Source organism: Borostomias antarcticus, assembly GCF_949987555.1.
Source record: "Borostomias antarcticus genome assembly, chromosome: 2".
Classification (NCBI taxonomy): Eukaryota; Metazoa; Chordata; class Actinopteri; order Stomiiformes; family Stomiidae; genus Borostomias; species Borostomias antarcticus.
In genome coordinates, this window is record NC_140235.1 from 9,009,315 (window position 1) to 9,081,403 (window position 72,089).

General features: G+C 43.3%; 3 protein-coding genes across 5 annotated transcripts in view; 1 reads left to right on the top strand and 2 right to left on the bottom strand.

Moving 5' to 3' along the window:
- Positions 1 to 3,161, bottom strand: part of trpm2 (transient receptor potential cation channel, subfamily M, member 2) — a gene marked incomplete at both ends in the record, with an annotated part of 14,129 nt that extends 10,968 nt beyond the window's left edge. The window contains 6 exons of the mRNA XM_084461455.1: positions 167 to 228; positions 514 to 694; positions 953 to 1,119; positions 1,705 to 1,885; positions 2,375 to 2,546; positions 2,992 to 3,161. Coding sequence (XP_084317581.1) covers positions 167 to 228; positions 514 to 694; positions 953 to 1,119; positions 1,705 to 1,885; positions 2,375 to 2,546; positions 2,992 to 3,161 — 933 coding nt within the window. The remainder of the gene's footprint in view (positions 1 to 166; positions 229 to 513; positions 695 to 952; positions 1,120 to 1,704; positions 1,886 to 2,374; positions 2,547 to 2,991) is intronic.
- A 23,183-nt stretch (positions 3,162 to 26,344) lies between these two features.
- On the bottom strand, positions 26,345 to 41,926 carry LOC311324852 (equilibrative nucleoside transporter 3-like). Of its 3 annotated transcripts, none has more exons than XM_084457449.1 (7): positions 41,829 to 41,926; positions 40,036 to 40,118; positions 38,558 to 38,887; positions 32,895 to 32,977; positions 29,780 to 30,006; positions 29,301 to 29,463; positions 26,345 to 28,048 (listed from the first exon to the last, which is right to left on the bottom strand). In XM_084457449.1, the coding sequence occupies exons 3-7, from the start codon at positions 38,885 to 38,887 to the stop codon at positions 27,403 to 27,405; spliced, it is 1,449 nt and encodes a 482-aa protein (XP_084313575.1). In that variant the 5' UTR covers positions 40,036 to 40,118; positions 41,829 to 41,926; the 3' UTR covers positions 26,345 to 27,402. The 3 variants fall into 3 exon arrangements, with proteins under 3 accessions (XP_084313575.1, XP_084313574.1, XP_084313573.1); XM_084457448.1 differs by having other exon boundaries at positions 40,003 to 40,118; XM_084457447.1 differs by having other exon boundaries at positions 38,558 to 38,919; positions 40,003 to 40,118.
- A 1,752-nt stretch (positions 41,927 to 43,678) lies between these two features.
- On the top strand, positions 43,679 to 55,281 carry LOC311324911 (non-selective voltage-gated ion channel VDAC2). Its single transcript, XM_084457508.1, has 9 exons — positions 43,679 to 43,802; positions 46,781 to 46,852; positions 47,385 to 47,434; positions 47,803 to 47,955; positions 48,154 to 48,206; positions 52,480 to 52,707; positions 53,143 to 53,293; positions 53,692 to 53,749; positions 54,345 to 55,281. Exons 2-9 carry the CDS (start codon positions 46,786 to 46,788, stop codon positions 54,434 to 54,436), a joined length of 852 nt encoding a protein of 283 aa, XP_084313634.1. The 5' UTR covers positions 43,679 to 43,802; positions 46,781 to 46,785; the 3' UTR covers positions 54,437 to 55,281.
- Positions 55,282 to 72,089: the final 16,808 nt, after the last annotated feature.

The window sequence follows — 72,089 nt, forward strand, 5'->3', positions numbered from 1 at the left end:
GTGGCGTAGTTGGCTAAAGCTGTGTGGTATGAGAGGTAGTCGGACGTATTTATAAGTCCGATCGGAGTGGCAAGTGAGGGCGGAAGTATTCATGACGAGCAATCAGATGACATGGAGGATGCAGATGGAGGGAGGGAGAGAGAAATTAGAGAAAGAGATAACTCACATTCAGAGTGCCTGGTCCACCATCCAACACAACACACACTACTGGGATCTTCACTCCACTCCCTGGAGGTGACAGACATACACACACATACACACACACACGGTTCAATAGTTAATAGAGAGTTTAATATTCACCAGCTACGAATAGGATCTATTATGTATTACAAAGGTCAACAGCTACACCTGAAGGAAATCAACCTCGTAAAAAGTTCTCCACTCCACTCTAAGATCTCCACAGACACACACAAAGACATCAAAGCCACAGACAGAAGCTACAGACATGGACACATCCACAGACAGAAGCTACAGACACTAAGTACTTTCCTTGTTTCCCAGCAGCCGTCTCACCCCTGTTTCCCAGGGGCTGCTGGGAGATTAGCTTCTCCAGGCGGCTGCGGAGCTCGATCTCAATGCCGTAGCGCCCGTGTGTCCCATCGTCCACCAGCAGGAAATGGGAGTGGTTATTGTCCAGGCAGGACAGCTGGCCCTGTTTGTGCACCTCCATGGAATAGTGTGCAGGGAAACGCCCCTGAGGACATGGGGAGGGGGGTGAGAAGGAGGAGGAGGAAGAGGAGGAGGACGAGAAAGAAGAGGGTGGGAGGAAGAGGAGGAGGAGGAGAAGGAAGGGGGGGGCTTTTTTTTTTACTCACTACTGTATATCCAATGAGCTAACTGTTAATTTAGTCAGAGATGGATGAGTGGATGGATGGATGAGTGGATGGATGGACTGATGAACAAATGGACATGTGGATGGAGAGATGGATGGATAGATGGACACAGCCCTTACGAGTGGGTTCACCAGGGCGCTCCTGTTGTGGAGGGTTCCCCAGGTTGCCATGCCGATGGCCACCACCTGGCCCTGCGTGGTGCTGCTGTGGAGGGCGTGGTCTCGTACCGCCATGCCCACATGCTTCATCACACCTGTGTGGGTGCCGCCCGTGATGATCCACGCCCCTACGCATGCAGAACACAGGCTTGGTTCTATGAGTACTATGAGTGTTTACAGGGTTCTGTCTTGATACACAAGGCAGCCAACCCAACCTTAAATATCTCCGCCCAGCCAACTGTCATTTATGAAGTGAGCTACAGTGGCGCTGTGCACAGGAATATTATTCAGGATGGGTAGTGAGCTACAGTGGCGCTGTGCACAGGAATATTATTCAGGATGGGTAGTGAGCTACAGTGGCGCTGTGCACAGGAATATTATTCAGGATGGGTAGTGAGCTACAGTGGCGCTGTGCACAGGAATATTATTCAGGATGGGTAGTGAGCTACAGTGGCGCTGTGCACAGGAATATTATTCAGGATGGGTAGTGAGCTTCAGTGGCGCTGTGCACAGGAATATTATTCAGGATGGGTAGTGAGCTACAGTGGCGCTGTGCACAGGAATATTATTCAGGATTGGTCACCGGGCCAGCATGAGCCCACAAGTCTCTCAGAACACAAGCTAGCTACTGTATGTACAATGAATAAATGTAACAGCAGGAAAACTAACATAAAAAAGGGTTTGTTTGATTCGGGACAGAGGGTGAACCTGACCTGTGGTCTGGGCAACGTTGATGAGTCCCCTGCGGAACAGGACCTTCAAGTGGGCTTTCATGTAGAAGTTCTTGGCTCCGCCCGTCACTGAGATCAGCAGGTTGGGGGGTGGGAGCTTCCACTGCTCTGTCATCAACTGGTACAGGACCTCAGGGGACGTATCTTTGGATACTCGCACATACTGTACACGAACGCACGCACGCACACACGCACACACACAAGCACACACACGCACACAAAGAAGAAAAAGAAGCCTACTTTATTAATCCCCTTGGGGAATTATCCTCTGCATCTGACACATCCTAATACTAGGAGCAGGGGCATTGACAGGAGTATTAACCCTGTTGTACGTATCTTTGATGATGGGAGGAAACAGAAGCACCCGGCAAAAACCCACACAAACACAGGGAGGACTTGACGGCTGGGATTCCACCAGGACCTTCCTGCTGTGAGGCAACAGTGCTCACCACTGCCTGAGCCTGTGCCAGTGACATGTCTAAAACACATGCATACTCACAAAGACGACATGAAGGGGCAGTTCAAAACAAATGGATACAAAACACAAGGACACACATAACTTAAGAATGCACACACAATTAGCAGGCAATTTGACAACACTGCTGCCAAAGTTTAATTAAATAGTGTCCAAGTTAAGTTTGGGCATGATCACCTTGCCAGTCTTCTGTCCCATCATCCCACCAAAGCTGATTTCTCCGTAGGCGTCCGTGGCCCCCTCACAGGTGTGCCTGGTCCGGTCCCATGACTTGCCCACTAAGGCCTGTGCTTTGCGGGCTTCATCGCTGTGAGAGATCTCCTCATAGCCACATCTGCATATTCCCTCTCTATGGGACAACATCCAGTCATGGTCGGTGCGCATCAAATTTAACCCAAACACAGTTAGAAACAGAAACCGAATCTGTTTAAACAGGCACAACAGCCCCTAAAAATAACAAGGTCTTATCAATAAAGATGTTCACTACAGTATTATTTGCATCATGCAGACCACATACACCACACAGTATGTCCTCAATGCTAGTATGTCCTCTATTCTATGCTATGCTACAAGAAATATGGATTACTGTACAGAACAACTGAAAAATGATCTTTGATTTCAGGATATGGTGCCTTGCTAGAGTAGGTGCTGTCTGTGACAGGATATACCTGTGTATCCCTCTCCTCTCACATTGCCATGCATCATTATCAACAACAACAACAACGTCAGTTCAGAAACATGCTTTCTCTCTCCTGTCAGCAGAGCCTGTGAATGTCCCCTGGTCTGCAGCCTACCGGGCCTCCTGTACGTAGAGGCAGCACTCCTTCTTTTTGATGTTCTCCTTGATCCAAGAGGCCATGGTGCAGCGCTGGAAGGAGGGAGACAGAGACAGGTACTTGGAGGTTTCAGCCGTGGTGGCTGCCAGACTGTGAACGAAACTGGGCTCCACGATAGCTTCCCTCATCCTTAAGGGGATGCAGGATGGGGGCAGGCATCAGTTGTTGGGCTGGCAGGCTGGAACTAGCCCAGAGGGCTGGGCCACCGACAGGAGAGGGGGAGAGCCTCTGCAGGGAGTAGCTGCGTGGCCGGTGGCTAAACACGGTACTGCAGCAGTGATGTCAGAAGCAGCCCAGGCTGCTAGGAGAGCTGCTGAGTGAGGCTGAATCTCTGCCAAGCCTCTGACTCACCGGACAGGGCAGGACAGGACGCGGTGTAGGAGTGTAGGACATGACGCCGTGCTACTGACCATTTCTACTGACCACAAAACAGTTCTGGTGATATTGTGGGACACTGCATCAGGTTGGAATGCGGGATCTTGATAAAGAGACCATCTCACACCCTGTTGCTCCCCATCCCCCGGCGACAGGCCAGGCCAACAATACACATCCACAGACACTCACAGTGGAACAAAGGATCCTCCATTCTGGCCTTGTTTCTTTAATAAAGTGAAACTGCTCCATCTCCAACATGTGATGCAAACACCACGTTAATAAGCCCGGTGAACCAAGTAGTACTGTATTTGTAATGCAACTGTACTGTGTGTTATAATTAACTGATTCTATGCTGCTACTATAGTCTACCATAGTCAAGTATGGTATCCATCGTTGGCTAAAATCATGAATCAGTTGATTAGGCACGTTGTGGAATTGTCATATCATGTTCAAACCATAACCGGGATATTTGATGATTCCAGAGTGAGCCCAGAATCTGAATCAGAATCTTTTACGATGGGAGCGGGGCCCACTAGGTTATTGACCCAAGTGACCAATGTTGAACGAGTGGCCATTCACAGTCCATTTTGACCTTAGACCTTAGATTTCATCTCATGTCTCTGTCTCTGTCTGTCTTTCTGCCTGCATACTGTAGCTTCTAAATATGGTGTTTCCTGTAGAACTATGTGAAAGGGGGATTTTTCTTTTGCAAGTGAAGAAAGGTGTTAGTTTCATATACGCATGAAGCCTGTATGTATGTCTTATGCGATGCAATTTTTTCTCTTGCAAGTGATGCACGTGTGATGAATGATTGACGTATTTAGAGCGTCTAATGAACTCTTGACTGTCTATCTACATATGATTGACGTATTTAGAGCGTCTGATGAACCTTTGACTGTCTGACTGACATCTATGATTGACGCATGCAGGTGGCTTCGATGACCTTCTGACTGTCTGACTGACATCTATGATTGATGCATGCAGAGGGTCTGATGAACTTTTGACTGTCTATCTATCTATGATTGACGCACTTGTGATGCAGATGTAAGGAAGTGTTCACCTTATAAGGAGTTCCTTCAGACCTTATTTAGAGTTATGCTTATGTGAATTGAAACTGCTTATGGTCAGCATTGACGCAATTAACTGGCCATTGACATATTATGTTTTGCCCCTGTTGCGTGGGTTTACCTTTGATGTATTGTATAAATACTGCATGATTAGCTTAGGGTGTCTGTGTCTCTCTCTTGATCTGTTGTTGCATTCGTGTAATAATAAGATTGTGAAAGAACCCATCTAAAAACTTTGTTCAGAACTGCTTTTTTTTATACTTTGATTGAACTGCGTGTCAATCCTTATTTTTACTTATTAGATTTAAGTGCCCTGTGTTGGCATATTTTGTAAACTTCCATAATTTTAAATAAAACCTTTTAAGGCAAGAAGTTTTTGGGACATCCTTCTCCATCCAGCACTGCCTCCTCTCAGCTGTAACAGCATGTTCAACAAAAGGGTGAGTGACCTAATGGTTTAGGTATTCACTGGTAGCCCTAAATGGTAAATGGACTGCACTTATATAGCATATAACATAACTCCTGGAGTATGTTTGTCTACCGGCTAAGAACAACAATCGCGTGCCTGTCTACGCCCACAGGACACACCTCGCCTCTCTGCCCCTTAAAAGTGATCAGACAGGAAAATCTCCCTCTCGTGATTTCTCTTGTAACCCTCAACTGCCAGGGTCCATGTTTCTCCAAGTAACACGTGACCCAGGATCCAAGCTTTGTGCCGGTTGATAAGATCAGCCTGTATCCACACTGGATTGCTACCTAAGATATGAGTCAACACAGGGGCTCAGGAAAGTACTCTTCAACAATCCATCTCTGGCGAGAGCAGAGGTTTTAAATGAGATATTTACTTGTGAACTCTGAAACTGAACTTTGAACTCTGCAAACATCAACTTCGCGCAGCAACGCTACTATCACTGTTCCAGCGGGAGCGCAGCCGTGCTGCCCCCTTCATCAAACCGAGCGACCACATCACGTGCCTCTTCCCTTCGTCGAGCCAGACAGCACCTACGGACATCGCGCTTCACACATCCCTGTAAGGTTGACACCCAACATTCTCTTTGATGTGTGTGTGATGCCAAAGTGTTGTTTAAGCTTAGAAGATTTAGGATAGGCTGTGATAATCTCTGACATCATTCTTTTCATTTCTTCTGTGTTTTCATATTGCCACATGTGTTTTGATCATGTCCTAGCGTCATTACATTATCTTAGGTCACTTGATTGAGTCAAGACCTCCTCCTACAGACTGAGATTGATGAATAATTAAGACTATTGATAAAGGTCATCTTGTTTCCCAGTACAAAACAGGGTGGTGCCCCATACGAGTGATTTAATGCCTTAAATCCATTTTCCTTCATATTTGTGATAACCGCGGTATAATCATAAATTATAATGGTCATAGTCATAGCTCTAACCCTAGAACACGCTACAGCGGCGTCTCATCCAATAGCTCACTGGCTAACAGCTACAATGGATTAGTTTGAAGTTATTGCCTGATAATATTCAAATAAGTAGATACCGTCCTTTTTGGAACAGAAAACTTTTCCTCTTTTTTGGAATGATTATTGATGTAGTTGTCAGAGCAGGTGACCACAGCCAGTTCACAGGTGAGCTGCGACAACACCACTGTCTAGTTTAACTCTATGAAAGTGTCATACTTGCCCAAAATGTAATATTACTTGAATGAAAGTTGAGCATACTGAAAATTATGGATTGAACTTTGATGTTCTACAATCAAAAAAAGTTGATAGTCCACTCACATTTTCGAGGGCAGATATCAGTCTGCTCAGTCCTATTTTTTGGTCTGTCACATCCGGATGGATTTTGCCCATGGATAGGGGCAACATTTCTGTAGATGACAGATTTTCAGTTGGACTCTTCTCTGTTTGAAAAAAGAAAAGTAACATAGCATCATAGAAAGAAGAAGATATGACCTGAGATGATGTGACAAACCTATACACTGCAGACATTACATCACAGTCATTTAGCTGACACTTTTATCTGAAGTGACTTACAATAATTGCATTTAACATAGGAAGTCAGTGTACTACTACTCGCCAGAACTCACAAGTGCATCTCCTTTGTGAATAAATGACTAAGAGTATAATCTAGTACTAAAGCCAAAGTGCAAGAACAGCAAACTAAAAATACAACAGGTGCTTAAAGACACTCATGAAGTGTTTATCTCTCCATGACTGACTGATAGCAGAGCAGGTGCCATATCAGTCACGGGGCGTGTATCTCTGACTATGGAAAGTCTCAATTCCTCAACAACAACCAATATATCAATCAATTAACACTTACTGTGCCACATGTTAAAGCTGTCATTAGATCATAGACTTGACATGCTATCAGATTGTGGTCATGCAGCAGATCCTCACTCCAGTCAATTGGAAAGGAGATATATATTTTACTGCTTCAACTGCTCCTCCCCTCAAACCAATAATAACCTTGTGACTCCCCCCCCACACAAACACACAAACATCTTGATCTTCTTGCAGAGGATAGATTTTACGGCAGGGAAGTCACAGTGGAGCGTCGTATTACAACATGGATGTTCCCACTGAGCCCAGGGTGGTGTGTATATATATATATATATATATATATATAGGCCTATATATATATTATACACTGAAGTTATCGATATGTACCTTTGGTAGCGCTTTATAATACAGCCCATGTCTTACCAGTGTCTTACCCGGTACTTATGGGGTACTTACCCGGTACCTACCCGGGACTTACAGGTAAGTACTTACATGTAGGTACGGGCTTACTTCTGGTGCAGAGGGGGACGTATTATGGAGTGCAGGGGAGTGTAGGTATTTGTACGTACAGGTACAAATAATACATCCCCCTCCACACCCTAAGTAACCCATACTTACCTGTAAGTACCAGGTAAGTCCCCCGTAAGTACCGGGCAAGTACCCCGTAAGACACTAGTAAGACATGGGTAAGACACTGGTAAGATAAGACATGGGTAAGACACAGCTAAGTCACTGGTAAGACAGTGTAAGACACTGGTAAGACATGGGTAAGACACTGGTAGGATAAGGGTAAGACACTGGTAAGACACGGGTAAGATAAGGGTAAGACACTGGTAAGACACGGGTAAAACGGGCTGTATTACGTTACCGTACCTTCCTTCATTTCTACTTTTCTACAATTCAGTTTTTCTCTGAGGACAGTTCCCCCCTTGAGAAATCTACTAACGTTATATAGTACCAACCTGTTATGAGGTGGAGTGTTTAGTTAACAACTTAACAAGTGCCAGCACTTAAAGATTGTTTGACAATGAAAATTCCTTTATAAATAAAAATAAAAATAATAATAATAATTATTATGAATAATAATAATACAAATAATAATACAAATAATAATACCAATAATTGTTACGGCTCCAGGTTCTGTGTCTGCCACGCATTACACGCGGTTTGGCACACCGCCCCCAGACGCCTCTCCAGCGCTCCGCATCGTCGGAGTTCCCTCTGGTCTCCGCTGGTACCAGTGGGCGTTCCCGCTTGTCGTCACAGGAGCAGCCTTCCACCTCTGCACGTGCCCGACGCAAACTCGCCCGTCGCAGCTGACAGCCATCACCCTGATTGCAGGCTAAGCAGGTCCTCCCCAGCTGACACCAATTACCAACTCCATATATACCTCCAGTTCTCCAGTCATTCTTCGTTAGATCTCCGTTTACCTCATGGTGGCAAGTACTTTGTTTGGATGCATGCGTTGTCTCTTTGCGGTTTTCTTGTTTTTTCCCCCATTACTTCTGAGTTGGTTCCTAATTTCGTTTTCCTCTGCTCCCAGCACCGGTTACTGGACTTGCCTTGCCAGCCCTTCTACGGACTGATACCATGGCTCCGCTGACCCTCCTGCACGGACGCGGATACGATTCTAGACATGGACACTGACCCCGAAGCTCATCGCCTGACCCCTGCCTCTTCCCAACCACTCTTTTGGATATTTCTTTCACTAATAAATCGCTCCCGAGAGCAGAACTTCCATCCTGCCTCCCGTCTGGTCACCAGGGTTCCATCTAACACAAACCTAACACTAATAATATGTTTATTTGTATAGCACCTTTCACAGATAGGGATCACAAAGTGCTTCACACACATAGCAACACACAGTAAAATACAGTATAAGTGACAGTGCAAGAGAATAGTAGAACACACCAAAATATAAAAGGTAAAAACACAAATAAAAGAGGGTCAAGTAAAAGCCCGTCTAACACAGCAACACACAGTAAAATACAACAAAGGAGCAGTGCAAAAAAACTGTAAAACACCAAAATAGAAAGGGTAAAATCAGAGAAAATAGGGTCAAGTAAAAGCCTGTCTGAACAAAAATGTTGAGCTGTTTTTTAAAAGCAGTAAGGGAGTCAAGTGCACGTAAAGGCGGGGGAAGAGCATTCCAGAGGGTAGGGGCTACAGACTGGAAAGAGCGATCGCCCTTGGTCTTTAAATGTGTACGAGGAATGACCAGGAGCTGAAGCTGTGCGGATCTAAGGGCACGACTAGGGGTGTAGGAAGTCAGAGATGTAGATGGGGGGTTGACCATGGAGGGCTTTAAAAGTGAGGACCAGAATTTTTAAATGAACTCGGAACTGAATAGGTAGCCAATGAAGGGAGAATAAAATTGGGGTGATGTGTGATCTCCTATTCAAGCAAGTTAATAAATGGGCAGCTGCATTCTGAATAATTTGTAAACGGCTCAAGACAGATTTGTTAAAACAGGTGAATAGGGAGTTACAATAATCAAGGCGGGATGAGATAAAAGCATGAATGATCATTTCCATTTCTGACTTAGAAACAACACACCTGAGTTTATCAATGTTTCTAAGCTGATAAAAACAAGAACGGGTTAGCTGGTTGACATGATTAATAAGAGACAAAGAGTCTACTACTACTACTACTACTACTATTACTACTACTACTAATAATAATTAAAGCCGCAAGCAGCCTCTATAGGGGCCAAGCGCAATAAACGCATCAAAGCATGCCCCTCTACAACTGTACTAAGTCTGGGAAATGTCTGCATGGCAGTTAGGCTTAAACCGAAAATGAGCTCTCTAGCGCCCCCATTTGGTTAGATTGGGCCAAAGAGGGGTCCCTTTCCGTTATGTGTCCAGACATGGCTACAAAATTTGGTGGTGTTTGGTCTATCCACTGAGACATTATACAACTTTATGTAATAAGCCCCGCCCGAGCATCACACTCTGCAAACGGAATTGCCCCATAAAGGCATATGTTTGTAACTTTTAAAAAATCGGCATTGATAGTCCTGTAGATATCGGTCCCTAGATTGCGTGTTACAAGTTGTGTTACAGGACAAGTTAGATTATAAGCGTTAAAAAAAAAGAAAGAAAAAAGGCGGAAAATGTATATAAGTCTGTAAGTCATACGGGGCATGAGATATACCTGTTCAAACTTTGCGAATTAGAACAGTTCCTATAGCGCCACCATCTGGCCAATCGATGCAATATTTCTTGGAGCCTAGTTTTACAAGGTGGGTGAGGTGTGTGACAAATTTGAAAATGACCAATCACACACAAAGTTAGCTGTCAGAATAATAATAGGGAATCCTACCAATAACAAAAGGGTCCTCGTCCTTTCAGGGCTTGGCCCCTTATAATAACAGATAAACACAGTTCATGAATAAAACCCTTCCTGAATAACAGTTCAGTACTGTCCAAAGATACTGAAATGTATACTGTAGAAAAACTGAATTGTCTAAGTAGAAATGAAGGATACATAACCATAACTGAACCTTCATCATCATTATTACCTGTTCACTTCCAGTGCTCTCAGCTCCTCTCATCACTGGAACACTTGTCAGATGTCAGGAAAGACATTAAGCTTGTTAAAGTGTCTGAGCTCATGTACAGTAGCTATATACAGTATATATTTAAGTTCAAATACACCATGTACAGTAGCTATGCACGCTTTATCCAACTTCAAATGCTACTCATGTCTTCCCTGTACCTCTGTAACAGTTGTCCCAGCAATTGTTTCTAGGTGACAGCGAGGAGGTAATCCTCTGGGGATTCAGATCTGCACGCCAAGGCAGGTCAGGTTTCAATAGAGAACACAAATTGAGACAAGGCTGTGTATTTCATTTTTAGTTAGGTGTAGGCCTACTTGCTTGCCCACTAATCTGCAACCTTATGTACAGTATGCTGCTCTCCTGGCCATTACATTTATTTGAACTGAGATACACTCTATTAATATACTGATTATAATACCTTAAAAATTAGATCAAATGAGTCAATCACATATCCACTCATAATCTTCTCTATGACCAGTAAGGGTTTTGACGATAGCATTATTCAGTAGCATGCCTATGAGCTATAAACATTTACATATTTTCCACATACTACCCTTTGGCTCCAGCAGTATACACTATAAAAGAATGGGCCTTTGCCCATGCAGTAAAACAATACCTACAGGGGTCCATTGTGATAATGGCATGTTTATGGGCTCCGTGGGTGGAGATGGACTGGGTATAAATATGTGTAAAAATAGTTTGGGTTTACTGAATTATCAGGTGAAGTTTATCAGTTCAACTCTGACAAATGCTGTTTACAGTACATAGTCTATTTCAAACAGTCTATACAGTACTTCAATGTGTTTTTCCTATCAAGTTAAAATAGACTTTACTGCTTCTTTAAAATAGTTACGGATCTGACTTGCTGACTTCCTTAACCCGGGTCCGTATCCTTTTCCCACCCCCACCCTACCCCCGACCCCTGCCTCTAACTGGACCCAGGCACACCCACACTCAGGCTCACACACACACAGACATACACGAGTCCTGGGCTCGGATCCCCTCACCCTCACCCTAACCCAGGTCCGTATCCTTTTCCTACCCCCACCCTACCCCTGACCCCTGCCTCTACCTGGACCCAGGCACACTCACGCTCACACACACACAGACATACACCAGTCCTGGGCTCGGATCCCCTCCCCCTCACCCTAACCTGGGTCCTTATCCTTTTCCTACCCCAACCCCTGCCTCTATCTGGGCCCAGGCACATTCACGCACACACAGACATACACCAGTGTTTGCCATGTCTCTCCTATGATGTTTTTAGCCTCTCTTACTCTGAAAATGTAATTTAATGTTATTTATTGCTTTATAAATGTTCTTAGCCGGTAGACAAACATACTCCAGGAGCTTGCTCGATCGCCTTGTTGAGAGGGGTCAGGGAAGAATTATTTACAGCTCACTTATCTGGCCCCTGGTTGATTACTGTTTTTTTGCTTCCCTCTGGAATATGTAGGGGTCGGACGTATGCCCACCTCCCTTGTTCTCTGTAAAGCGCATAGTGTTGCCTCTGGGTATGAAATGCGCTATACAAATAAAGCTTTGATTGATTGATTGATTGATTGAATTATTGTACCCTTATTGCAAAGTGCTAGTTGGTTTTATGTCTGTTTTATGAGCTGCTTGGCATTTTAATTTCCTTCGGGATAAATAAAGTGAATCAAATCAAATACCCACATACGATATACAGTATAAACAGTCAAGGAACCTTACCGATGGACGCAGGCAACTCTATGTATCTCATAAGGTTGCCCTGGCCCTTTACAGAGCCCCAGGGGCTCTTCCCCTTTACAGGGGACTGTTTGAGAGACGTTACTGTCACTTTTCTGGCCAGCGGGGTCAAACACGTCTTGGTCTTGCGCTTCCTAACACGGGAGGAGAGGCCTCTGGAGCTAGGCTGCTCAGAGTCATCACCAGCCACAGCTTCAGGCGGGTCCGACACGCTGTCATCAGCCGGATGCTCAGAGCTCAGGGCTCGCCCCGCCTTCATGAGCTGTAGCCCCAGACATCTGAGACAGTGTGGGATCAAAGACGGTCTCCACTGTCTCCTCCTCCTCTTCCTCCTCCTCCAGAGTCTCCTTCTCCACAGCCTGTAAGATGGAATGAGTATACTGTACAGTGGGTTTTTTAGACAGACGGACAGACAGACATTTCTAACCTGTTGCCCCAATTGCTGCACGCCAATACACTTATAGCTGCGTAACAGGTTGGTCAGGTGACGAATCTTGAGGTCCTTTTGTTGGATTATTGCATCCCTCCTATCCATCTCCCTCTGTGCGTTGGTTCGGTAGAGCTTGCAGGAGGGGTTGAGGCAGGGTCGCTGTTGGGAAGGGACATAAGGGAGGGTGGAGGGTGTTGGGACAGCACTGGTGGGTCCCTCACCTGCAGTGTCCTGTGAATCAGAAAAATAATCAAAATACTTTAGTGCCATTGTAGGCTATGCCCATCAGGAATTGGCCTTGGGCACAATGGATGGGACAGACAGTTAGCAGAAATAGATAAAACAGTACAATATATCTATAACAACAATATTAGAACAATAAAATAAACAGCAATATGCAATCATTCAAAACAGTACAACTCACAATAGCCTCTGGCTCATCCATGCAAAGCGGGTGTTCCTCCACGTCCCAGTTCGTTATTAGGGGCACAGAAGGATTGGTGGCCCTTAACTGCGCCAGACAGCCTCCTTCTTCCTGGCTGTGTCGAGCCACATCATTCGGTCCTCCAGAGTCAGTTCCCTGTGACCGATTTTGGAGGTGCCTGGTAAGGTGACTTTTTTATGAGAGCATCCTGGAATGGGGCATTCATTTTTTCGGATGTTGACATGGTTATTGGCCAAATCCAAAAGGCATCAGCATTCCTGGTCATTTTTTATAAAATGGACGTTCCTAAGGTGCCTTTTGGGAGCAAATTGGACCATGAGCCATGGTCGATTTTAACTGAAAGAGAAAAGACAGCATATATCAGCATTCACTAGTTAATTACAACTGATTATCTTTAATATCATAAAGTACATGTGATATTTGATATTTATATCATATTATCGAAATAATCAAAGTTTACCAAGCATGGTATTCTAAAATGTGTGTAAATTATTGCTGCAAGCATCTTAGAACTCAGAGGAAAAAGTCAAGACATTTTTTTCCAATGTAGACTAGCTGATGTAAAATGGAACTTTAAAGCCATCCTTGGTAGTGTAATAAACCAGCCCAATAAGGGCTCTGTCGGAGGTCAAGGACACACAGCACCACTCAGTTATAAAAATATAGCCTTTATTATAAATACAGGGCAAGTCATTAAATACAGAGTATGGGGCAGAAGACGGGGACAGGTGAATGGCTAGGCCCAGAGGGGACCCGGTAACCGCTGCACTGCAACCGGTGTTTACACACAAACCACACACTAAGGCCGACTAGGCAAATGGGGCACAGCACACTCACGGCACACAATAGAAAAGCAAGCCTACAACTCTGCCTGCACACAATAACGCGTGACCACTACAAACGGGGCGGCACATGGGTTCCCATAGGGGCAGCCTAATCGCCCACAATACCACTCCAGACTCCCCCCTAATAGCTAAAGGAAAGTGCCCCCCAGCGCCCATGGGCGGTTCGCCTCTCCTCCTCACCAGCCGCCACTGATATATTCAACAGAGATGAAGAGATGTCACAGTAGGAAGATAAAGTAGGAAGATAGCGTAGTGACTTGTTGGAAATATAATTATGAAACAGGCTATTTACAGCTATAGCCACAAGAGGGAGGTAGAGGGCTTTTTGTCTCTCTTGTGACTCTTATCCTTTTTCCTGGATTTGTGATTCCCTGCAAACCACTCCAATGCCCAAGTCACCTGGGGTTAGCGGATATAAAAGGCTATGATTGTGTCGATAATTGATCAATATCAGCATAAGGACCATTATAGTTAATGTCTGAAGTTGTTAGCCAATCAGTGAGCATAACTTTACCAGTGCCAGCCTAGGAGATATGTGGTAGGTTTACCTGTGCCTGCCTGGTATATAGGTGGTAGGTTTACCTGTGCCAGCCTGATAGGTAGAGTAGGTGGTAGGTTTACCCGTGTCAGCCTGGTAGATGGGTGCTAGGTTTACCTGTGCTAGCCTGGTAGGTAGGTACTAGGTTTACCTGTCCCCACCTGGTAGATAGGTGGTAGGTTTACCTGTGCCAGCCTGGTAGGTAGGTACTAGGTTTACCTGTGCCAGCCTGGTAGGTAGGTGGTAGGTTTACCTGTGCTAGCCTGGTAGGTAGGTGGTAGGTTTACCTGTCCTAGCCTGGTAGGTAGGTACTAGGTTTACCTGTGCCAGCCTGGTAGGTAGGTGGTAGGTTTACCTGTGCTAGCCTGGTAGGTAGGTGGTAGGTTTACCTGTCCTAGCCTGGTAGGTAGGTGGTGCCCGCTGGCCTGGCAGACTGGTCTGATGTGGTGGTTGAAGTTGGCAGCTGAGCTGTGTTCCTGCGGCGCGGCGAGTTTACATAGAAAGTCAATACAATTCGCGCGAACTGGGGGGCGGGCGGCACGAATCGCAAAACTCGGCGGCGCGACGGCCAGGATTCGCCGCGCGGCGACATTCGCAAAAGTTCAATTTTTTTAACTTTCTGCGGCGGATTCGCGCGGCGACCCATTGATCCCGCGGCGAGATTGGGCGAACTGGGCGGCGCGAATTTTCTCGCCGCGCCTGGTGTGAACACAGCAGTCTTTCAAGATAATAGTAGCCTACTACAAATATATGGTCCACAGTCATAGCGGCATTACCTGCGACATCCCGCTCCAAAGAAAATCACTATCATGTGATGTTCACATTAGTCTACTCTTCTGCTGGGTCCTAAACATCATAGAGTTCAAACCCAATCCTGCTCGGATTTAGGATTGGATATAGTCATTTCACACACGGAATCATATATACCTGTTACTAAAACATCTATAGGCCTATGGGTTGAGAACAACTATTAATTACATCATCATTACATATATTTAATTTCAGCATGTTCCTATTATCATCTAGTGTTCATCATTAATTATGAATACATTGTAATAAGTCGGTAACTACAAACTACTGAATAAACAAGCAAACGAAACCTGACGAAATTCTACCTGCTGTCCCTAACCTTCCCCCGGTGTCATTCCCAGCAGGCGCTTGTCACGGACAATATCTGTTGAAAGTGAACAAAGAAACACTGTTGTGGCTAACATGGTCTGTGAACAAAGCAGCCTGTTCAGGAAGAGTTGTCTTTATCGCAGTCTGCTCCTGTGCAACACAGGTTACAGATAGTTCCATGCATGTTCTGTGCCTTGTGTGATGCATGTTGTTGGATAGTGGTGATGCCAACGAGGAGACATATCATATTGTATCATATATCATATATATACTGTTCTCAGCGTTTGTTTTCTTTAAAAAAAAAAAAAAAAAAAAGGAAATGCGAGGAACCTGCTGTAAAGCATCTTACTGCCTTGACTCTTTTTCTTTTCAAATCTTTCGTTTTGCTGCTCCGCTTAATATGTGACGGTGCTCCATTTTACATGTACGGTTCTTTGTCAAGATCAAACAGATTGAACCAATTGACCTTGTGACCTGCAACTGTGTGATCTGTCTTGAGTTCACAAACTTTAATAGTGCCCTCTATAGACTAGTTTTATAGCCTTTTCATGGATCTATGGAAAGGTAGCCTACATCCCACCTATTAGATTAAAGAGTAGACTATAGAAAATATGTAGCCCACACAAGCTTCTCTCTTTTTTTTTAAAAGACGTGGGCCCTTATAAACTATTCAAAATATAAATAACAGATTATGAAGTGTCTGGTAAGAAATGGAAACAAACTTGAACTTTAATAAATGCAAGTACAGGTCCAAGGCAGGCTTACAGTAGTGATGCATCTTGCAGCTAAAACAGAATAAAGTACAAATGTAGGCTATTCAAGATAAGTAGGTCTAAGGAAAAAAGATTTGCAGCACTAACTGTTCAAGTCGCACTGTAACGGACGTTTGAGATCATATTTCCACGCAAACAAGCTATGAGGGTGGGACATATGTTTAGAAGAATTTGATGAACATTGACAAAGTGGACAGGTTTTAAGAACTTTAGACAGATTCGATAGAAGGATAGCGTTGATTGACGGGTGGATGTCGTGAGATTATTGGCCTAAAATCTAAGGTACCTGTTGTCGTCATTGCACGTGACCTACCGTTTTCCAGGAAGTAAGAAATTATATACTTTGATATAAGATTACAACAAAAGTAGAATTTTGTAATTTTTTTGGCATAAATCGTTGAATAGGTGAACACTATGACCAATTATGTAAACCAAAATGGGACAGAATGCTTTTTTCATTTCAGTGCAACTTTAAAATATATTAAAATGAATGGAAACTGGTTTGAATTTGTATGATGAAAATGTTAGTTATGAGTCTTGCAAAATGTAGTGACTGAGTTGTGAGTCTAGTTATGGAAATGAAAAATGACATGTTCCGAAATATTGCACTTTCTTATAGTTAGTAGTAGTTGAAGTTGACATTGAAGTGGCCCTCCTATGAGTTGACGATACCTGCAGTGGCCCCAAGTCAATTTGAGTTTGAGACCCCTGCACTAGGGAGAGGGGAGGAGAAGAGGGTTAGTGGCACATAGAGCCATAAAAGCAACACAGATATTAAAACAGGCAACCTGGAGCAAGCTCCTGGAATACATTTGAAACAGCTAAGAACATTTATAGAGCAATAAATTACATTAAATTACATTTTCAGAGCAAGAAAGGCTAAAAGCATTATGGGAGAGGTATGGCAAACACTGGTGTGTGTCTGTGTGTGCGTGAGTGTGCCTGGGCCCAGATAGAGGCAGGGGTTGGGGTAGGGTGGGGGTAGGAAAAGGATACGGACCCAGGTTAGGGTGAGGGGGAGGGGATCCGAGCCCAGGACTGGTGTATGTCTGTGTGTGTGTGAGCATGAGTGTGAGTGTGCCTGGGTCCAGGTAGAGGCAGGGGTCGGGGGTAGGGTGGGGGTGGTAAAAGGATACGGACCCTGGTTAGGGTGAGGGGAAGGGGGACTGGGCCCAGGTCCAGGCCTAAGCCAGATGTGGACTGATGTGCGTCGGTGTGTACGTGTGTTAACTAAATACTACGACATTCACAGTTGACACAGGGGTATCTATCGGACTCAGGGTGGTCTGCGGGTGACAGTGAGGCATCCACTGGACCTGGTTAGAAGGTAGGAGGGAGAAAGAGAGGCACTAGGGGAGGCAGAAAACGGTTAATAGCACGCTGAGCCATTGAAGCAACACAGATATCAGAACAGAACAAGCCTGTTTCAGGGCAACCAGCTGGAGGAAGCCCTTCCTCCAGACATTTTGGGAAGTTCTGTGGTCAGATGAAATTTTAAAAAAAGAAGCTGTTTGGCCACAATGACCTGAGATGCGTTTGGAGACGACAAGGTGAAGCCTTTAACCCCAAGAACATCATGCCTACTGTCAAGCATGGTGGTGGTAGTATTATGCTCTGGGCCTGTTTTGCTGCCAATGGAACTGGTGCTTTACTGAAAGTAAATGGAATAATGAAAAAGGAAGATTACCTCCAAATTCTTCAGGACAACCTCAAATCATCAGCCAGAAGGTTGGGTCTTGCGCACAGTTGGGTGTTACAACAGGACAATGGACCTCATTCCTGAACGCAGTTATGAAGAAGTTAAGAATTTCTTCTTAACTCCACTTACGAAGTTCCCGGGACAATTCTGGCATTCCTGAATGGTTTCTTATCTCGGATTTGTTCTTATCTAAGAACAGGATTTAAGAACGGAAATGCAGTCATAGGTAGGCCAGATTGGAGTGCGCCCGTTCGCAAGGGCTGAATTTATGAGAAATCCGAGGTGATTGCGTTCACATCAATTCTACAGACCTCCTAGGCTTGAATAATAATCATAATCATAAATACGAGGATATTTGTATCATTTCCAATTATGTTTCACATTCATGATTCTACAAGGCATCGCGGTGTCCTAAAATAAATAAAAGCTCTACACAAACACTGCAAATGGCAGTGAATTAATAAACAAGCACTAAACTCAGTCGCTATATTCAGGCTCAGCACAACAGCACTTTATATTCCATAGTCGTCAGAATGGACACATCTACATTCTGTAAATACTGTATACATGTGAATATCCATAACTAAAATATATCAAATGTTCCTACATAATATAGATATAGGGCCTATCAAGATCCATAAGTAGCCTACTCATGCATTTAACTAAACTGTGGGCTACAATTAAATCTACTCTCAGCACATCCCATTCCTTTCATGTAGGCTATAGGCTATATTTTGCATATTGTATTAAAAGTCCATATATACCGTCTTGTTTTCTTTTGTTATTTTGTATTGGTTTGTTTCACCTTGCTTAAGCTTAGTGTGCACGTTATAAGAGCCAGCGGAGAAACATCTCACTGCTCATTTTACTGGTAGGCCTATGTTGCATGTGACGAATAAAACATAGAATTTGCACGTGACCTTGAACATCAAGCATGTCAATTGGGAACGTCTCAACTTTTTCCGCGCTGTCTGGGAATTTTGTGTGCACACGACCTGTAGTAAGGAGCTGGCAGGGCGTTTATGTATGCAAATTCAGGTGTACGAGAACGCGCATTCAACTTAAGGGGAGCAGCTGAGAAAACTTTGGGGGTTTAGGAACACATTTCCACCCATTCATGAATCCGGCAGGGAACTTTCTTAGGGTTGGTCTTACGAAGTTCGTAAGAAGACATTTAAGACACTTAAGAAAATGTTCAGGAATGAGGACCAATGACTCCAGACACATCAAAAGTGGTAAAGGAATGGCTAAATCAGGCTAGAATTAAGGTTTTAGAATGGCCTTTTAGAATGGCCTTTCCAAAGTCCTGACTTAAACCCCACCGAGAACATGTGGACAGTGCTGAAGAAACAAGTCCATGTCAGAAAGCCAAAAAATTTAGCTGAACTGCACTGATTCCATCAAGGGGAGTGGTCAAAGATTCAACCAGAATCTTACCAGAAGCTTGTGGATAGCTACCTAAAGCACCTGATGTTGGGGAACCTTGATTAAAACCTTACTGGTCAATGAATCGTTGAGAAGAGAAATCTTTCTGGTGTTTATTCATCATAATAAGCATGTATCAAAAACACAATACATCAACCACGCTTTAGGCATTGGTTCAATATAGATTTCAGACATAGCTTAGTTCAACACAGTTACGTAACAGGATTAGACAATGTAACATACCGTGAACAGATGAGCAGATGTTGACAACAGGTGGAGCTAGCATGCTGACATGCTAGCTTGCTAAGCTAAGCTAAAGCCAGCGTAACATAGCCTAAGCAACAGAGCTACGAGGTTGAGCGCCCTGTTCCATTCCCGTGGGTCAACCTTTATACTGTTCAGTGGGGGGCTTAATATAGGCTGGTCACCTGACCATTCTTTAGTTATGGTGAGGAGCAGTGATGGAACATAACCTAGTTCAAGATTAGACTCTGCTAGGGAACTTATCCATATCTAATTATCTGATTACCCAATCCTACAGCTGCTGTTGACGGTTCTTTGCTGACCGCATGGTCAATTGAGACCTCTCTGACCTTTCCTGATCTGCTAACACCTTTAGTAATGATCTAAATATACATTGGTACAGAGAGTCACTGTAGCCTGATATAGCTTTTATATGACAGCGAATGAGATCACTGAAACGTGGCATTCTGTGTCAAAAACCCTTACAGAAAACTACATCAGATAACCCCCGTCTGACAGTCTAAAGACTGTCACAGTGAATTCTTCACCATCGGATGCTAGCTTAACTCAACAATGTCAATAAAACAACAATTAACATTAAACAATAACTTCAGACAATAGATGCTAACTCAAAAACACACAGTCAATTTTTAAAAGAATTGTGTTTGTTATTCAGAAAACATTAGCTTTGTCTGTAGGTTGGAGTAGGGAGCGGAGTCCTGCGTCTTTGCCCCACATTTTCAGGGGACAGTTGGCGCCAGTCTCAACTGCCTCGTCCAGAACCCCACAGCCAAGCCATCTCGCGAGAGAGAGAGTTTCTCGAACACATGTGGAGAGGAAACCCACATGTTAGTCACACAGTACTTAACCATTTTTTTTTCTTTTTCTTGAAACATAAGACAGTTAAACACTTTTAAGACTGTTAAACAAAACAAACAAAAATTCGTACATTGACAGATAAATAAACTGCTTTGTCCTGTTACAGATAACTAATGACAATATGTATATATTAGTGATTATTCATTAAGACAAGTCATCCTCACGGACATGTTTTTCTGCCTCCTCGCGATGTCCGTTGAGGTCCTTCGTTCTCCTCCTTCCCCGTCTGATCCATTGGCACACGTCCAGTCTTTTGCCACCCGTCTGATGGTCACCGTCTAATCCTCTGCCACTCGTCTGATGGCATCCATAGGAATGTCCTTTACCACCCGTCTGATCCTTAACACTCACACTCCCTGGCATAGGAGTGTCCTTTGTCCGATCAGTCCAATAGAGTGTAGAGGAGACTGGGTAGACTGGCACTCCATAGAGGCCTTTCCTTGATGGTCTTTGGCTCAAGAGTCACTTTGTTCCTTTGTTAGTGGAACTTCAGCACAATGCAGAGGTTACAGATGTCCACATTTACTTTTGGGTAGAGGGGAGACTGGAACTCAGCATAGCGTAGGAGTTAGGGTACAATTCCAACCACATTTACTCCTTTTCCTTATCAGCAAAAACATTTGCAATTTTCTTGTTCCAATTAAAAATTAAAGTTATTATACATTTCTAATAACATTGTTGTGCAGATAAATTTCGGACCAGCGCCTTGTCTGTACATTAACTTAAACTTGCTGCTTAGTTGGTATCAAAATAAAACTTATTTAAAACTTTAACTTGAGTTTAAATAAACCTTGCCAAAATCAAACCACACCTAAAGTTGTTACGCAACGATGAGGCGTGGCCAGGCAATTTCAGGCAAGTTTTGGAGCAATGAGCAAGAGAATATGTAGACAACAAGAAAGTTGACATTCCAATGTTCATTTTGCATCAGTTGAGGATTGAACTTGTAACTTCTGACACCAAGCAACATCCTCTATCTCACTGAGCTAATTAACAACAACTGACGTTTGGTTTTACAAATAGACCAAGCCGTCTGTGTTATCATAAAACACTGGTGGTATCTGCAATAGCCCATGAAATATCGTTGTTGATTAAAGTATACACTGAAACAAAGGATACAACAATAGACGTTGCATCATATAATGATGGTCTGCTCTTTAAAGTGTGGATGAGTGGCCTAAGTGATCAGCGTCTCATAATATATTCAACAAATTAAAGAGAGAGCTGTTGACTGTACTGTGTATTGTAAAACATTTTGATGCATTGTCGCTCAATCTTAATGACAATCTGGTCACTGAGTTTGTGAATGACAGTCTGAAGATCTAATGTATCCAGTTTGTTTGCTTTTCTTCATAATTTAACATTAACTTCAGCAACAGTCGCTCAGTTTGGCCAATCAATGAATTCAGTCATTGTAATCCTCGGCAGGGGCTAGGTATGTTTGCCAACAGCGATGTCTCCGATTGGTGGAGCTTGCGTTGGATTGTGGGTGATGTAGTGTTGGTTTCAGAGGACAGAATTAAACTTTTTCCAAAAATCCAATTTCTGAAATAAAATTCTGAAAGAAATCACACTACATCTATCCTTTATGACAATTTTCGCTGATGTTTTGTCCACGAGAAGTTAGACTTCAGTGGAAGAAGAATAATAATAACATAGGCAAATACAATAGGGTCCCTGCAGCTACACTGCCTGGCTCCTAAATAAACCAATCCCCCCCTTGGACACGAAATTATCAAAATAATGCAGTGGACAATTAATGACATGTTTTAACTAAATTTACCTAGATGGGACTGTAATCAATAATTTAATTCCTTAGTTGAGCACAAAGCATTGACCACTCATAGCAGAATTAATGTCCATACTCCTGGCGTTCTAGAGCTATCCTTCTTCACTGTATCTCTTATTTCATTTTTATTTTATTTTATTGTATCATTTTTTTTTTATTATTTTTTTTTTTTAAACCCCATCCCCTGGCCTTTCCTTTGTGTCCCTCCCAGAGGTCTGGCTGGGGGTAAGGTGCCATTCTCCTTTCTCCTTGCCCCGTGCGGCATCACATTCCATGTTCCACGCACCTGAACCATAGGCCTCCTTTCGGAACCCTATCGTCCAGCCGCCGGAACCCCACAGTCCAACCGCAGGGCTCACCCGTCAATCACCTCCCCCGTCTGGCGCCAGCCTCGTTGGGGTACACATTCTTTTGGGCGATGACCTCAGCATGTCTCATGGTCACACCTGGCCTTTGGGGTATGATGAGATTTCACAAACAATGAACAGTTGATAATCTCTGACGCTCTCTACTCTACCCGCTTCCTGTAGCTGTGGCCTGTCTCCATTCACTACTGCCTTGACCCCGCTCCCTCTCTGTTATGGAGAGAGAGACAACATTGGTCAACAATCACACTTGGCCTTTACACAGTGGTAAATGCAGGCTAGAAAGAGATCTAGTTTCCTGTCTGCCAGGACAATTTCCGCATGTGTGCTCAACACTTGTCTTGACATTGGTGTACTGCTCTATTTTGGTTCTGTCATGTTGCTCTATCTTCCTTTGGATTGAATTAAAAACACACAAATTAACACCACAGTATAGTACTTTGTTAGTACAGCTCTAAGATGAAAGTAAAATTAAACAATCTCAATGAAGACTGATGATAATTGATTGCGCTTAAGTCTTAATTACCATACACGGTTCATGTTGGTATCCTGACCTCCATTGCTGCGTGACTGGTCTGGTTCCAATTTTATTTCTGCTGCACACAGAGACTTTAACAACAGATTAACAAATTCCTTATTCAATAGTACAATTGTATAACAACAGTGTAATATAACAATGTGTTCAATTTATCATATAGTCATTGATTTACTCTCCACATTCCTTTCTCTCATTATTTCCTGGTGATAATAGTGAGTAAAAATCGACTGATTATGATTTGGACAGTTCAATTAAAAATTTCAAAAATATAAATTATTCTAGCAACAATTCAGCTTATAAAACTAACACTATTATTCTAAAAAACATTCTATACCTATTTCTAATATTTTACATCTATTTCCTTATTAAAAAATATAAATTATACTAAACAATGTCTTGCCCTGCTTTTTAACACTACCCTGGCTAAGAGCAAACACTAATTGGGACAATGTTTTTATTAAAAGAATGATTTTATAATTCTCTTTGCTAAATGACTTTGCAGAAGATAAAATATTACTAATTTCTTCCCCTGCAGGGCACTAGATTTCCAATGAGACTTTCGCTTGGGATAGTTAGTCTAGAATATAATTTAGCAAATAGTATTTACTCTCTCTTCCTTGCCCTCATGTACACACTAGTCTTTTCTTTGTCCCGCCTATGCCACTGAGTTTAAATAGTTCACTTAATTACTGTTTCTTGCTTTCCCTATAACTCAAATAAGTCATACCTTCCCATTAGGGATAGGTAATAGTCACTACAGTCGTCACTATAGTCACTACGCTTCCCCTATTACTTTTTAACAGTAAATTCCAGTCAGGTTAAGCTTGTTACTTGGTTAATTGGCTACTCACTCACAGCTCACCTGATCCTCTCTTCAGTGTAGTCTTGATGGTTAGTCTCCAGCTCTCGGACGTCAGGTCACGATGGACAATACAATCCCATCGTAGAACGGACCTTGGCTCCAGAGCACCTCACAAGTTAGTTCAGTCAGTTATTAGATTGTATGTCAATAGAAATATTTCTCTCCAGTGGAGATAACATTTCTTGTGTACTCATGTAGTATTCGCTTGACCCAATGGCTGGTTCACCATGGCCGCTCTGTCCATCCTGCAGGTAAAAATACACTTCACAGATGTTAACCAGCTACGTCGTATTATTAAAGGTTTGATCAGAAACCTTAAGCACGTGCCTTCCTACGAGCCTGCAAGATGGAAGACGTGGAGCGGTGGCACCCAGGCGATTAACCAATTAATCACTGGGTCAGTTATTTATCTTAAATCTGCGCGCCATTCACCACCGGTGACGGCGTTGGCCCAATCAAACCACGTTGGTAGACGCACAGGAATCGATTCTCCTTCACGACTTCGTCTCTCCTTACTCTTCACGACTTCATCTCTCCTTACTCTGGAACAATACTCTTAGGAAGTCATATTATTGTTATGTTGTACACACATTACAGCAATATTTCCCTCAGTAGTCTATTGTTCTGTAGATTCTGATCGCTTGATATTGTTACGTTACTTCATACACGTTACAGTGCCAATTCTTAAACGCTACTATATATACCTGTTGTGGCCACTGAGTGTCTTCCAGCTGTGCTGGGGGGGGGTATACTTTTTCCTTCATGGTTCATGACAACCAAGCCATCTACAAAATGTACTGCAGACCACCAGGTAAGCTGATGACCTGTCCTCCCCATTCTTTCTCAGGACAATAGGTGTCCCGAGCGTCTGGGGAGACAAGCACCATTATTGCAGACAGTACTCAGTCCTCATTAGCAAGTTCCCTATTCTTTTAAATAATATATATATATATATATATATTCAAGGTATTTCAAATTGCAGTTTCAATAGTTTAATATCATAATTTGATAACAACTAATCAGTTTTGGCTTAATTCAATATTATTCTCCAGCCTGTGGGATACTGTAGTTTTGAAAGAGAGAGGGAGAGACAGAGGGAGAGACAGAGAGAGAGAGGTGGGGGGCCGCCTGCCTGGGCCTGTGCTATTAATAGATTCTTGGTGCCTTAAGAATTGTGTGTAACTTTCCCAACCGACGCACACACACACGGCGGATTCCTGCTCCAGCCTCTCACCCTCATCTCAAGCAGTCAGAGCGACTCCCAAAAGCGTTATAATAGCACTTTACTCAGATGGCTCGGTTGTTAGTACATGAGTAAGTTTCAGCACATTAGCATAGCTGTAGCGCTTAGCATTTTAAGCATCGTTACAGTTATTTTTATGACATGCATACACATTATTGCACCATTCCTTTTTAGTCGTCACTCGCTTTTTCTGGTTTTTCCTGACACTTTTCAACTACAATCATTTTCTGGAATCTGCCATAACCACAATCTTACTGTTGTTCTCGAATTTCGTGTCCTGGTGTTTTTATCCGTAAGATTGTGGCTAAAACTGTCAATTAGGTACGGTACCGGTACATTATTTACGACCGAATGACTTCTCAATTGTTTTTCCATGAAATCAGCGCCTTTTTCTCACACATTCCATTACTCTAACCTTGGAATCGTGTATTTTCCACTTAAGCTGCCAAGGAGATACGCCTAAATTCTGCAGTGATTATTATCAGCATATCCAACGAGATATAGTCACTTATTCACTGAAACCTTTTAGAATTTTAACTTTGGCGCAGGGAACGAAACCCGCCAGCATCGCCAACTCCTAGGTCATCAATTCATTCCCTCGTTTCTATCTGGCGCCTGTTATCACATTCACTTCTGAGGAACTAAACTAAATCCACACATTTCCAAATCTATCGAATTTCTGGGAAATAGCACTGACTGGCGGTCTGATGCTCAATCATACAACTTTAAGCATCATTTTCCTGTTAGGTTCCAGTGACAATTTTTAAACATATTAATTGAAAAACTCATGCACATTCTCACACAGCTTACATCTGGCATTTTTCTCATTCAACATTCATTGACCCTTCAATTAATTAGTTCCATATATCAGGTTCTTTTGACTGAATAAGCATTCTTATACTTGACTCTTGATTTAGCTCATTAAAGCAGATGGCCTATACATTGTTATTTTGTGCGCTGTTTGCATAGGTAAAATACTTCTTCTGCGCCTCTATCAGAGTTTTCAGTTGTAATAATAGCTTATGATATTAACAATCCTTGTCGACAACGCCATTTTGATGTTGGGGAACCTTGATTAAAACCTTACTGGTCAATGAATCGTTGAGAAGAGAAATCTTTCTGGTGTTTATTCATCATAATAAGCATGTATCAAAAACACAATACATCAACCACGCTTTAGGCATTGGTTCAATATAGATTTCAGACATAGCTTAGTTCAACACAGTTACGTAACAGGATTAGACAATGTAACATACCGTGAACAGATGAGCAGATGTTGACAACAGGTGGAGCTAGCATGTTGACATGCTAGCTTGCTAAGCTAAGCTAAAGCCAGCGTAACATAGCCTAAGCAACAGAGCTATGAGGTTGAGCGCCCGGTTCCATTCCCGTGGGTCAACCTTTATACTGTTCAGTGGGGGGCTTAATATAGGCTGGTCACCTGACCATTCTTTAGTTATGGTGAGGAGCAGTGATGGAACATAACCTAGTTCAAGATTAGACTCTGCTAGGGAACTTATCCATATCTAATTATCTGATTACCCAATCCTACAGCTGCTGTTGACGGTTCTTTGCTGACCGCATGGTCAATTGAGACCTCTCTGACCTTTCCTGATCTGCTAACACCTTTAGCAATGATCTAAATATAATTTGGTACAGAGAGTCACTGTAGCCTGATATAGCTTTTATATGACAGCGAATGAGATCACTGAAACGTGGCATTCTGTGTCAAAAACCCTTACAGAAAACTACATCACACCTAATTGAGGTGAAAATGGCCAAGGGACATGTAACCAAATATTAGCATTGCTGTATGTATATTTTTGACCCAGTAGATCTGGTGACATTTTCAGTAGACCCATAATAAATTCATAAAAGAACCAAACTGACAAAGTAGTACAGTATGTGCTCCAATCCCTCCATCACAGAAAAATAACAGTTGTAGAAATTATTGGAAACTCAAGACTGCCATGATATACATGTGCTTTACAAGTGTATGTAAACTTTGAACCTCAACTGTACAATTCCCAGACTGTAGTGGTCCATAAAGTATTTCATAAAGAAGTACTCCTATCCCACACATGATTAGACTAACTTATTTTCCGCACACTAACGAGTTTAGAAAATGAAGAGGTAACCATGTGAACAGGCCTTTTATTTGTTTCATCATGCCTCTCTCGTGTTCAGATGCAGTGGACGATCAGCACAGAGAAGGCCGAGCCCATGGCCAGCCCCAAGGTCAGGAAGAAGGACATGACCACGCCGGTGGCCTCGGCCAGATCTCTGGCCACCACCTTGGGCCCGTAGATCATGGGCAGGGTGCCCAGGTACCCGTTTGAGATGCCCAGCAGGCAGATGAAGACCACAGGAAAGAGGTCGTGGTTGAAGACCACCGTGTGGACGTGGTCTCTGGGCTGGTAGTTGCAGAACATGAGCAGCGGGACCAGGACGCTGCGCAACACCACCAAGAAAGGGAGCCACCTGCTGGTGGGCCCGGGCACCTGCAGCCAGGCCGTGGCCTGCCGCCCGCAGAAGTCCGCAACATTGTAGAGGAAGAAACTGGTGAGGGGCACGAAGTAGGTGGTGGTCCAGGGGCTTCCCGAGTCCTTGTCCACCGACTGGATGCCCGAGGAAACAGCAGGGAATACCATGATGGACACGTTGAAGACATAGAAGACGCAGAGACCCAGCACCCAGGTTTTCCTCAGGATGGGCTGCAGGGGGGGCACCGAGCTTGCCGGCGCCCCGGGCCCACCCCCCTCGACCTGGGGCATGGATCCCTCGGGAAGAGCCCCCAGGCCGGGACACTTCGCTGCCAGCATGTAGTGCCTGGAAGAGATAAGGAAAAACTAGTGTGAGTATGAGCTCATTTAATACACAGGTTGTGCAGTTAAAAAGGAAAACATTCTGTTGTACAATTTCTTTGCTGATATTGATGTTGTAACGCTGCATTGAGGTGAAGGCCAATGTTCTACAAAATGGGTTTGGATAAAGCTGCTCACATCAACAGAAACAGAGTTGGGCTGTGTTGGCTTTTGATGTCTCTCTTGATGATGTTTCTTGTCCGTTAGTCTGCGTTGTGTTTATAAGTTCAATAAAGAGGTGCAGCATCACCCAACTATAACCACAATCTTAATTGTCTTTCTTATGATGAGGAATGACTGAAGAATTCACTCTAACACGGGATATGAAGCGGTGACCGATACAAGGGTTATTACAGAAGTTCAGTTCAAGTCCAATAGACACTTTCAGCCTGGTCTAAGTGCCCTCTCTGCCTGCCTGCCTGTGTGGCTGCACTCCAAATCAGCTCCAAGGCCGTAGCGTTAGGCTTAAGTCTCCTTCCTGCCTCCTCTGTGTAACAGCTAAGTTACTAGATAAAGGGCACAGAGGGCACCGTCCTACCCCCCAGAGATATCCCAAGTGAGGCCTTGTGAGATAGGGCCCCGTCATCCGTGGCACCTACATACCCATCTATCCAGACTAATTTATGTTCGACGGGTGGTCATTCTGCTGGGCTGGACTTTTGAGACCCTTTGAGAAGAGTAACTCCCTAGTTTCTGTGGAAATGCCTTTCCCTGCTGGGGCATTCAAGAGTGACCCTTCCTGCACTCAAGAGTAACCCTTACTGACCCTTCCGACAATAGGCCTCTGCAGCACACACAGGCAGCCATCTTATCTCTCTAGCTCACAATGTCTCTAGTACAAGGCAACATATATGATTGGATGTTACAGCACATTTCTCTTAAAACTTATCAGCTGTAATCACACAGAGTTTCAGTCTAGTGGAATAGTTTCGGGAAGCTGCTATTTTCAACCAACTGTGGTTTTGGTGGACGAAACTCACCAAGTCACTACAGTCACACTTCCCCGTTTTGTCTTCTACCCTCTACCCCCACTAATCTCCCTCTGGCTGAGATTGAGTAATAGAGGAGGAATGCATACGATCATGTCATGTGCGTTTGTGTGTGTGATGGATGTGTGAGAGTATGTGTGTGTGTGTGGGTGTGTGTGTGTGCGTGCATGTGTGTGTGTGTGTGTGTATGCGTGTGAGTATGTGTGAGTGTCTGTGTGTGATACTGACCGTGAGTAATCCAGCTTGGGTAATATAAGGTAGAACATGATGCAGAGGAGAATGAAGAAGTCAGCTGTCAGGAAGAAGGCTAGGGCGCTGTCTGTCACATCCTTGGCAGCTGCCAGGTCCACCACGGATGCCACGGCGCTCAGGGTGCCCCCCATAGCCTGGCCTGGCACAGAAGGACGGTAATGGGGAGGGTTTGCTACATTGATCTCTAGGGTTGGGCTATGACATGGTTTACATACAACAGATTAGACGGTTATAAGCAGGTATAGAGTGAAATTCGTTGTCAGTTTGGGAAGTTGTATGGTTCCGAGATGTCCGTTTCAAGATTTTGTCACGTCAAATCTCATGGAAATACAGCTGATGTATGTGAACCCGGTTTTACAGGTGAGGTACTACTGTGCAAATACAAAAACCCTCAAAGGGAACTCAACTTTTTCCATTGATCAATGTAAACAAAAGAAACACCATCTGTGTGGTACCTGAAATGAGCGCCTGAGATATTCTCATGGGGTAGTGTCCGCTGATGCCAAACACACTGCCAGAGAACAGGTTGGAGGCTCCGCTGACCACAGCCACGCTGGCCAGAGTCCCGGCAAAGAACTGGCCGGTGTACCCAGACACGTCGATCTTCACCATCACAGTGGTCACGATGAACACCACCAGGATGATGACCAGAGAGGACAGGATCCGCACGTCGGGGGACAACCTGGTAAAACACAGTCGCGCGCGCGCACACACACTTTAGTAACGTAGCTGTGAACGCTGTGCTATAAAGTACTTAATTTGCACCTTTGCCAAGAGGCAGTCATTTATCTTCTATTGTCTTTTTAGTCAACTGCCATCTAATCTGGGTCATAAAATGAGTCATGGAGCTGCAGTAATGGGATGGCTGGGACTGGCCCATGAAAAAAGCTCAAAAGGTGAAGTAGGGTTGTTGAAATGTGTTGTTTCTGATACTCAATTCATTCAGGATTGATTGCTTGGCTCCCTGTAGCAGCTCACATCCAGTTTAAAACACTGGTACTAGCCTACAGGGCAATGAAGGGAACAGCTCCCACCTACTTCCAAGCCATGGCCAAACCCCACACCGCCTCCCGACTACTACGCTCTGCTACCGTGACTGGTTGCCCCATCACTCCAAGGCCCCTGTGGTCGATCGACACGGTCACATTTTTTTTCTGTCCTGGTCCCGCAGTGGTGAAATGAACTGCCCACTGACATCAGGACAGCAGAGTTGCTGCCCATCTTTTGCCGCAGGCTCAAAACTCACCTCTTCACAAAGTACTACCACAATCCTCCATCTTAAGCACCTACTGTATGTTTGCTATTCTTGCACTTTGCCTTCAGCACTAGATTATGCTTTTAGTCACTTGTTTTAGAAAAGAGATGCACTTGTGAGTTCTGGCAAGTAGTAGTACACTGACGTTTTCTTGTTAAATGCAATTATAAGTTGCTTTGGATAAAAGCTTCAGCTAAATGACTAATGTAAATTTAATGTAATTAATTTGATTAAGCCTTGGCAACTGGTCACCACGTGCTGAACAGAATGTTATTCATATTTGGACAGATGTTATCCATGTGTAACGGGATACTGTCTCTAGACATGATCTGTGACAAGCTCTGATGTTCCAAGGGGATATACAAACATTCCCTGAGGAGTCTCCCTCCAAGCTCCTAGCAGGTGACATGGAGAGGATCAAATCAAATCAAACTATTTGTAAAGCGCATTTCATACACAGAGGCAACATAATGCACATTGCATACACAGAGGCAACACAAGGATCTGTGTCGGAACCACGCAGGCTGACTACGGGGGTTCCACCATGTTCAGTTCTGGGTCCTATTATTTTTTCCCTACACAACATATTTGCTCACATGGTTTTTCCTACCATTGTTATGCTGATGACACCGAGCTGGTCTGCTCGCTGCACACAAGCAGAGGCACCCGTTCGGCTGGAGGCACACGTTCCCATGGAGGCACGCGTTCGGTGTAATTAATAGACCTTTCCTGTTCAGGCGGCAGGTTCCACCCCCCTTAGTTACTGTTGCTATGCCCCACAAGCTAAGTTTATAAAATGTCTCCTGAACAGCACATACCTGATGATTCTCTCAAGGATTCCTGACAATATGTAATAAGTATGTTATTTGTCAAATGCCACTACTTTGTTTAAGAGTTCTACCTTAAGGCCTGAAATATTTTACACAAGGATCCATGAGATTTAGATTTCAGACGATGCAGGTGACAACGTAGTTTAACATGTTTTTGAAAGATTTCTCAAGGTGCCCATCCACATCCATTGTATGACCAAAACGGTGGTAGAGCAATTATCAGACTTTCTCAAAAGTGATAGTTTTGTCAACGTTTTGATCTGAACCATTGTATATGATTAAGTAACCTTAAAACAGGGCTAAACATGCATTTTCCCTTTACTACTCCTTTAAATGCTACATGTAGGTGCGGATGCCTCACAAACTCGAGATTGAAACTCATCAGGATAAAATTGTGGAGGCTTACTGCACATGTAAAGCAGGGTGAGTAAGTCAGTGGCATCCATTCAATAAAGCTGTGAGAATTAACTGTTAACTACGGCTAATTATCTACTGTACATCAAGCACCTAACGTTATTAGCTTTGTAGCTTTTTGTGTCAGCGCTGCGGTTAACTGATGTGTGGCGGGAGGTGTGGAGTATCGTACAGTACTGCTTGTTTTCTTATAACATTATGGTACAGCAGCCTGTAGGCTGTTTTTCTGTTTTAAGAGACTTTTTCTTCAAACTAATGTTTTATCTATGAACACAACTCGGGACAAGCTTTGTCCCGAAAACCAACTGTCATTCTTTGCTCACAGTGGTGAAACTCACCTCTTCGACAAGTAGTACAGTACAGTACCACCTTGACCCTTCCTCTTAGCACGTACTGTATTTGAATTTATCTGTTTTTGCACATTTAGTTTAACACTAGTTATGCTCTTAGATGCTTGTTTAGAAAGGAGATGCACTTATGACTTCTGGCGACTAGTAGTTCTCTACCTATGTTAAATGCACTTATTGTTACGCTTTGGCTAAGTGTCTGCTAAATGACTAATGTAATTTAATGTAAGCCCAGAACAGACACACTGATTGATGAAGAGATGACAGCTGACATCAAAGAGCATGGAGGCCAATGTCTAGAGTTGACTGGATCCAATTCCTCTCATGTTGTGTTCTAAGGTTCTGATGTCTGTGGAAAACACATCCTACAGAGAGGTGTGTGTTTAATGAGGCTACATAGCTTTGTTTTCCTCCAATGGCATATTTAGCTAGAGGCTGTTGATAAACTACTGATGCTGAATAGGGCACTTAACAAGCATACTGTGTTATTAGCAGTAACTGACCATTAGTACACCCTGAACATCATTATTATTGATCATGTACATGATCAAACTTTAACATTAAACAATTAAACGACTTCATAGTCTGGCTAAGGTCTGATATATTGAGTCAGTGGGAAGTGTGGGTTAATGAGTGTGTGTGCATTTGTGTGTGTGTATGTGTGTGTGTATGTATGTGTGTGTGTGTGTGTGTGTGTGTGTGTAGTGAAGAAGGGAAAACACACCTGTTGACCAGCAGGTAGTTGAGGATGAGACACAGAACAGAGGGCACCGTGGAGGCGATGGCCAGGTAACTCTCAAAGTAATCCTGAGAGGAAGACAAGAGGAAGGAAATACCATAAATGGGCAATCACAGAAGTGAGAGAATAGCAGTGTGTAGGGATAGCAGTCACACTCTGTGATTAGTAATGGTTGGTCTATTAGTTCAGATGGACCATTCAGAATGAGCATAATAACTAGACAATCAACACAGACCATGAAGGCCAACAGACCTGGACTCTTGGACTCCTTTGGACCAGGAGACCTGGACTCCTATGGTCCATAGGAGTCCACTAAACATGTACACACTCAATATTTTAGACTGGTAACATTTTACGCAAATATCGACATTGCAGTTGCCCAGATCAAATATAGATTTGCTGGAATGAGTGAAGTTGCATGGCAATTTGTTTTCTGCTTCCCCATGAACTTTTGCACACAACAGACATGGGTCTGTCAGGGTCTGAATGTTCTTTAGCAGCCCAGAATAAAGACCGTTTGTCAGATGAGTATCCTTTCCAGATCCTGTCCCTTTGACATGCTTTAAAGCCTTCTATAAAGGAAACTGAGCATGGCACAATCAATCACCTTGCCCAAACCCCGCTCATTCACTATTAATAAAGACATATTTTGTATGGATTCATACCTCTGATCCAATTCAGATCCAATTTACGATTCTTCGTATCGTGATGAAGCCATAGCCTAGGCTACTGTGGTCAGATAAACTACTGTAGCACACATTTTATGATTCATGCTGTATCCGGTACAAGGTTAGGTCGGCGTCTGAGATAACCAGACCCCATTCATTTGAATATAAGGATTGGCAATGTGGCATTGCATTATGAAATGTGACATTATGAAATAAAAGTGCCCTGACATAAATAAATGCAGCATTATGAAAAAAATCATTTTGAAATAAATACCTATTTATTTATTGACTCATTTATATACATTTACATTTATTTAAAGATGTATACATTACCTCATTTATTTATTTCTGGATTTATTTCATAGCCATATTTATTAATTTCATGCCATATTATTTATGTCTATATTTATTTAATTTTGGCACATTTGGTATTCCATATAAAAGCTTTAAAAATAAACAAATACCAGTTATAGTTGCACCTTTCAACAAGAGAAGGCTTACCTACCTTATCATACAGGACACAATGCTGAGTATCATATCTGTCACCAGTAATAAATCTGAGGTAAACATTTATACCACCCACTGACTAATCGACTATGAAAAATGTGAGTTGTGCACATCCCTACCCCTTGCCCCTAAGAACAGAGTGTGGGACACCCCTTCAAGACTGATACGTCATCAGTAGGTCCTCTAGTCTAATCTGCCGGTCTACACGGAGCAGTAACAAGTGCAGCAACTTAGTTGATGGACTAGTTAAATTTCAAAATGCAGGAGTGTCATGCACAAATCAGCCTTAAAACAATGTTGTTAGCCAAGTCATCAATATGCCATAGCGATTTTTCGTTAGGCTATGCTTGTTATAAAGAAAAGGTCTATAATTGAAACAACATTAAGCAAAAATAATATGATGGTTATCATCGTTTTTGAATCTTTATTAACGAAGAAAATATTAGGCAACATTTATACTTTTCTTTTGCTCTGAGACCTAGGCTGGCTAGCTCCGAGAACATCTGAGCAAATTTTCAAATCATCTCCATCTTGATAAATTGATCACAGATCTGAAGTTAAAGTACATTACCGCCTAAAAAAATCTTTAAAAAATATTCTGTTACAACAGCAGTAGTCTTTCAGAAATGTGTGGCGTTCTTTTGTTGCTTGCTCATAGCCCTTGGTTTGAAGTGTGGGTCTGAAAAATATCAGGTTTCAAGGGCTATGTAGCCCTCGCCCTAACCTCTACACTTGACACCAGAGGGTACGACCCCACCCCTAAACGTGAATGCACAAAATGAAATCTTAGGGGCAAGTGGTAAGAATTGGGATTCAGCCTTGGTCCACTGGGCGTATACCATCAGTATCGACATCCAGAAGAGGGGGCACTGTATAATTTATATCAAATAAATGCTCTGCCTCAGTGAAGTGCCTATTAAAGACAAGGCAGATTTCATTCTGATCAGAGATCAGTCATTTTTCAATCGAACTTTTATACATGTGGGCAGAGAATTCAAGGTTGTTTTTGTTCACAGTAAATTCACTGTACCCCAGAACTTAAATGGGTTTGAATAAGGGCTAGTAACCAAGTCCAAATAGTAATCAGATTTAGCTTTTCTCACAGCTGCAGTGCATCCATTTCTGAGTCGTCTAAAGGAAAGCCAATGTTGAGTGTGAGCTGAGCGCCTGGCACAAGACCATTATCATTGAATAAAGTTGACAGCTCCTGAGAAAACCAAGGTGCTACTCTATTTTTGATTTGAATCCTATTAAAACAGCCCAACGTAGGCACATTTTTGCAATTTGGCGCCCCCTACAGGTTCAATTTGCACACTGTCATAAAATGGTAAATACTATGCGCGTTCAGTACTGCTGCACACCTGCATTTGTTTACAAGGTGAAACCGGTCTCCAAACACTCACGAGACAACAGAGAACCGTTGATAGCTGGAATAAAAGGGCCTAGTTAGTATAGCTATTCCCAGATATAATGTATGGGATAGCCACAACTAATGTCGGTGTACCGACAGCCTCGTTAGCCCAACTTGCAACAGAACATTTTTTCATTTGCTGCTTTTGATCACAAATCATAGTCTCTCAAAATACTGAAGTTGCATGACGTGGCTTTTATCTTTAGGTCTGCCAGGTAGCTATCGAATGACTCCGCTGCATACAGGAGCGAAATACGTACCGCTCAAAAGTTTTTTTTTTTTTTCCCAACAGGCCGTGATCATCAAACCTCCTAAGGACAACATCAAGTTTGTTTTCCGCATCTGTCCCGAACGTGAAACCGTTGCTTGAACGCCCTCCAGTTAGCATCTACGGGGGTCAGCTCTATGTTCCCACAGCCCAATGGTCCCACAGCCCATTGGTCCCACATTACTAAGACTTTTATTTTTCAAAATTAGACCCAATGGTCCCACAGCCCATTCGTCCCACCTTACTAAGACTTTATTTATTTATTTATTTATTTATTTATTTTAATTAGGCCCAATGGTCCCACAGCCCATTGGTCCCACATTACTAAGACTTACTAAGGCTGGGACCATTGGGCTGTGGGACCATAGAGCTGTGGGACCATTGGGCTGTGGGACCATTGGGCTGTGGGACCATTGGGCTGTGGGACCATTGGGCTGTGGGACCATAGAGCTGTGGGACCATTGGGCTGTGGGAACATAGACACGCTCCCGCATCTACGTTCCCTGTTAGCTTCAACGGACCCAGTGGCTTCATAACATCCATATTTTTTTTATTTAGCCTTTATTTAACCAGGTCCAATCCTGTTGAAATACAAAGACCTCTTTTTCAAGGGAAGCCTGGCCAATACAGCAGCTTAAAAACATAAAGTTGCACAATTAAAACAGACAACACAAAATCACACAATAATAAAACACACAAACTACATGCTAGTCAATAAAGTTAAATAACAGGACTGTCATTAAAACAAGAGCAAGAGTGATACGAAGCAGCTGCCACGTCGCTCTCAGGATTTTTGAATGTTCCAGGAGAAATGAGTTCAGAGTGCTCTGGAGTGAGTTCCAAGCGGCAGGTGCAGCATGCATAAAAGAGTGCTTGCCGAATTCAGTGAGAACTTTAGGAACATTAAGTTCCTAATAAGTGCTCCGGGTTCTGGAAATATAACCGCATAAAATGAGGACGAAAACCTAAAATGGCTTTGTAAATAAAAGTGTGCCAATGTAAAAGACGGCGTGCAGCCAGCGAGGGCCACTCAACTCTAGCGTATAGGGTACAGTGGTGGGTGAGGGCTCTACAGCATGTGACAAATCTCAGGACACTGTGATATACAGAGTCCAGGGATTGCAGACAATTCATATATAGAATATCGCCATAATCAAGCACTGGGAGAAAGGTGGCAGCAACCAACTTTTTCCAAGCAGCACGTGAAAAACAAGTCCTATGGCGATAAAAGAAACCCAGTCTCAGCTTTAATTTTTTCACCGGGTTTTCTATATGAGATCTAAAGGAAAGCCCATCATCAATTAAAATTCCAAGGTACTTATAGCAAGGCACTAATTCGATCACATTCCCTTGTTAAGAGAACACTCTGGGAGGGGGCTCAGGTATCTTCCTACCATTTGAAAAAATAATTAATTTAGTTTTAGAAACGTTTAAAACAAGTTTTAAATCAATGAGCTGACGTTCCACAAGGTGAAAAGCAGTCTGTAAGTAGCCAAGGGCCTCGACAAGGGTGGAACCACTCAGTATATGACAGCATCATCAGTGTAGAACTGAAATTTAGCATCAGGGACAAGTGCATCCACATAGATACTGAACAAAAGTGGACCCAAACTGAGCCCTGGGGCACACCAAAAGAAACATTTCAAATTGAGGATGAGTTGCCCTCAAAGTAGGTACATTGCATTCTGTCGGAAAGATAATTTGTAACCCAGTCAACTGCCTGCTTGGACAAACTAATAACCAACAGTCGTTGTCTCAAGATGGCGTGGCCCACTGTGTCAAAGGCCTTGGAGAGGTCAACAAAGAGGGCTGTGCAGATTTTTTTGTTATCCAGTGATTCTATTATATCATTTGTGACTTTGAAGGAGGTTGTGATGGTGCCATGTTGTTTTCTGAAGCCGGATTGATATGAAGAGAGGATATTGTTAGTATGGAGAAAGTCCTTCAACTGCTACATTTGCTAACCTTTCAAGGACCTTTGACAAAATCAATAAGGGTGGAGATTACCACTAACTTCCTTAAGGTAACTTGAAGCACCACTCTGCCAGTCAAGATTAAAGTCGCCCATCACAATCATCTCAGAATAAAAATACAGAGAGTCATTCTACAATTTTATCAATATCAACAGAAGGGAGTCAGTAAACACCAATCACAAATACTGAGTTACTAGGCCCCAGATCAACCCCCAAAACATACAAACATATTTTGGAACAGTGATAGCATATACAGAACAGAAAGACAAGTTTTTGCATAAATAGCCACTCCACCTCCCCTACCGACTCTATCTATACAGTAAATTATATTGCTGCAGGGCTACAGAGGAGTCACTATCAGATGTCTTTAGCCAGGACTCGTAGCAAAATATCTAGATCAGCCTGTGAAACCAGAATTTTCAGATGGTCTAATTTTTGTTGCTGAAGGAGACTTATGTTCATATGAATCAGTCCAGGGCCCTTCCTTTCCCTAAAGGCGCAGAGGAGAGATGAGAGATGTCTCTTCTGATCATTTTTAGCGAAAATGCTTCTTAGACAAATATCCTAATTTTATTGGTAGTCAGAAACGGGGTTGGAAAGCAAAAAAAGGTGCAAGATAACGTTTATATACCGTAAATAAATAGAAAATCAATTTCGAATACTGTTAGTTTTGACCGGGCTCAGCCATCTTACTTCTTTGTGACGCATCAACGCACGTTTTGCAAGTTGACGTATTTACGTAGTCGATGACGTTGACGCGTCGCCCCAGCCCTAACACACAGATACAGACACACACACACACACAATACGCCCATACTCACGCTAAGATCGGAGCGGGGCTCTTCATGTCCTGCAAGGTCAGAGGCGTTGCTCAGCTTGTAAAGCCAGTACTGCTTGGCCGTGATGAAGAAGTTCCACGGCAGCAGGGAGCTGATTCCCATCAGGAAGAAGATGGCGTACACCAGGCAGTAGGAGTCCTCCGGGCTGCGGCGGGCAGCCAGTGACCCTGACGGATGTTTAGGCAGAAGGGGGGCCCTGTCCACGTCGGTGGCCTGGCCTTCGGACTCCTCTGACATGTTGGAGTGGACGGCAGCAGTGGACACGTAGGAGGAGTTGACACTGGCCTGCAGGGGCTCTTTCTCATCCATCATCTGACAACACAGACAGGGAGAGGACAGAGATGCTGAGGGGCAGACAGGGAGGACAACACAGGCAGGGAAGACAACAGAGGGACAGACAGGGAGGACAATAGACAGGGAGACAAACGGGGTGGACAGGAAGAGGACAACACAGAGGGAAAGACAGGGAGGACAACACGGACAGGGAGGACAGACAGAAAGGACAACACGGATGGAGGGACAGACAGGGAGACAAATGGGAGGGAGAGAGTGGTAGGGTAGAAGGGGGAGAGACGGCCAAAGGGAGGGAGAAACAGGAAAACACCAGGACTGTGAGGAATACAGTAGGCTGACAGGGTGAAAAGCAACAAAAAAAAGACTTGGGGTTAAAAACATCTTTCGACATGAGGCCTATGTGACCACTTTGAGCACCTTTTCTATACAATAGACAACAACTCCAGACTACTTGTACCAACGCCTGATAACATTTCAACAAATGAACACCTTGCCTATATGATAGACAATAACAATTGACTCTTGCCTATACAATAGAAAACATCTGACTGTACAACTGTATACTTGTTATTAATTACACTGCCTATATCACGGACACAGTCAGTCATCAATGATTGGATGGGATAAGTAGTTGAGGATCAAATTGATAGACTGCTAGACTATGGATAGTAAATTACTGATAAGTTACTGTAAGGACAAGCGTTGACAAGAATTCCAATATGTATAGAATGCACCGCACTCCTCACGGGACACACACCTTATACAGTACACACTCACATACACATTACACTCTGCACACTGACTGTATACACTGACTGCATTACTTTTTGTATTGTTCATTTTCTTAGCTTATCTTACCTTACCTTTTTGGCACTAGCATTTTGTACTCTTTGCACTGTCCTGTTTTTGCACTGTCCTGTCTTGTCCCTGCACCCTGTCCAATGTTGTCCAATTTTGTCTCCATGTTATGCACCGCGATCGAAAGCAAATTCTTAGTACGTTGAAAAACTGCATGGCAATAAAACAAATTCTGATTCTGTACTTGTTATACATAGAATAGAAAGTGTATTATTGCTATGTTTTCTAAAGAAGAAAACGCAGCTAGCATCATCAACATACACACACGTACTTACTGTACCAGGAGGTGTGCTTCTCTGGGCCTCTACCTCTGACTGAGAGTCATGCTGCTACTGGGGGTTAGGAGGACATCTCCTGGGTGATCTGGTGAGCGACGGGGGGTCATACCAAGCTGCACATGCCCAGACAGGAGAGAGAAAGAGAGAAGTCACACAGACATACAGCACACACTCAAGAAACAGGAGTGAAAAGTCACAGACGAAGCAGATGGAATGGAGAGAGAGAGAGAGCGAGAGAGGAGGTGAGAGAAGGTCGTTTGACTTGCTAATTCATCAAGTTGAGAGTGTGTGTGAGATACAAACGTGTTGGACCACACTCTTTACCATGGAACCTACAGTAAGCAAGTTTCTCGCTCATATGACCATGTGACAGGTGACCTCTTTGAGCATCATACGATGGAGGCTAAGATCAAACGCACATTGCCACCTCCAAGACACTAGACATATCTCGACAAGGGCATCTTTTACACAGAGTGAAAGAGAGCAATGTCACAGTGAGAGCTGAATAAGTCATTGTGTGGTAAACAAATCAACAATGGCTCCCTGTGTTTCAGATGTGCTGGAATGTGAACTCCTGGTCTCCTACTCTCCACCTTAGCTGCATCATTAAGTCCGGGGGCCTCTTTACACCACAACTGTAAAAGTGCTGTGGGTGTGTCTTTAATTAATGGTGTCTGACTCAATGCCACAATTTGTAATCTCCCCTTGGATGGGTCTGTGAAACAGGGTGTCATAGCAGCATGAGACATTCCTTTGCAGGCTGTGGGCTAGGGTGTCCCCGGGTGATACCACTGACTCACTCCTCCATTATATAAGATCACAGCATGCCAGTCACACAGATAATCTACTCTAATGTAGCTCAGCACATGCGTTGGCTGACCAGCTATTCATCAAAACATGGTCCGTCTCAATCTATATAAAGACATGGGGCTTTCAATTGGTTTTGAAGTAGACAAGCTGCAAATTAATGGACACTATGTGTGCAGTCCAGTCGAAGATTGATCTGTGAAGGTCCACTAAGTGTGACACTGTTACGGTAGCAGATCAGAGATGTCACAAGACTGGTCCCTGGCCTGATATAGACTTGTATTGTTGCTCAACATTAGTTTTGGTACCTCTTCTGGGCAAGCCAAAGACGGCACACTCAGACGCTTAAAGAGCTGATCTTGCATTCGAAAGCATCATGTGTTGGTGGAGGTGGCGGTGAAGCTTCAAAGCACCACCACCACCACCACCACAGAAGAAGACTACCTCGAAAAAATAATTTCACTAGGACAGAACGCGTCTAAATAAGTTATTGGTAGCGCCGAGGCTTCAAAACCCAGCATTTGTTTAAATAGACCCTTTTGCTTATGCAAGTGAAGTTTCGTGTTTATCTGACACTTGTAAATATGAGCGCCTCTCCTAAATATGCATTTACAAACACCGATTTATTTTGACGGCGAAGTGAATGGAGCAGAAAAGGACTGTTGTCTGGCAAGAGCGAGCGTAATGCGACAACAGGACTGAGAAGGGCTACCCGCACAGGTATGCATCAGTGCCTGTTTAGACAGAATATTGTTAAATTTCACATATTTGTTACAAAACGCTCTAGGCTATTGTGTACAACTTCGAAGGCTTTCCAGGTAACCTATCAAGCAGCCGTGCATTTACAATCACCGCGACACATAGGCTACATTGTTACAATGTTTCTCTTCATGTTCAACTGGCAGCTGCATCTCAGACGCGGTTAGCTATGGCGTTTGTGTTTTCAGTCCCCTGTATCAAAAATTGTTCTGCGTGTAATGAGGATGTTTGAAGTCTATAAAGAAAGATCTACTCACCTATTCAGCGCTTGTTTTACAAAACTATTGATAAATACAAAGGCACGTAGTGTCACTAATATCAGTGACTTGTCGACGTCTCCAACTGATCTACAGAGGATTCTCCTAGTTAAATTCATTAATCGCTCCTCCCACTCACTCATCTCTCTTGCTGACCTGACAGACCAGAGTAGCACATCCCAGAGTACTCGAAAATATAACGACTTGGCGTCACCAGACCAATGTGAGTTGAGGATGTATAATTTATAAAATAGGTGCACATTTATTGCAGCTTACAATGGACGGGACCCGTGCTGAAACAAGGGCATTTATCCATTGGAGATTATTAAAGCATTTTATATCTAGTCCTGTCTATAAAAAACAAAAAACAGCATTATAAAGACTAAACTTCCTCTCCCTCGCTGACAGGGTTGGAGAGTTAAAGGGGACTTAAGAGTTTCTCACTTTTTTCAGTGCTTCTATCAGTGCTGCTTTCATTTGAGTCTGTTATGGGCTAACACACAAACTTTGAAATAAGACAACCCAGTCATTTTGCTGCCAAATTGTGAAAACATGTGAGCTGTTCAGATTTTCCTGGGCTTCTGACATCAGAAGCTTCAATCTGATTAAAAATAATAATAATAATGGGAAAAAAAGCCTGCTGCATGTTTGACCTTCTGGAGTCACGGACAGTGATGGGGGGGGGGGGGGTTGTAGAGGGTTATACTGAAACAGAGGGTTATAGAGGCACGCTAGAATGTTTCATCTGAGTGGTAGCAAAAATATATGAAAGACATGTTTTGGGGACCTCAGAGACCTCAGTTAACTTGTTAAAAAAGGAGCATATAGGGGACATAAAATGTGTCTCTCAAGGCTTCTATATCTAGCTATAATTTGTCAGATCAGTGAGAGAGAGAAAATTGCATCAGGAGCCGAATTTGGTCCACATTTGCAGGTGTTTGTTCTGTTGATATATGTTCTACCTATTGAGGTGTGCTACCTAGCGGTTCTGCCCATGCGTGTTTATAACTCTAGACCTATGTGTAATGTATAGAGTATATATCAGATTGAGATCAGTTTATTGCCATGTATGGTTTACACATACAAGGAATTAATTTAGGTCGATGGTGCATACACTGATGGAGGATGGTTGGATGGGTCTTTCTGGCCCGTTTCAGGGCCCTGGAAGAGTGCAGGTCCTGGAGGGATTGCAATTTACAACTGATCACTCTCTCAGCGGAGTGGATGATGCGCTGCAGTCTGCCCTTGTCTTTGGCTGTGGCGGCAGGGTAACCTACCAGGTGGTGATGGAGGAGGTGAGGATGGATTGATGATGGAAGTGTAGAAGAGTACCATCATTGTCTCTGGCAGGTTGAATTTCTTCAGCTGTTCATCTCTAACAGTACCATGACATCGTTATTTATGTTTTTTTTTGTTTTTTTTTATTAAACAGGAGTAGTCTACTGAAGAATAAGTGGAACATATTAACATCTTTATGTAGGCTAAGATTTCAGGGGTAGTTCAATAGATCCCTCTATCAAGTAATGATCCTACTACAGAATAATGTACACCACTCCATGTCATACAAGCATACAAGAATGGGGAAGCATAATGATAAGTAGCATTTTTCGACAAGGCAGCATAAATTGGCAGAACACCGACAGAGTTGTCATTTCGTGGTCTAAAGAAATGGTGCTAGATTATTTTGGGCCTATTAAATAAATAAACCTTACTGTGAATTGTATGAATAGTCTTTCTATTGACATGACAGTTTATTTGATCAATTGACCTGTGCCCCAGTAGTAATAGCTAATGTATTTCTAGACAGGCGAGCATGTGATTAGAAGGGGTCCTGTGTTGCATGAGATGGGATTGGATTTCGTTGCAGTCTCCTTCAGTTCGTCCTCCAACCGGTGAAGCCGACGACTGTGGTGCGGTGCCGGAAACTCCTGAATAAAAGTCACTTTATTTAACCGCAAGCCTCATCTCTTACCGGTAAGCAAAGCAATAATATCCCTGTCTGCAGCCGTTGGCCCACTGACACAGGAACGTTAGCTAACGTTAGTCGCAATACATGATGACCATGCTTTCTGGAACAAGCTAAGCTAACAAACTGGGAAGCTAAGCTAACAAACTGGGAAGCTAAGCTAACAAACTGGGAAGCTAAGCTAGCTAGTTAGTGGTGCAAACCTAGCTAAGCTAACAAGCCAGGAAGCTAGCTAGTGCTAGGTTAGCTAGTGGTGCAACCCTACCCAGTGCAGCCATGGCCTAGGAAGGGCAAGTGTGTCAATGGCACATGTCATGTGGAATAGTTTGGACAGGTCACTACCATATTTAAAACGAGACCCGATTCAGCACGGACATAACTTTGCTAGCATAGCTGAGGACAGTGACGTTAGCTAGCCGTTAATGTTATTTTGTTTCGGCGTAACTGTAAGCTATGGCTAGCTATCTGGGGACTAGTGCTATAGCTTGTGCTACCTCGTGATGGTGGTCAAGTCAAACTTGGACAGTTGCGGTCGTTATCTAACGTTAGTTAGCGGAAGTCAGACATGGCTAATACTAGGAAAACAGCGAACTAGCTAGTATTGCTGGTTATAACTGGATAGCTGACGTTAATTGGCACTAGGAAACACATCGCGCTTGCTAGCTGACAATTGGCTGGCCAACGACGTTACATGACGTTATGTCAAAATGGATTCCTTTCACTACGTTAGCTAACTAGTTTACCTTCCCTACTTTAAAGTCGCACTGAAATTAAAAAAGCATTCTGACCCATTTTGGTTCACATAATTGGTCAGTGTTCACCTATTCAACAATGTATGCCCAAAAATTTACAAAATTCTACTTTTGTTGTAATCTTATATCAAAGTATATAATTTCTTACTTCCTGGAAAACGGTCACGTGCAATGCCGACAACAGGTACCTTAGATTTTAGGACAATAATCTCATGACATCCACCCGTCAATCCCGTCCACTTGTCAATGTTCCAATCAAATTCCTCTAAACATATGTCCCACCCTCATAGCTTGTTTGTGTCGGAAATACGTCAAACTACGGAAGTTAGATGATCTCAAATGTCCGTTTCAGTGCGACTTTAACGTTTCGGTTTGCACTACTATTACAATATGTTATCCAGTTAAGCCTGGCTCAGACTACAGGATTTTTGGGCTGATTTATCCCCGATTCACCGCTCCCGACAATCGGAGGAGAAATCTGGTCTGGAACGTTGGTCGGGGCCGATGATCGGCCCAGATTATTTTGTAATGTGAGGGGTTTACAGATCCAATCTTATACCTCCCGATCGGCTCGCAGACCCATCGGGGCGGCCCCGATAATATCAAACATGTTTGATATTTAAGATTATTACGTCCCGACTTTACATGTGAGACGGCGAGACCAGTGGTTCGTTGCTCCCTCGGGCACGATAAGATCCAGTAGTGTGTGATTAGCCGCTATTTTCAAATCTTGCTGTGTGTGCTTTTTTGAGATGCGCAAGAAGAATATCTGTTAAGATTCTCCTTATGTGCGTGATGTAACCCGATTTCGAAATTGGTTAGGATTTGAAATATCCTGTAGTGTGAGCCCGGCATTAGCGTATAGTTAGTTACTGGGCGTGCCAGGATTGTGACCATCGCCAGCTAGTACTAGCTAAGCTAAGTTAAAGCAATATATCGCGATATTTGGACCTTTACAAACATGTCTGGTGCTAATTCTCCAATTAGATTTACTAAAAGTAAGCTGAATCGTCCAAACAGTCTACTCAGAAAGACATTTATTACCTTTTAAAACTTGAGCCCCCGGGACGCAGCATTGTCGAAGTGTGCATGCGCAACGTTGTGCTTAAACAACACAGTAGTAACTAACTATTCCGTCGTCTATGGATAATATCATGTGTTTTTTAGCTCAATGATATCATGGCGGAGGTGAGAAAACCGAAGCGAAACATTACGGAGGAAGCCAGAAAAAGAAAGACAATCTGATAACGTTAGGACAGTACGACAGGGCACTTACCCGCAGAGCCTGTGGGAGCGCAGTTCCGAGAAAACGCTATGTATTGCTTTAACCTGTTCAGTCATGGTCATGCACTCTAGTTAAGTCGCAAGGCACACTCTAAGCATTTGTGGTATTAGGATTAACCAGCGAATTGTTAGGTAGCCTACAGTTAACTTCATGTATTATTGGGTGGATGCATGGCATCAGGGGATGTTGCCTCATCACACAATACTTGGCTGTCTTCTGCTGCTGAACTTCAGTCTGATGCATGTTGACCGGACATTCATGACATTGGATAAAGGTATAGCTTAGTGAGCAGTGTCAGAGATGGCCTATGTACCAGCTGTTGTGGCAACTGCAACATGCCCCCCCCAATTCTTTGACCAATTTCCATGTAAGCTATTAATCCTGGCCTTTTTGTTTAGTCTCAAATGGTTTCTTCATTGCTTTGTTAATGTCCTTAATAAACTGTTCCTGCAGTGATCTGTGAGGAATCATATTTCCTTAACCATGGATTGAAAGGCTATAGGTGATGTATGTGCCAAGGCTAGGTGACGTATGTGCCATGATGGCTAGATTGTTCTCCACCACACCTATGCAGTGAGTCACTGGGGGTGTGGTCAGCCTACCCAGCCTGTGTGTGGCCCAGCCCCAGTGTCAGTTCAGATTAGTCATGCACTCTGAGCTGCAATGGTGCGGTCACGCTTATCACTTATCAACTCAGCCGGAGAATCTGTAACTGCCAGGGAAGCAGTGCTTAGCCGATCGGATGGTGTCAGAGACGTGCAACCACACCTCTTGTAGTATAGTGAAGGAAAACGATTGTCTTGCTGAAATCATTACTAACTTTTAGATAAGAATAGCTACAAGAATTTGAGGAATTGCTGCAATGGTTGACTAAATTGCACGCATATTTTGAACTGAACTGTACTTTGCGATAAGAGCATTTTGATTCATATCTGTCTCTTCTCTGCAGGTAGAATGGCCGTGCCTCCCTGCTATGGGGATCTAGGAAAATCTGCCAAGGACATCTTCAACAAAGGCTATGGTATTGAGCCTAAAATACCACAGTGGGCATATGAGTTGTGTTAACCTGGGTTCAAATACAACAGCTGCGACAAGACTAGTTTTAATATGCCTGTGTCGTCAGTCTCAGTAAGATTTAACAGGTTTGCAGTTTCAGAACTTTAAATGTTCCAAATTATCAGTCAGAAAATAATCAGATTTTGTTCTAAAACTGCTTAAAATAGTTAGATTTATTTTATTTTTATTTTATTTTATTTGGCACATTATAAAATAAAACAAAACGATAACAATAATAAAAATTATACATTACAAAGAACACTTAAATTATAAAAGACATGCCAGGGAAACCAAAAAACCCTCAAGGGGCTTGAGTGGGGCTCCCCAATATCGTCTTGGCTGTAGTATGTGAACCAGCTTAAATGGGAAAGTTCTGCTTAAAATTACATCTGTTTTTCTATGCTTTCATGTCTATATATAGCTTACTGGGGTGGAGGACTCATAAGTGTGTGTGTGTGTATATGAAATGAATGTGGTAACTGTCCTGTCCTCTGAAGGGTTCGGCCTGGTCAAACTTGATGTCAAAACCAAGTCTGCCACTGGAGTGGTAAGTTGTGGACTTATCTAACTTTTTAGTATGAGGCCTACTTGTTCATTTTGACATGGCTGGCAAATAAAGGAGTTGTTGATTATAAAAATAAATAAAAAAATCTTATTACAGCATTGGTCTTGTCTATGCTAAGGTACTACAGCATTGGTATTGTCTATACTAAGGTACTATAGCATTGGTCTTGTCTATTCTAAGGCACTATTCTAAGGCACTACAGCATTGGTCTTGTCTATGCTAAGGTACTACAGCATTAGTATTGTCTATTCTAAGGTGCCATAGCATTGGTATTGTCTATTCTAAGGTACTACAGCATTGGTTTTGTCTATGCTAAGGTACAATCTGTGTATGTGGTGTTTCCTATATAGGAATTCAAAACAGCTGGTTCATCCAACACTGACACCAGCAAAGTGGTCGGCAGCCTGGAAACCAAATACAAGAGGGCAGAGTATGGCCTGACCTTCACAGAGAAGTGGAACACTGACAACACCCTGGGAACAGAGATCACAGTTGAAGACCAGGTTGGTCACAGGTCTCTTCAACATCTGAACTTCACAGAATTTTTAAACACACCCACCACACAAACCAGTGAGCATTAATTATCAGCTGTGCAATGAAATGGGTGTATGAAAGCTTCTCCTCCACTTTGTATATCTAACCAATAAACCTACCTGAACTTGTCCTGAAACCAACTTTATTGTGTAAATTACATCTTTCAGGTTGCAAAGGGGCTGAAGCTGACTTTCGACACAACCTTCTCACCAAACACTGGGTAAGATTTGTATAAATGTCACTGCAAATTCTGTACTGAGAGTGCTGTATAGTAAGCAAGACTATTTGCCTCTGTACATGCCTTCTTGCAATGATTGATAGAGGCAACATGCTCCACAATCCATGCTGCACATGCTTGAGAGGTCTGGATGTGTCGGGAGAGGCGAAGTCAGTAACAAGCTGGGTGCTCAAGTGGAACTTCGCTACACTACCATATTTCAATCCGGTCTCGTTTTGTGGAAGCAGTTTGCTTACACATTGCAGTTGTTTATTCCCAGTTGGCATACTGAAGCACTTCCTAGAGTCCTGGCCAGACCAGATTGTATTGGTCTTCCAGGAAGTGGAAACTATGTGAGGAATACTGCACATGTCTACTGACACATGGGTCACTGCAGTGGTCTCATCTTTTTTAAAGTGGGGGGGGGGGGTCGTCTCGGTGGGACCGCAGGCTAGCGCGTTGTTCTCCCAAAACTATCAGATTATAACTGAGCTTCATGGCATACAGCATCAGAGCCAGTGACTGATGGGAATTTGTCCTATACCCTACCCTGTGGCTAAAAGGGGAGAATTTTCAGAAGCTCTTGTAACAGCGTTTGGAAAACAAAACATTTCACGTGTATTTCAACTAGGCCTAGCATGCATCACTCAGTAGGCCTTTTAAAAACTGAATTCACCAATTTATGGAACAATTCTGCTGTATTTTACAAGGGAAACGGATTGAGTAGCGTTACTGATTGCATTAGGTTACACAGAGAGAAAGATAACAGTTGGGCTATTTCTAAACCATGGATGAGCTGTTAACATTACTGCTTTATCGTAGCTTAACAAAACATAATAGCCGTGCGTCCTGCATGACACGTGCAGTAAGGTTTACTCATTCAGATCTCACGTCTACGCAGTTGGGGTGTGAACAAAGTAAAAGCCTAGTCGTTTGCTTCTCCCCCGTCCTTCCATTCTCCGCCTCACTGGTTAGTGTGACAACGACATGCAGATATTTAAGATGGTTCAACATGGTACTGGTAGTCTGGTTATAGGCTACACCAATTTGTTTTTGCTGACGTACAACCCGATCACACAACATTTTTCACACAGCAGCTCTGCTGCAGGCTATATCACGTGATCACCACGCGACTTGCAGCCAGGGCTGCAGTGGCATCAGCAGATGTCGCCCACACCAAGACAAAATCCTTGCCGCCACGCCATACATTTGCTACAAAAACTAATACAAATTTGACTATATACTGTATATTAAAGTCCTATATTAAAAATCGTAAACTTTCAAAATATTTCTGCCTAAATGCGCTTTCAAAACCATGACAATGTCGTGCTCACTTTTTTTTTCTTCTCAACAATAGCTTGGGCTGCGTGCTCTGAATGCTGTTTTCTGTGGTCAACTCAAAAGACTTTGCGCGTGAAGGAATGTTTCCTTCAGCGAGCCTATTACAAAATAATGTAGGCTAGTGTTTAATCAGTGTTTGAATTGGACCAAAATGTGCTGGTAGGCTACCTAGCCTACTCTTCACTAGCATACATAGCAGTTTAAAATATATGAATGTTTGTAATCAATAAGTGGACTCATACAGCGTAGAGCTAGATAACGTTCCAGTAAGAAGTGCTGACAGCTCCTGCCCATCTCTGGCCTATTTGGTCTTATCATTTGCTGATGACAACTGGAGGATACTAAGGCATAAAGCCTACATTTTCCAGATGGACATCCAACAATATTTGAAGAGGAACAGAAAGTAGAATAAATTTAAAAATTGTTTCGATAAAAATAAATTGTCAATAAATTTGAAGAAAACAGTGTTTTATTTGGTAGACGTAAAATTGACACATCAGTTCAAGTCAAATAGACAATGAAAATATTGAAAGAGTGGACCAGACTACACTTTTAAGTGTGGTAATAGACAACAGAATCTGCTGGAAACCGCACATAAGTTATGTGCGCTCAAAGATGGCGAAGAGTGTGGGTGTTATGAGGATAGCTAGGCACTTGCTTAACCAAACGGCTTTACTTATCCTCTACCACTCACTTATAATGCCATATCTGAATTATTGTGTGGTCTGGGGCAATAACTATAAAACTAATTTGCTCCCCTTGTGTATATAGTCCAAAAGAGAGCTATCAGGACCGTACACAAGGCGAAATGCAATGCACACACTAATCCATTTTTTAAATCATCCGCATTGAAAATTTGGGACCTGGTTAAATTTAAAACGGCTCAAATTATGTATAAAGCATCTAATAATTTGCTACCATACAACATTCAGAATATGTTTTGCGAGAGGGAGGGTAGCAAGATGTATTATCTAAGAGGGAAACATAAATTTCAACAGCAGAGTGTAAGAACCACTCTGAAAAGCATGTGTATCTCTGTATGGGGTAACACTATGGAATGGTTTGGATGATGAGCTAAAACTCAGTAAAGACTTAAATCAATTTAAACAGAAGTTCAGAAAAGGAGTGTGGGTAACGTATGATAAGGAGGAGGAAGAAAGGGATGACCAATGATAAGACAATGTGGCTGACAAGGGAAATCTTGAGAGTTTTGTTTGTCTTGTTTTGAGTGTGTAGTGTGATGGAAGGGGGTTGGATACAAATAAGCGTAGCTTCTTCCACCTCCTTTTCAAACCATACAAGTAATTTTTGTTTTTTGTTTGTTTTGTTATTTTGTTATTGTTGTCTTTGTTGGTGTGATGATACAGTTTGAAATAAAACATTTGAATTTGAATTAGAATGATGTTGAGAGCAGTCAGGTAGGCTAACCTATTGCTTCCCCTGGACCAGTAAACTCTGTTCGGGTAAGTGCCTCATGCAGTTGTCTGATCGGACAAGTACTGTAAAAAATATAAAGTGTGATAAATATGTAACGTTATCTAAAAATACAGTGAAGAAACACGAAGTGGAGCTACACATGCACCCAGTAGCCTAGCCTATGTTTGAGCCGAAGCGGAGCCTCCATCTACGTAGCTTACGCGCTGCTGTCTGTCCGCAAGCATTGTCAAGGAGACGGCCCACACCACAAGCGGGAGTACAACATGCAAATCAGAGGCACTGCCCTGCTGACTGATTCATTGTCTTTTTGGCTGGCTGAACCGAAAGTTTAACGACGCTAGCTTGCGTTAATGTTCCTCCAGCCACCTAAAAAGTGCCAGTCAAAGCAACAGCAAATGCAACGGAATATCAGTTAAGCGTAGCCTAATCTAGCCTATTATTTATGTAAGGTATGTAAAAAAGGCAGTGATTGTGGTAGGAGAAGACAGGACCAGCACGAGAGTGGAGGGACGGTGAGAGAGGAGCGGATAGGTTGTTGAGAGGAGAGCAGGAGAAGAGAGAGGAGAAGGAAGGAGACGGGAGAGAGTGAAGGAGAGATTAGAAAGACAGTCTGATGATTTAGACGGTATGAGTATGCAGTTAAGCGTCAATGGGCATCAAACAGTAATTTGTATTAAATTAAACATTCTATCTATTATTCTCACCCCATAACTCAAAATTAAAGAGAACATTTCATGTAAACATGCTGTTTCAGTATACTTTTAAGTATACCTTTCACCATTTTGTTTTTTTCATTCTTTAAAAGTCAGAATACAGGAATACCAGAATACAAGAAACTAACACTCTGAAACTTTTCTGGGGGAGGACCCCAAGACCCCCCACGTTGGTATAGAAATTGTTCCTGTTTTGGCGGTCTTGAGTTTGGCACCACCACACCAAGAGACCAATTTCACAGAAACACTGGTTCTATTAGTAGTGACCAGCTCAGTGGCCTTGTGGTTACAGTGTCCGCCCTGAGATTGTGAGGTTGGTGGTTCGATCCCCGGCCAAGTCATACCAAATACTTCTTCTTTTTTTTATATGGTACCCAATGCCCCCCTGCTTGGCACTCCGCATCAAGGGTTGGATTCCGGGTAAGTCCCTGTGACGTACAGGCGTCATGTCCAGGGGGTGTACTTGTACATCAAGCTGCCTCACGCTAAAGAATCAGGAGATGTCCTATGGGCCACTAGGCTCCAGAACCATTGGTTCTGAAGGCTACTTACTACTTACTCTATTAGTACTGAATGGAGGTGATGTGTAGTGTTGTTGTGAGGAATAGATGGTAGACTGGACCTTTTTGCGCCACTGATGTGATTGGAAGTCACTTTTTTATTTTTATTTTTTTTTAACTTTACTGAAGCTATTGAAGTGATTCTGAAGCTATTTTACAGGTTGTTGTTTTTCCCTTGACCTGTTTAAAAAGTAGCCACTTTCTCTCTCTCTCATTCTTCAACAGCAAGAAGAGTGGCAAAGTCAAGGCCGCCTACAAGCGTGAATATGTCAACCTGGGCTGTGACGTCGACTTTGACTTCGCCGGCCCCGCAATCCACGGAGCTGCCGTGGTTGGTTACGAGGGCTGGCTCGCCGGATACCAGATGACCTTTGACACCGCCAAGTCTAAGATGACCCAGAACAACTTCGCCGTTGGCTACAAGACAGGAGACTTCCAGCTGCACACCAACGTGTAAGTGAGATAGTGGAAAGCCAGCTGGAGCAGAAGGTTAGTCTTAGATAGTGACAGCATTTGTATTAGTTATCTATATTCACATACTTGTAGGAGAGTAGAATAAAAGGAAATATTTTTTGCATATCAGAAATACTGCTCACGAGGGAGGGAGTACTTGAGCTGAACTGAGGGAGTACTTGAGCTGAATGAGGGAGTACTTGAGCTGAACTGAGGGAGTACTTGAGCTGAACTGAGGGAGTACTTGAGCTGAACTGAGGGAGTACTTGAGCTGAACTGAGGGAGTACTTGAGCTGAATGAGGGAGTACTTGAGCTGAATGAGGGAGTACTTGAGCGGAACTGTGCATTGGGAAAAAGATGGAGCGGACAATTGGAGTAACATGGAAATTTTAAAGAATGACAACGTTGTCCTCCCTTGTGGCTCCCTACTTTAGGAATGACGGTTCAGAGTTTGGCGGCTCCATCTACCAGAAGGTTAACGAAGACCTGGAGACGGCGGTCAACCTGGCCTGGACCGCTGGCAACAACAGCACGCGCTTCGGGATCGCCGCCAAGTACCAGCTGGACAAAGATGCTGCCATTAGTGTGAGTACGGTAGTGGGAGGGGGACTCATTGGTGAACTTGGTCCCTTACTCTGAGTATGGTAGTGGGAGGGGGACTCACTGGTGAACTTGGTCCCTTAGTGTGAGTACAGTAGTGGGAGGGGGACTCGCTGGTGAACTTGGTCCCTTAGTGTGAGTACAGTAGTGGGAGGGGGACTCGCTGGTGAACTTGGTCCCTTAGTGTGAGTACAGTAGTGGGAGGGGGACTTGGTGGTAATCTTGGCCCCTTAGTGTGAGTACAGTAGTGGGAGGGGGACTTGGTGGTAATCTTGGCCCCTTAGTGTGAGTACGGGAGTGGGACTCACTGGTGAACCTGGCTGCTTTGTTTTAAGCATGAGAAAAATAACCTGAAGGTACACCATTGTGTTTTGTCTTTTCAGGCTAAAGTGAACAACACTAGCCTTGTTGGTGTTGGCTACACCCAGACACTGAGACCAGGTAAGATGTTTGAAAATCAGACATGGTTTGAATATGCTTGGTTTACGCATTTGACCCAGAGCTGTACAATAGATAGATGGATACGGTATTGATCCCCAGGGTGAAATTGTTACAGCAGTAGCAACAACAAAAAGGCACAATCGGGACTAAATAAAAACTACACATTAAATGTACAAGATATTGCAAAAGTATACACTAGCGCAATAAAATAAACAGGTAAGTAAGAGTATTTCACCGTAGATAACTTAAGACTCCTGGATTGTGTGTCTCACTGCTCATGTGGCTTCATATCCATACTAGCTGTCCTCTGGTTGTGTGGAGCACTACTGAGCATGCTCCATACACCTCACACTGTGAGTAATAGGTCACCTACAGGAAGTACCCTACTCCCTGGCCTGCATTCAGTATTACACTAGAGCTCTGGGAACCTCTGAAGTCTTGGCTTACAGGGAAGTGGCTCGCTGATGAATACCTTTTAGTATCTGGTCGGGAACACAAATTAGACTTGCAGGTTAGCTGGGTTGAATATCTGCTCTGATGGGTTTAGCTACAGTGAAATTTCCCTGAAAGGATGTCCTCTCTGCCCTCTGCCCAGGTGTGAAGCTCACCCTGTCTGCTCTGGTCGATGGAAAGAGCATCAACGCTGGAGGCCACAAGCTGGGTCTGGGTCTGGAACTGGAGGCCTAAACACTCTTGGTGACTAAGGAGACAAGGGAATATCAGAAGAATCTTGGCCTTAAATGTATTTCCAACTCAAACCAGCAAAGGGATATCTGGAAGGGATTTTTCAAAGGCTACAACAGCAACAAACTGTCATTTTATAGCACCACCTCATTTGGACAGTGGTTTTGTCATCAATCCTGTCCAGGTTTTGCTTTTGTCATTTTGTTTCCGTTCAAAGACTTTTAGTGGATCGATGATTGAATCACTCATTGCGTCTATCCAACACTGCCATGACAATGTAAAAAAACAAAATACACACCATCATGTGGCTGCCTATGGCTTCTTTTGTGGTGGTTAGCTGTGGTGGGCTTGGTCATACCTTCCTTATGTTACTACTTTAATATTATCTGGTATATTCCTCAGTCTGTTCACACCACTCATTTGCAACCTTGTTATTCAGTACACTAAACCACTCCACTATTATTATTTAAATACTGTTGTACCTTTTTTTTCTCATCCCCATGTACACAAGGACAAGCTTCTGCTGTGTCATACCGTTCTGTTTGTGTCAGCCATCAGGGTGAGAAATGTTATATTGAAGATGAACACTGAGCCCTTCCTCAAATTGAAGTTTTTGAGTTGGTGGAACCTGTGTGCTTGGTCAGCCAGGCAGGCTTTTTTTTCTTCTACTGTTTGCAGACAGATTGCTAGGGGTGGGGTTTAAGGTTCACAGTAATGCCAAATGGATCATTATTCCGGATGTGGTGCAAGCAAAGTTCAGTGTGTACTCTCTCTCTCTGTGATGGCAGCTGAGACCGGACTCACTGGGAAACCTTGGTGGTCCTTGTGTGTGTGTTCTAACTTTTTAATAAAGTCTTTGAACTCCACGTGTTTATTGCTAATTATGGAATAGACCACTCATTTTTACCACAAGGACTCTTTTATACGCTACAGGTATATGAACCATGAAGACCGGAGGGTGTAGAGTGCTGTTGAGGTAGCAAGGTCAATCAAACAATGTACGGTGCCGTCAGCGGGTGTTCAATCTGCACCATAAAGCTGATGGATGCAAGTGGTTTGGCAGGGGTCACCTCTTTAGATGCCAAGGAGACCTGTTTAACAACACTGATGTGGGAGGGGTTTTGAGTGGGCCACCATCACTGAGTGCATTTTATAAGAAACTTAAGTAACCTACTGTACACACAAGTAAAAGCTATAAACGAGAGTGCAATTCAAGTAGTATTTATTTCTCAGCACATTCAGGAATTGCCAGTCACATCTCAGTGGGGCAGAGGAAAACGGATCCAGCAAAATACAGCTTTGATTTGTTTACATTCAATATTACATTAGTAGATAATTAGATCGTTTAAGAGTTCTTTAGATATATTCAATATTACAACAGTAGATCTTTCCTTTGTTACATTAGTTGATATTTCAACAGTTAATTGATGCATGATATATAACAGGCTTTAATAGTACCCCCAAGCCAAGCAATTGCAGGTTGTAGGCTATTGATAGTCTCCAGGGCTTGTGATGATCATGCAGTTTCACAGGAAACTATATATACCTGTCCTCTGACAGGTCATTCTAAACAGAGGTTTTAGAGTCAGCTTTCTTCTGTTCGACTGGCTCAACTTGACCGTTGGACAGTTTTGCATCAGATTTCCCTTTATCCATTCCATTCCCCTCAGCGAGGCTGTTCTCCACCGATGATGTCTGTTCGGTCAACCTCCCATCCACCATCTTCTCTTTGACTGAGACATCCTGTTGTTCCACTGCTGCGTTCTTAGTTGCAGCTACCTCAGCGTGTTCAGATTTCCCCTCTTTTGGGCCATCAATTATTGTTTCAGAGACTTTCACAGTCTCTGTTTCTAAAGTTCCATCTTTAGGATCACTCATTTTCTCTGGTTCTTTAACATGCTCTGATTTAGTCTGAGTTGTACTACAATCTGGCACCCCCTTGTGCAGATCCTTGTTCTCTACAACTGCAGCTGCCTGTTTCTTTGACTCTTCAGATTTCTCTGAATCTGTTTCAGCTTGTTCCCCACTGCTTGTCTTTTCATTAACATATGATGTAGGAGATGTCTCTGACATCACGGTTTTGACTTCCTCAACAGTTGTGACTATCTCTTCCGGGCTGCTCAACTTCTCCTTTGTTGGGCTGACGTCTTTTTCAGGGATTTCTGGCCCTTTGTCATCATGCTCAGGTGTTTTGCTTGGAATTCCTTGTGCTTTGTTGCCCTCTGATGACATCACAGTTTTGACTGTCACCTCAGTTTTGACTATCTCTCCTGGGCTGCTCAACTTCTCCTTTGTAGGGCTGACCTCTTTCTCAGGGATTTCTGGCACCTTATTGTCATGCTCAGGTGTTTGGCTTAGAATGTCTTGTGCTTTGTCGCCTCCTGATGACATCACAGTTTTGACTGTCTCTCCTGGGCTGCTCAACTTCTCCTTTGTAGGGCTGACGTCTTTTTCAGGGATTTCTGGCCCCTTGTCATCATGCTCAGGTGTTTTGCTTGGAATTCCTTGTGCTTTGTCGCCCTCTGATGACATCACCGTTTTGACTGTTTCTTCCGGGCTGCTCAACTTTTCCTTTGTAGGACTGACCTCTTTCTTAGGGATTTCTGGCCCTTTGTCATCGTGCTCAGGTGTTTTGCTTGGAATTCCTTGTGCTTTGTCGCCCTCTGATGACATCACCATTTTGACTGTCACCTCAGTTTTGACTGTCTCTTCCGGGCTGCTCAACTTCTCCTTTGTAGGGCTGACCTCTTTCTCAGGGATTTCTGGCACCTTATTGTCATGCTCAGGTGTTTGGCTTAGAATTTCTTGTGCTTTGTCGCTTCCTGATGACATCACAGTTTTGACTGTCACCTCAGTTTTGACTGTCTCTCCTGGGCTGCTCAACTTCTCCTTTGTAGGGCTGACGTCTTTTTCAGGGATTTCTGGCCCCTTGTCATCGTGCTCAGGTGTTTTGCTTGGAATTCCTTGTGCTTTGTCGCCCTCTGATGACATCACAGTTTTGACTGTCTCTTCCGGGCTGCTCAACTTCTCCTTTGTAGGACTGACCTCTTTCTTAGGGATTTCTGGCCCTTTGTCATCGTGCTCAGGTGTTTTGCTTGGAATTCCTTGTGCTTTGTCGCCCTCTGATGACATCACCGTTTTGACTGTCTCTTCCGGGCTGCTCAACTTCTCCTTTGTAGGGCTGACCTCTTTCTCAGGGATTTCTGGCACCTTATTGTCATGCTCAGGTGTTTGGCTTAGAATTTCTTGTGCTTTGTCGCCCCCTGATGACATCACAGTTTTGACTATCTCTTCCGGGCTGCTCAATTTCTCCTTTGTTGGGCTGACGTCTTTATCAGGGATTTCTGGCCCCTTGTCGTCATGCTCAGGTGTTTTGCTTGGGATTCCTTGTGCTTTGTTGCCCTCTGATGACATCACAGTTTTGACTGTCTCTTCCGGGCTGCTCAACTTCTCCTTTGTAGGACTGACCTCTTTCTTAGGGATTTCTGGCCCTTTGTCATCGTACTCAGGTGTTTTGCTTGGAATTCCTTGTGCTTTGTCGCCCTCTGATGACATTACCATTTCGACTGTCACCTCAGTTTTTACTGTCTCTTCCGGGCTGCTCAACTTCTCCTTTGTGGGGCTGACCTCTTTCTCAGGGATTTCTGGCACCTTATTGTCATGCTCAGGTGTTTGGCTTAGAATTCCTTGTGCTTTGTCGCCTCCTGATGACATCACAGTTTTGACTGTCTTCCCTGGGCTGCTCAACTTCTCCTTTGTAGGGCTGACCACTTTCTCAGGGATTTCTGGCACTTTATCGTCATTCTCAGGTGTTTTGCTTGGAATTCTTTGTGCGTTGTCGCCCTCTGATGACATCACTGGCATTGCTGTCTCCTTGGCTAGATTAGTCTTCGGCTCTACAGTGATATCAGTGGGTTTCCTGCCCTTCTCTGAGGGCACAGGGAGAGCCTCCTCCTGTACTTCCCTAGCACCTTCTAGTTCCTGAGGCCGTTCTGAGTCTTGAAGTTTATTCTGGTCAGGAGTAGCGATCTCATCAACCTCACCTCCTTCCTCGTTCTCTGCCTCCTCTGCTTCCTCTCCCTGGTCAGGGCTTCCTGCATCACCATGATCCATTTCCTCTGACGATGTGTGAACATGCACCCCCTCCTCCTCTGGTGTCACATCCTCCCCTCCGCTGCTCCTGCTCTCGGGTTCGACTCCCCCCTGGTCCTCCCCCTCTCCTCCCTCCGACCCCGATGTCTCCACCTCCCTGGTGGTCTCAGTTAGGATCTCCTCCACAAACTTGTACTGGGGCTCCGCCCAGCGGGAGCGGCCCCCCTGTCTGGCAGGGCGGGGCAGGGTGTAGACTGGGGACTGACGGTAGATGTAGGACGTAGAGATGTGGTTGTCTGAGATGGTCGACAGGTGAGTCTCCTCACCCTCCAGTAGTTGCCTACGAGAAGGGACACTTCAATGATATGCGTTTTACACTTTGAGCAAAACATATAGCCTATGATGCAGAATGAGTTTTCAACATCATTTTAAAATAGTTAAACATCATTCTTTTGGTTTGATGACCTTGAAGTTAAGGTGGTGAGCAAGCAATGAGAGGAGCTCAATTCTTAAGCGCCCACCCAGTATGTTCGAGAAGGGAAAAGGTCAGATCATTGTTAGAAATGACAGGTTGTTTTGTTTCAGTAGAGAGGATTGAATTTATATAGAATTGTTAGAGTAGGCAGGGGTGGTGGGGTTGCTATTTATGTAAAACCTTGCCTGTCTGTTTCTGTCATGAATGCCATTACCATCCCAAAGTTTTTGAACTGCTTGTACTGAAGGTTGAATTAGGGCCAAGCAACTCACTATTTGTGATTGTTGTCTACAGACCTCCCAAGGCTGAGGTCACTGCTATTGACAGAATCAATGATATACTCTCCTTGTATTCAAATTCGGAGATGATTGTTTTGGCTGATTTTTATCTGGACTGGCTGAGTATCACTACCTGAAGGAAGTGAGTGGTAATCTCTGCCTTTCTCAGTTGGTTACCGGCCCTACCAGGCCGAATAAAATAAAATAAAAAGTTAAAGGAGTAGTAAAGGGAAAATGCATGTTTAGCCCTGTTTTAAGGTTACTTATGATCATATACAATCGTTCAGATCAAAACGTTGACAAAACTAGCACTTTTGAGAAAGTCTGATAATTGCTCTACCACCGTTTTGGTCATACAATGGATGTGGGTGGGCACCGTGAAAAAGAATTAAAAAAACATGTTAAAACTCTCAATTTCAAAGACAAGAAACTCACCGAGGTGTTAGTTGGCGTTCTGACATATAATTCGCCATAAAGTAAGATTCTAGTTCATCTGGAAAGGCTTTTTTAAATATTTAGCATAGAACTTTTTTAGTCGCAGCACATACGTGCGTCAACTTCCGCAAACTAGGTAGCCTAGCAACATAAACAATAACAATAGCTACCGTAAGTAGTTCAGCTTCCTGAATCCCCTCTGCGGATTGATCTACACATCTACAACGGTTGCATCAATACAAGTCAATGGATTTCATAAAATGATCAATAAAACCCTACAGGATTCATACTTTGCGGCGAATTTGATGTCAGAACACCAACGGACACCAATTACCCCCTCGGTGAGCTTCTTGTCTTTGAAATTTTTGAAAAAAGAGTTTAACATGTTTTGGAAAGATTTTTCAGGGTGCCCACCCACATCCATTGTATGGCCAAAACGGTGGTAGAGCAATTATCAGACTTTCTCAAAAGTGCTAGTTTTGTCAACGTTTTGATCTGAACCATTGTATATGATCATAAGTAACCTTAAAACAGGGCTAAACATGCCTTTTCCCTTTACTTCTCCTTTAAATCTACCCTTATTGATTAAATCTTTTCCCGTGGTGTTTTTGATTTGGGTGTAAGTGATCACTGTCCTACGGCTTGTGTTAGAACTACAAAGCTAGTGAAAACAAGGCCACACATCGTTTTGAGGAGAAATCTTAGATCTTTCAATGCCTAAGCCTTTTTAGATTACATCACTGACTAATAGTTTATGCTCGGTTGAGTCTGATGATGTGCAAATTGCCCTGAACTCTTTTGTAAAAAGCATTCAATTACTTTGTAGATAAACATGCCCCTTTTAAGCGATAGAGTTGAACCGTGGTTCTCTAGTGAGCTCTCTACATTGTTTAATGAGTGTGCCTGGTCCTGTGCCAGACGTACAGGGGATACCCAAGACTGGCTCTCTTTTAGACAACTTAGAAATACATGTACAACAGCTGTAACTCCTATTCAAACCTAGTTAAATTCTGGGTGCAGTGAACCTAACTAAAAACAAATCCTCTATCTTACTGCCCTTGTGTATTAATATGGATGATTGTGTAATCTCTGATCCAAATGAAATTTGCCTTGTTTTTAATAAGGACTTCACTGAGGCAGGGCGCTTATTTGATAGATTGTATACTGGGCTGGCTCCCTTGGATGCTGACTCTGGTTGTACTGTATTCCCACCTAGGAGCATGTCTCTCATTTCTCCTTTCAGCCCTTTACACCTAGTGAAACTCTAGGAATCTTGCAATCCATAGACCCTAAGTGTTCTACCGGTGAGGGCATTTTTATAAAACTGGCAGTCCCAGTCATTAGTGAGCCGTTTGTCATACATTTTTAATCTCTCCAAAGCATCAGGTATAGTTCCGCAGGTTTGGAAATCTACCCGGGTGGTCCTGTTGCACAAAGGGGGTGATAGAGACAAGATGGATAACTGTCGTCCTGTCTCAAGGTTGCCATGCCTAGCCAAAGTTCTGGAGACCTTGGTAAATAACCAATTAAGATTCATTCAGTTTTAAATCCTCACCAATCTGGATTTAGAGCTAATCATAGTACCATTTCAGTGGTCACTCTTTTCACTAATGGCATAATCTCGGCATTAGACAACCGGAAACACTGTGCTGCCCTCTTTGTAGATCTCTCAAAAGCATTTGATACAGTTGACCACCAGCTGCTTTTAAATAGACTATCTAGTATTTGTTTGGATAAAGATGCTTGTGACTGGTTTCAGGATTATCTGTCGTCAAGGTGTCAGTGTGTGAAATCGTCTAACATCCAATCTGATTTCCTGCTAAAGGTGTGCCCCAACACTCAGTGTTGGGTCCTGTCCTTTTCACCATCTATATTAATGATACTGTCTCTATACTAACTGACCGCCATGCTCATCTATATGCTGATGATACAGTGGTCTACTGTATTGTGGATACTGTTCAGGAAGCCATTGTAAACCTGCAGCTTGCATTTAATGTACTACAAGAAGCTCTTGCCAATCTTAAACTAGTCCTTAATCCTAGCAAATCTAAATTTATGTTGTTCTCTAGAGCCAGGACTATTGATTATGATAGACTCCACCTTTCAACGGCTAATGACTTGCGTATTGAGAGAGTCAGAGTACAAATGTCTTGGTTTGTGGTTGGATGATAAACTCTCTTTTAAGTTTCATGTAGACAGTCTAGCCTCTAGGTTGCGGCAGAAAATTGCCTTCCTGTACAGAAACCATTATAGCTTTCCTATGTTCAGCAGGAAAATAATTGTTCAAGCTGTTTTTCTATCAGTATTAGACTATGGTGACACTATCTATAGACATGCTTCGGTGACGACTTTGAAACCCTTGGACTCTGTCTACCACTCCGCCCTAAAACTTGGCCATCTCTTTCTCTAAGGTGTAACTATCACTGGTATCTGTTTATTTTCAAAGCTAAACTTCCACCTTACATCTCGTCTCTGTTGGACTGGAGCATTGGCACCTACAGAACAGTACCAGACCCGATCAAATGAATCTGTATAAAGTCATCATCAAATTAATGAGGCAAACCTCAGTGCCTCACAAGTATAAATAAAGGTTTGAAATGAAAATGATTGATCTGCTTGGCTCTGCAGGGCTAACCCTAACCTGTAGGACAGGATCTCCACATCCAGCGCCATCTTCACGTTCAGCAGGTCCTGGTATTCCCTCAGATACGCAGACATGTCAAACTTGGTATTGATCAGCTCATTCTCCAGCTGTTTGATGGCATCCTGGGAAAACACATTAAAATATTATTAATGACTATACATTGGGAAGCTTGTTTATTTTATCTTAGAGCCTGACAGTCAAATACTAAAGTGTAGGCCTATATTCTTTATCAAAACAAATGCTGGTTCGAGCCTTAATAATCACAGTTTACCTGATAATGAATGATTTCCTTGTCATGGCGCTCCTCTAGTTCACGAAGTTGCCTTCCCAGTCCTTCTCGTGCGCCTTTAGCGCAGTCGAGCTCGAGGTTCTTTCCTTGTAGGCGCCTCCTGCTCTCCTGCATCTCTAGTGAGGTCGCTTTCAGCGCTTCTCTGTTGGTTTCAGCCGCTTTGTTCATTTTTGCAAACTGAGCACGGAAACATTCGTCCGCCTGCTGGATATCAAAGGCGGCATAACCTTCCAACTGTGCCCGAATGTCCCGGAGAGCCGCCGTGAGGTCGTGTTTGCCAAAGTCGTGCGCCTCGATCTTCACCTGAGCCTCTTGGATATGGGCCACCATCTCCGACACCTCAGCCTCGTGGTGTTTCTTTAGGAAGTGAATCTCATCCACCAGGGACTGTGCTTTCTTGTCCAGCTGAAGTTTTGCTAGGTATGCGTCACTTGTGCCCTTTTTAAGCACCGTAATGCTGTTCTCTGCGTCTGATCTGTTCTGTGCTTCCTTGTCATATTTCTCCCTCAAAGTGAGAAAATCGTCCTCCAGGTTCTCGCGTTCTACTTCTATCTGACGCTTCTGAAGGGTGATATCTTGGACTAGTTTTCTTAGATCCCTGAGCTCCGTTTCGTATTCCTGTGCTACAGAGGAAGGGGATTGCGCCTTTTGCCTGATAGCCTCGATTTCTTTCTCTAGTAATTGATTGTGGTTCTCCAGCTGACGGACCTTCTCTATGAATCCAGCAAAACGGTCGTTCAGTCCGTGAAGCAATTCTTTCTCGTTCACTTTAGTCAGCTGCAACACTCCATGAAAAGGTTTAGCTAAATCCAGGCTCTCCGGTGCCCTCTGAACAAACTCAAATTTATTCTGCGCTACATTGCCTCTATACAGAGATACCGAGGCCACGGCCGCGATCCTTGAGGTCTGTTGCGATGCGGCGTGGAATCCAGTGCCTTTCAGCTGTGGCTGAGTTCTCCTATGCGGAGAGCCCGACTTGTACTCCATTCCGCGTTTCATGCTGCTGCTGTGAACCCACCGTGGGAGCGTGAACAGAAGGCGAGTCTGGAGCCTTTTATACCCCGCGCTATCGCTTCAGTATGCAGAATGGAGCTGTCCATAGTGCTGAAGACGCATAGAATCAGCTGTTGGAGTGATTGACATCCCGGCAAATACGCGCGTCCTCTTCAAGCGTTTTTGTCGCAGGCAGCAGTGACGTAGGAGTGAATTACATCCATAGACAATTTACTTCCCTCCAAAGTCTGCTCTGATGGCGTCGCCATCCTGAACAGCTTGAATAGCCTCCATAGTTGCCTTGAGTGTGCGACCGAGTAGGCTACAGTACAGGTAGGCTATGTGTATGTAATCATAACTGTAGGATTTATTTATTCAGATTTATTTTAGTCCTGCAACCATTTTGATTATAAATGCATTTATTTAAATTATTGTATTCATTAATTATGCCTAGGCCTACATAAGATAAATGTGCCTAGCCTACATAAGATAATTTTACAATTTGAGTTCACATTTAAGTGTTTGTTGCCAGATAGAATGGCCTTAGACATAACCCATCTCATTCCTGTCAAGCAGAACTTCAATCTTGCACCTTTTGCTGTCTGAAGGGTGCCAGGTTGGAATCAGCTTGGTCAGTTGCATTCGCAGGCACGCTGAGGAGCCAGAAAACAAGCATGGGCCTGGATTGGCTCCAACAATGCAGACTTCACACCCAGCAACAAGATGTAGGCTACTGCTGTATAGCCTATAGCTGCCAGAAAATATCTGATTATTATTGTCCAGTTCGATTAGAACCCATAAACTCTGTGGTTGATTGTCATATAATAACAGACCGGAAACATGTGGTTAGAAAATATAAGCCAAAACGTGCACATGTTGGGGCGGCACGTAGCTGAGGAGGTAAAGGTGCCAGCTTCCAGAGTGTGCCGAAGTGTCCTGAACCCTAAAATAGCTCACGTGCGGTACGGTGGCCCGGTACCTACCGACTGTCGCTTCACAGCAAGGTCTCCGGGCCTTTCTGTCTGGAGTATACATGTTCCTAACGTGTTCTCATGGATTTCCCCCTAATCCAATACGAAAAAACATGCAGAACAGCAGATCGCTTACGCTGTCCGTCCCTGGTGAAGACGGACAGGAGCTGGCTGGCCCCCGGGCGTGTCCCATGCACGCTGTCTACTGTCTGCTCCCGACTGCCCTTGGGAGAAGGACAATCATGGGATGGGTTAAGAGCAATGACAAGTTTCATCGGTGGACGCTCCAGCCACCCGTGTGTGTGTTTCGGCATTGTCACCTCGTGTGATGTGTGCGTGTGTCTCACTGTGTGACAAATAAAGATGTTTGTTGTTTTGTTTTATTGTGAATGTATCGTAAAATCAAAATAATCAATGGAATAGTCAATTGGAAATGAGAAAACACTGTAAACACCAACTTCCATGTCAGCTTTTTTATGTAGCCTAGGTTATGCTGATGCATTGTATCACAAATACATAAGAATAGTGCAATAGAATGTGATCATCATATAACATTGTTTGCATTACTTTAACTGGATCATAATTTGACCACTCTTTGTTTTCAATGATTCCACACATTAACCTAAAGTGCTGGTGGGTGAGCTGGAGATAAGGCCATAGAGGGAAGTTCATGGCTGATCGAGTCAATTAATTCTCTAATCCCGTAGGGGTCTCTCTCTCCCTCGGTTCACAGTGAGTAGCCTACTTTGAGCAGCCGAGATCTATACTGATGCCACTCGATGGAGACGTCCTGCAGTGTCATCCCCTCCATGTAGTGGTGGATGGCGGTGGCTTCTGACCCCAGGTGATACAGCTGGACGTCCCCGTACATGCGGTGCCAGGCCTGTCTCTCCACGGGCCCCAGGTCCACAGGCCCTGGAACGTCTCCTCCGCCTTGCTTGTGTCCCTCAGCTCTGCGTACCTCACAGCCAGCTCCACCTGGTGGTGGGGTGCGAGAGGAAGCGTGGTATCTGGTATTAGAGAATCAACAGCTGAGGATAGTGAAAATAATGTATTCTATACTGTAGTAGTGATAAACAAAGAAGTAATTTTGTGTATAATCACTATCAGTATTACAACTATTAAAGGTGCAGTGTGTGATTTCTGGCGGTATCTAGTGGCCAGGTTGCAGGTTGCAGCCAACTGAATTCAATTACATGGTGCAAGATGGTAGCCTGGAAGCCAGACTCATCGTGGAAAAAAATAGTTTTAATAGAGTCTGGATTTCCAGCCATCCAGAACGATTTGAGCGGGCAGCAGTACTTGCCTTGACAGACGAAGTCCAATGTTACGCCAATGAGTGTAACAAAACATAGCTCAAACATTTGCCAAATCCAGTCGTAAGAATGGTGAAAACATATTTTCCGCTGAGAAACACCGCTAGTGCATACCCTTGTTCTTTAATTGTTGAGTCCATTTCTGCAATAACTGCATTTAAGGCTGTGTTTATTCATTAACATTACCACTCCTTGCACCATTCTACTAGGGGACCAATCAGAGACTGGTGGCGGAGCATTTTAACAGCAGTTAAAATGCTGTCTCCTGTTTGGTGCCCCATTTTCTGGGAAACTCAAATAGTTCAGGGCGGCTGGAAGTTTTTTTTTTCCCGCGATGAGTCAGGCTAACATGGTAGTCTCAACACCAGACCCATTAGAGTTATTTCGCTGATATACTACGTAAGCTACACTAAATACGTTGCTGCATGCTGCAGATCTGTCTCTCTATGGGACTGGGACACAAAAATCTGGTGCCGAAATTCTGGCAATTCATTGGTTTTGCGGGAATCCCTGCAACACCAATCAGTAACGACTTTCGCGATCAGGAGCTCCCACCCATAGATATGCCCCGCCCATCTAACCTGAGCTAGCATCTCTCATTTGCTGCTTCAACCTGTCACTCTTTCAATTTTGAACCTTTGAACCGGAGCTCAGCGATTCAATGTAATATTTGAGTCTGAGAGAGACTAGCAACATGGTGGCCTCCGTAGAAGGACCCAAGCCCCCAGGATCAGCTTGGCACGTTGAAGCCACCATGGGTTTAGCGGCCAAGATCGGTATTACAGGTCACGTGACGGCATGCGGCCCAAAAGCCTAATCTCCAATGATTACTGGATTATAATAGATAGGGCTAGAAGAGGAAAACAAAATGTTTCTGGGTATCATTCATCATGCATCAGAGACCAATCTAATTAATATAAACCTTTAACTAAATTTTTTTGTTTGGAGCCACCAATACCTGTATCGAGCCAATTTTAGAAATATGCTGTGAACGAGCCTCGGGGACGCTGGGCGCACGTTCATGAATCCTGTGAACTCGGCGGACAACACGTCACCATAGGAAGACCCGCCCTACTCTGCCTCTAATTGGATAGTTTAAGGGAAGTAATGGTTTATTACGTCGGCATCCATAAATGATCATGGAGTGTGGTTACTTTAGGAAATCTTTGGAAAAAGATCGAGGGTAAGTGGGTCAATGTTGAATAACTTAGCTAACATTACCTAATGTTACATTTCCTCATATTAACATCAACTATATTGATATAGGCTAGGTAGCTATGCTAACGGTAGCTAATGCTAACGGATTAGGACGAGGCTGAAGTTAGAACCCGTTTCTCAGAACCCGTTTGGAATTATCCAGTCCACCTTAAAAATGGGTTCTAATCGGGATTGACCTACGGTCTCGTGCAGTTTCACGAGATTCCGATGTGCCATTTCAAAATAAAAGCCTTCTAAAGTCTCAAAAACTGCTTAATTCAGGATTAAATCAGGATTAAAAGAAAACTACCCAAGATGCCACGGGTTCTATGCTACACAGTGCCAGTAGACCCCCTCACAGTCGAATTCGTGCAGTTTCAAGAGATTCTGATGTGCCATTTCAAAATAAAAGCCTTCTAACGTCTCAAAAACTGCTTAAATCAGAATTAAATCAGGATTAAAAGAAAACTACCCAAGACGCCACGGGTTCTATGCTACACAGGTGGTAGTAGACCCCCTCGCAGTCTGACTCGTGGAGTTTGACGAGATTCTGATGTGCCATTTCAAAATAAAAGCCTTCCAAAGTATCAAAAACAGCTTGAATCAGGATTAAATCAGGACTAAAAGTCAACTAATTAATACAGTGCGCACTGTTCGTCTTGTTGTGTTTTCCCTTTTTCCTTTCTTTCATGCAACCTTTTATGTTTAAAACTCGTGAAAACTTTAAAATCTCTCCTCTATGTAGTTGTTAGCCGACATTTGTTTTAAATCTTAGGCTACCATTGGCTATATTACTCTAATCCAAATTGATTATTTTTATAATATGAATGATGTGGTGGATTTAGCCTATATAGCACATTTAACAGAATCAATGGTCCTTTAATTTTTATTTTTACATTTAAATGTTTTACTGCACAGTTAGTTAGGATAGTTGATGTTTTCAGCTGCGTAAGAGGGAAAACCGGGATTAGATCCTATATAGGACAGTGACAGCGCAGTATGGAATAGGCCAAAATTAAATAAGGATTCAAAGAAAACTACCCAAGATGCCACGGGTTCTATGCTACAGAGTGGTAGTAGACCCCCTCTGGGTCTGACTGGAGTTTCACGAGATTCTGATGTGGCATTTCAAAATAAAAGCCTTCTAAAGTATCAAAAACTGCTTAAATCAGGATTAAATCAGGATGAAAAGAAAACTACCCAAGACGCCACGGGTTCTATGCTATACAGGTGGTAGTAGAGCCCCTCACAGTCTGACTCGTGGAGTTTCACGAGATTCTGATGTGCCATTTCAAAATAAAAGCCTTCTAACGTCTCAGAAACTGCTTAAAACAGGATTAAATCAGGATTAAAAGAAAACTACCCAAGATGCCACGGGTTCTATGCTACACAGTGGCAGTAGACCCCCTCACAGTCTGACTCGTGGAGTTTCAAGAGATTCTGATGTGCCATTTCAAAATAAAAGCCTTCTAAAGTCTAACTGCTTAAATCAGGATTAAATCAGGATTAAAAGAAAACTACCCAAAATGCCATGGGTTCTATGCTACACAGTGGTAGTAGATCCCCTCTGGGTCTGACCCGTGGAGTTTCACGAGATTCTGATGTGCCATTTCAAAATAAAAGCCTTCTAAATGATCAAAAACTGCTTAAAACAGGATTAAATAAGGATTAAAAGAAAACTAACCAAGATGCCACAGGTTCTATATATCTATTATATATATATATATAATGATTTTGATGTATGTACTGTTAATGAAATTCAAGTATCACCAATGTGTTACCCCCCAATTTGTTTTTTCTGTTCTCCTACTTGATTGATGTTTTCTGAGTCTCTCTCAGTTTATTGTTTTACAACGTTTGTGAAACTGGAGTTTCCTCCATTCCCACAGAATCTCTGTTTATCAAGACCATTTGGTCTGTGACGTCACTCACATCCTCTGTACCATCCTATAAATGTTTCTCCCTGACTCAGTGTCAGTGCTCTGAATGATGGAAACACTTCCTGTGTTAGAGACCGCTTTTGCAAAAGGTATTTCAGAATAAATTTATTGTCTCTGTTTAAAACCAGCTTGAATCGATCACTCGCGTGCTCTTTTGAAATCTACCTTAAACCAAGTATATAAATACTTTCATAACCACCATAGGACTATTGGCCCTCAATGCCAGTTGAGGACTTCTGGCATAGAACTGGACCTCTGTGCAAAGATTGGTGATTTTTCATGCATAGGAATCAGATTTCTTATAGGAAGAAGATTCAGAATATTGGGAAATACAAGAGGGACCGGCAGCTGAGGCTGCCCGGCCCCTAATAATGGGCAAATAATAATAATATTAATATTAATAATAATAATAATAATAAACATAGTGTAAGAACAAGACAGGACAGGGCAAAATACAATAACTATAACGTTATTTAGCCTTAACGGGTGTATTTCAATTAAAGTGGCTAAAACATGGTAGATCTTCTTATAGATGTAATTCGCATATTATTTGGAATATAATGCATCATCCTAGAAACTGCCATATTTTTAACGCCAAAAAGTTGTTTGTATTTTACATTGTGCGTATGTACTGTAAGTCAAAGCAGGCAGTAGAAATACAATAAGAATCACATCATTGGCGATTTTATAGGGGGGGCAGGGGGGGCAAGTGCCCCCCCGATTGGACAGCCCAACTCTGCTCAGATTCTTTAAAAACAAACAAACTAAAAACTTTTTTTTATTTTATTTTTTACTAATTAACACAATTATTAAATACATAATTGTGGTTTGTTCCAGTTTGTGTTAGATCATCATTAATTTTAAAAGTGTATTTATTACTTAAACTAGGCTACCTTTAAAAATATATATACATTCAATATCCACTAATGGCACAACTCGTCCGTCGAAAAAAATGAGATCTGACTGTACTGCTCAGTGCTCAACAAGCTACAACTAGCCAACCTGCTCATAATGGCAAAAAGAGCTATAAAAACAATTCACCACTTCTTCATAAAATAAAATAACATCTGGCAATGCTAATGAAGAAGCTACCACTCGAAATGACACCGCAGCAGGTGCAATCGAATGCAGAAGTGCTCCAGAGGCTATCGAAGCTAGCACTAGCACTAGCAACATCACCATCGGCGAGGAAGCTAGCACCAGCAGGCAGTTGCAGTTTGATGTTGTGATGTTGGGTATGGCCTAGTGCTCGGTCATAAAGTCATATTGACATGCTTGTGGTGTCTAGATGAAGTTTGATGCATTGTAGGCTACATATTGAATTGTCATACGGATTTCTTATTAGCATACTGTTCACAACTGGTATTCTTTGTAAATAGATGGGACGAGACGGCAGAACTGTTTTTTTTTTTTTTTTCTCACGTCAAAATGTTGCCCCCCCTACTCTCAGAGGGTAAAATCACCTATGCCCCCCCCCCCCCCCCATTAGACAGTATTTTTCCAACTGAGACTTGGCTACATGAAAATGGGTCAGCAGTCCTTATTGAAGCCTCTCCTCCAAAGTCTAGTTTCTTCCAGTCTACTAGAAGTGGGGGGAAAAGGGGGAGGGACAGCCACCATAGCTATGGACGCTCTGAGTTGCAGAAGCATATCACACAATCTATGATAAGATTATCATCACAGGCGATTTTAATCTGCATGTTGATAATGAGGGTGACTCGATGGTCAGGGACTTTTTAAACCTCTTGAACTCAATGGACTTTAGTCAGCACGTCACTGGACCCACTCAAGGCCACACCCTTGACCTTGTGATCTCAAAGGGTCTCACGACTGTTGCATCTTCTATCAGTGACCAGGGCGTTTCTGACCACTTTTGTTTTTTGTTTTTTTACAGCACTGATACCCAAAGTTGAGATTAACTTGGTTAAGAAACGCTGCCTGAACTCTGCAGCAGCCGATAACTTTGCAATAATGATGAACACAACCCCTGAATAACAATCCCTGAATAACAACCCCTGAAGTGGGGCTGTCACATGTAAATGACCTAGTGTCCAATTTTAATGCCAAATTGAGCGCTTCCCTTGACTCTGTAGCAAATGCCAAGTCAGAAACCTAGGTGTTATGTTTGATTCAGATCTTAATTTGGAGGCCCATATTAAGAATGTGACTAAGACATCTTTTTATCACTTGAGAATCATTGCTAAAGTGAAACCTTTTCTCTCCCAGGCTGACATTGAAAGTCTAATGCATGGTTTTATCAGTAGCAGGTTGGATTACTGTAACACTCTCCTATCTGGTCTACCAAAGAAAGCTATTAGCCAACTCCAAATAGTACAAAATACTGCAGCACATGTCCTCACTAAGACCAGGAGGGCACACACTGCACTTGTTACTTGTCAGTTTTAGATTTTAAGATTATTTTATTAGTCTATAAGTCATTACAGTCTCCCCTCTCCCTAGTGCGTCTCTCTCTCCCTCCTATCTTCTAACCAGGTCCAGTGGATGCCCCACTGTCACCAGTAGACCACCCTGAGTCCGATAGATACCCCTGTGTCTGCTGCAGATGTCGTAGCAAATTAGTTAACACACACACACGCACACACAGACATACAACAGTCCACTTCCGGCCTTAGGCCTGGGTCCAGTACCCCCTTCCCCTCACCCTACCCCGGGTCCGTATCCTCTTCCTACCCCCACCCTACCCCTGACCCCTGCCTCTACCTGGACCCAGGCACACTCACACACACACTGACAGACACCAGTCCTGGGCTCAGATCCCCTTTCCCTCACCCTAACCCGGGTCCGTATCCTTTTCCTACCCCCCACCCTACCCCAACCCCTGCCTCTATCTGGGCCCAGGCACATTTATGCACACACAGACATACACCAATGTTTGCCATGTCTCTCCTATGATGTTATTAGCCTCTCTCACTTTGAAAATGTTATTTATTGCTCTATAAATGTTCTTAGCCGGTAGACAAACATACTCCAGGAGCTTGCTCGATCGCCTCGCTGAGAGGGGTCAG

Bases quoted from the DNA above. Each gene is read 5' to 3' on its own strand.
- LOC311324911 (XM_084457508.1), top strand. From the start codon at position 46,786: ATGGCCGTGCCTCCCTGCTATGGGGATCTAGGAAAATCTGCCAAGGAC. The intron at 47,435-47,802 runs GTAAGTTGTGGA...TTTCCTATATAG, and splicing joins CCAAGTCTGCCACTGGAGTG to GAATTCAAAACAGCTGGTTC. The intron at 47,956-48,153 runs GTTGGTCACAGG...TACATCTTTCAG, and splicing joins AGATCACAGTTGAAGACCAG to GTTGCAAAGGGGCTGAAGCT.
- LOC311324852 (XM_084457449.1), bottom strand. From the start codon at position 38,887: ATGATGGATGAGAAAGAGCCCCTGCAGGCCAGTGTCAACTCCTCCTAC. The intron at 30,007-32,894 runs GTGTGTTTTCCC...GTGTTTTACCAG, and splicing joins AACTACCTGCTGGTCAACAG to GTTGTCCCCCGACGTGCGGA. The intron at 29,464-29,779 runs GTACCACACAGA...CTTCTGTGCCAG, and splicing joins ATCTCAGGCGCTCATTTCAG to GCCAGGCTATGGGGGGCACC.